The 66,609-nt window shown below is 36.6% G+C and overlaps 2 protein-coding genes across 4 annotated transcripts; both read right to left on the minus strand.

The window, feature by feature from the left end:
- Window positions 1-11,135: 11,135 nt before the first annotated feature.
- LOC150106020 (TNF receptor-associated factor 1-like) lies at window positions 11,136-22,388 on the minus strand. The gene is made up of 3 exons (XM_090393747.1): window positions 21,821-22,388; window positions 21,157-21,417; window positions 11,136-11,382 (listed from the first exon to the last, which is right to left on the minus strand). Exons 2-3 carry the CDS (start codon window positions 21,193-21,195, stop codon window positions 11,158-11,160), a joined length of 264 nt encoding a protein of 87 aa, XP_090249873.1. The 5' UTR covers window positions 21,196-21,417; window positions 21,821-22,388; the 3' UTR covers window positions 11,136-11,157.
- Window positions 22,389-25,647: 3,259 nt separating this feature from the next.
- LOC150106021 (TNF receptor-associated factor 1-like) lies at window positions 25,648-60,592 on the minus strand. Of its 3 annotated transcripts, XM_090393750.1 has the most exons (10): window positions 60,511-60,575; window positions 58,891-59,132; window positions 54,815-54,957; window positions 51,984-52,040; window positions 51,293-51,388; window positions 47,556-47,600; window positions 47,268-47,318; window positions 36,369-36,431; window positions 35,706-35,966; window positions 25,648-25,894 (listed from the first exon to the last, which is right to left on the minus strand). In XM_090393750.1, exons 3-10 carry the CDS (start codon window positions 54,917-54,919, stop codon window positions 25,670-25,672), a joined length of 903 nt encoding a protein of 300 aa, XP_090249876.1. In that variant the 5' UTR covers window positions 54,920-54,957; window positions 58,891-59,132; window positions 60,511-60,575; the 3' UTR covers window positions 25,648-25,669. The 3 variants fall into 3 exon arrangements, with proteins under 3 accessions (XP_090249876.1, XP_090249875.1, XP_090249874.1); XM_090393749.1 differs by lacking the exon at window positions 58,891-59,132 and having other exon boundaries at window positions 60,511-60,592; XM_090393748.1 differs by lacking the exons at window positions 58,891-59,132; window positions 60,511-60,575 and adding an exon at window positions 57,963-58,104.
- Window positions 60,593-66,609: the final 6,017 nt, after the last annotated feature.

The raw sequence follows: 66,609 nt of genomic DNA on the forward strand, positions 1-66,609 counted from the left end.
CAATTCCAGCCTATTCAAACCATTCTGCAAAGACTGCATATCAGCAGCATTCCTGATTACCCTATCTATCTTTGCATCATCAGCAAACAACTGGATGTCGCTTGTCAAATCCTTCCCAATATCATTAATATACACATTGAATAACAGTGGACCAAGCACTGATCCTTGTGGTACACCACTTGTTACCATAAACCTTGCAGACTCAGATCCCCTGTATACAACTTTTTGATATCTGTCAAAATCTGGTATGCTGTATTCTCTCAAAAGCCTTAACAAAATCCAAAAGTATCATGGTGTATCCATTCCCCCTTGTCTAGTTCAATGGTAACATTGTTACAGAATGTGAGCAAGTTTCTAAAACATGACCTTCCCTTAGTAAATCCATTTTGTTCATTGCAAAGTAGAGATTCACTGTCAACCCATTTCTGCATGTGGGTCGTAACCAATTTTTCCAAAATCTTCACCACCACTTATGAGATACTAATTAGTCGATAGTTGGATACATCTGTCTTTGCACCACTCTTATGCAATGGAATTACCATACATTCCTTCCATTCCTGCGGAATCTTCCATGATCTGAGACTCATAATAAACATTCTGGTCAAAGGAATGGCCAGTTCAGCTGAATATTCTTTTAGCACACGTGCTGATATTCCATCAGTCCCTATTGCTGAATTCTTATTCAGTTTGTACAACAGCTCTAATACCTCGGCCTCACACACCTGCGTTTCTTCATCTAGTGAAGCGGTAACAGTGAGCATATTTAGATATATAATTTAATTTTGGGTCAACAGCAATTATTTCTTCTTATACTAGAGAGGACATGACAAATGAAAACAGAACAATCCTGTATGGACTGTATTAGAGAAAACGGACTTTTATCTCCAACTAATAACCCCAAACTAGTAGACCACTACTTTACATCGTTTCACATTCCTGTTCTGGATAAACAAATTCCAACTCTTTACTGAGATCAAAGCACGTTAAAAAAGTTATAGATGATAGTATTGTCGATGAATAATTTAGGACAACCCCATGGCGACCTGTAATGCAATCCAGAAGAATTATCTCTTTCTTCAATTCGATGCGTCTTATATACAACAACTATTTAGATGTATAATTTAATTTTGGATGCTTAAGGGTGAAAGCTGTATAAGAGAGAGGGGAGATCTTCACATAGCCTTTAAAGGAATGGAGAGAACTGACCAGGGCTTCTGGCCTAATGTCCAATCCTCACCTTCTCGTGATGCACCCTGTTAGGTATCTACCTGGATACTGAACAAATGAGGATGGGCTGGCAATTTGGGATTTAGCCGACCAAATTGTATTCTTATTAGCTTAAACCAAAAACCAAACTACAAAATGATGGTACAACATGACAGAATTTCATGCAGGTTGGAGCGTCGCCCAGTTAAACAAGGCCTCCTTTGTTTTCGCCAAGGAACCAGGGAAAACAGCGAAGAGTCGGCTACTGGTACGAATCCTAAAACACACTCCAACTCAACATCACCAGATTTAAAGATCGGTACTATCAACATAATAAGCCTGAATGGCAAAGAAATGGAGCTAGCTGAGGAATTAAATAATTACCAGCTCGACATAATAGGAGTGGCTGAAACAAAAAAGACAAAAACTGGTGAAATCTTTCTGAGCAATAAATACAAAATGTTATATTCAGGTAATGACAATCAAGGAAAAGAAGGGGCAGCCCATAGTGTTCAACACTAAATACGAGGCTAATCTTTTTGAATGGCAGGCAGTCTCAAGTAGAGTGATGTGGGCAAACATGAGAATGGGGAACTGGACAATGAGACTCATTTGTGCCTATGGTCCCACAGAAGATTCTACTAAGGTAGAAGTGGAGGAATTTTTTGAGGCTTTAGAAAAAGCAGCTGACACAATGAAAAAGGAAAAGTTGGTCCTTCTTGGGGATCTAAATAGCAGAGTAGGAAATGAGAGTCAAACAACAAAAATATTTTGGGAAAATTTGGAGAAAAGAGCAAAGCTAATAATAATGGCAAATATTTGTTGGATTTTTTCTCAGGACATGGACTGTTATTACTAACACTATGTTCCAACATAAATATGTGCACAAATTCCGATGAAGAGAAGAAGCAAGGAAGGAGAAATGTCTCATTGACTGTGTTATTGTTGATAGTGATGTTTCCTCCCTGGTGCAGGACACCAGAGTGTACAGAGGATTTGAAATTGGAAGTGGTCACTATTTAGTCTTGAGCAGGATAAAATTGAATTTCATATTGAAAAGAGTAACATGTATGAAAGTTTTAAAGCGAATAAAAGTTGAGCAGCTCTCAGATGTGAACTGTAGACTGAAATACACAAACATTATTGAGGAAAAAAATGAAAGAGTTTGAGAACAGGAACCAAACCTTGGAGATTCAGTGGCAAGCCTTGAAGAAAACCCTGATTGATTCAGCCAGAGATGCATGTGGTGAGTTGTCTGCAAGGATAGAAAAATCAGAACTCCATGGTGGAATAGGAAGTTAAAGAGGCAGTGAAGGAAAAGAATAAAGCATATCAAAAGTTCCTGGCAAATAAGTCAGCTTGTGCTCCTAGAGAAAATAGAGACAAATGTTGTCTAATAGTTGAGTTGAGTTGAGCAGCTCTCAGATGTGAACTGTAGACTGAAATACACAAAAATTATTGAGGAAAAAAATGAAAGAGTTTGAGAACAGGAACCAAACCTTGGAGATTCAGTGGCAAGCCTTGAAGAAAACCCTGATTGATTCAGCCAGAGATGCATGTGGTGAGTTGTCTGCAAGGATAGAAAAATCAGAACTCCATGGTGGAATAGGAAGTTAAAGAGGCAGTGAAGGAAAAGAATAAAGCATATCAAAAGTTCCTGGCAAATAAGTCAGCTTGTGCTCCTAGAGAAAATAGAGACAAATGTAACATAGCTAAGCACTGCGTAAAACTAGCTAAACAAAAGTCATGGAAAGATTTTGGTAAGAACATAGAAAATAAATATCAAGAAGGTGGCAAGATATTCTGGAGGTTGTTGAAGAAGCTCAGAAATGGAGGAAAGAATGTTGTAAAAGGAATTAGTGATGATAAAGGTGATATAAAAACAAGATAAAAAGATATCCTTGAAGTATGAGTAATTACTTTAAAAAACTGCTAAATGAAACAAGCAGGGATGACAGCACAGTGGTTAAAAAGATTGTCCAGGCATGCAGTCAGTAACACATATCCATACTTGAAGTAGAAAGAGACATCGAAGGCTTGAAATGTGGAAGGACAGCAGGAGTAGATGATATTTGATCAGAAATGCTGAAGTCTGGAGGTATAAAAGTCCTACAGTGGCTGCACTGCATAGTTCAGAAGGCATGGACAGAGGAACGAATTTGAGATGATTGGAGTAGAGCTCTCATTGTACCCATATATAAAAAGGGAAATAAAACTGAATGTGAGAATTACAGAGGTATTTTCTAACTGAGTATTCATGGTAAGATTTATGGAAATATACCTGAGAAACGGCTGAGAAGAATTGTGGAAGAAAAGCTTGGTGAAGAACCAGCTGGATTCATGCCAAATAGATGCTGTCAGGATCAAATCTTCACTTTACGACAAATAGTTGAGAAATCATGGGAATATAACAAAGATCTGTATTTAAGTTTTGTCGATCTGGAAAAGGCATATGACAAGGTGCCAAGAGAGAAGCCATTCAATACAATATATCAAGTTAGTTATTATAGTTAGTCTTTATGTGAATTGTAAGTCAGCAGTTAGAATTGAAGGAAGTACAGGAAGATGTTTAATGTTAAATCTGATGTCAGACAAGGATGTACATTATCCCCAGTGCCGTAGCTAGGGGGGGGGGGATACGGAGGGGGATGTCCGCCCCTGGGGGCACTTTGAACCTTTTTTGAACTTTTGCAGTTAATTCTAAAATACCATCTCGAGAACTCAGTTCCAAATACTGTATTGTAATACTACTGCGAATTTTCCTTACAATTGCTGTAAGCGTTGCTAGTTATGATAGGAGTTTTTCTAAATAAAATCGATTAAGAATTACCTACATTACTATGAAACAGACTTCGCCAATGACATCGACGATTTTGCTAACAGAAAAGCAAGAAAAATAATATTTTAGAATGTTGAAATTAAAGTTTTAGTTCAAAAATAAACATGCTGTTTTAATTTATCTCCGTATACGTCGTTTTGACTTTTTGTGGTATTTTGGATATGTATTGAGAGGGGCGACAAAATCAGTAACCACCCCTGGCGGTTTCTGATTTTCCGCCCCTCTATATATATATAATAAAGTCATTGTTATAATTACAGCTATTATAGCCTGTTTTTGTTTAGGAGTGTCCCTTATTTTAAATACATTGGCTATAATTACTCAAAAAAAGGCTATATATATTTTAGGGCATTATGGGTTAGTATTGAAAGCAATTATAGCAGAATAAAAGAGGAGGAAAAATTTTGTACCTAACTTGTTTTGATGCTAGGATGTCTTCCAATTCTATGATCCTGCTGAAGGTTGGTTATAACGAGGGTGGGGGAAAAGAAGGGAGCGTGGGGGTATTTTCGATGCGGGAAAAATAAATTTGGAAACCCGGGTTTTGTATTAATAATAATAATAATAATATATATATATATATATATATATATATATATATATATTGTGTTTAAGGGCGCTTTTTTTGGGGGGGGGAGAGAAGGGGAGGGCTTTACTTAGGGAGAAACTTGGGCAGGGGAGAGCGTTAACGGGGTGCTGACCGTTTCGGTCGACTGACCATCATCGGAACATTTTCGGAATGAGTCTACACTCATTCCGGCTATGTCATGACTGCAAGTTGAATCTGCCAAATAAGGGCATTTGTTGTCGCTAAATGGCCGGAAACATGGCTTAATTTGTAGGATCTGGATCGTCCAACATTCGGAAATTAGGTAGGGGCGGTGGACGTTGATTGAATTTTCATCGCATTTTATGGCAATAGTTTATTGCCATAAAATACACCGCGCAAAAAAATAAACATAACATTCCTCAAGAATTGCCTACATCACAACGTCACGCCAAACTTTGCTACAGTACGCGGTAACCGCTCCATTCCCGGGAATAAAAAAGTTTGCTACCGGGCTTCACGCGTACTCATAAAACAAGTCATACATGACAGATTCAGAAAGAAAAATCAAGCTTCTTCATACATCCACAATACAAAACGTAGGTTGAAAACCTTAATGAACCCAGAAGAATGGGCAGTTTTCTCTGAAAGTACTCAAACACACATCAACGACTACGCGCTGTTAATTGAACTCGACACGCAAAAAAACGGTATGCCTTAACAGGCACCAAATACATAATACATAGTGTTCCCTTTAAGAAAGAACCGATATCATGATCGCAAAAGCTGACAAAGGAGATACTGTAGTCATCATCAACAAAATCGACTCCCATAACAAAATAACGGCCGTCTTAAACAACCAACACACCTACCAAAAAATCCACAATGATCCTACCCCCGACCTCATAAAACAAATAAACAACACCCTACACACCTTAAAAAGTCAAAACAAAATAGATAAAATCACAATGAGACACACAATCCCCCCCCCCGCACTACATGCACCCCCTATATGTTCGGGAACATCAAAATCCACAAAGACGGTTATCGGATACGACCCATAGTCTCCTAGAAGAACACCACCACCACAGCTCCTTTATCAAAATTTGTTGCCAAACTCACCAAACCACTAGTTACAATGTCTATCTGTATGATCAAAAATACGGACGACCTATTCCTGAAAATAAATAACATTACTTCATCCCGAGATGACATACTCACCTTACTGGATGCAACTTCATCATACACCAACGTGGATGTCCCCAGAACATTAGACAACGTACACACACACTACTCACAGAGGACCACACTCTACACACACATGCACAAAATTAACACCAAACGACATCATTAACTTGATCAAACTCACAATATCCGCCAACTTCTTTAAGTTCAACAACTCCTTATATATTCAAATTTTCGGTCTTCCAATGGGCCAAAACATCAGTAAACAATTAGCAGAATTATTCCTGTCACACTTAGAATCACTTCTACTTTACCCCCCCCCCCCCCGGCATCACCTTTTATGGCAGATACGTAGACGATTACTATGCATTCGTAAACCCTCACACATCACCGCCTTACAAACATCCCTCAACGATTATAGCAACAGACTACAATTCACCATGGAAACAGAACAAATTCATCCATTTCTTAAACCTGACATTAATGAGAACCAACAACAAAATAGTCACGAAGATATTCCACAAACCCACACATATCGGAAACTACCTCCATTTCATTTCATACCACCCATATTCCGTTAAAAAATCAGTCATCCTATCACAATTTATCAATGCTTACAAATTCTCAACCAACAGTAATTATTTTAACACGGAATTAACGTATTTAACACAGGTTTTCAAAAATCGCAACTATCCCACACATCAAATGAGTTACGCGAAGAGTACGGCAAAACCCCGTCATAACAACAATAACCAAAACTGACTTCCCTACACGTATGGTCATCAAATTGCCATACATCCAAAACACATACAAAGCCTAGAAATACATTTTCAAACACACGGACTACAAGCTAGTATTCACCACGAACCAAAAATTAGCAACTTTCCTAAAACCCACTAAATCTCTCACACACAAAGAAATATTCGAACACCACAACGTAGTCTACAAATTTCCTTGTCAAAATGACTGTGACATCACCTACACTGGCTCTACAATTAGGTCTTTATGGACTAGACTACAAGAGCACTTCCGAGTTTGCAATATTCCCATTCCGGATTATCTGAACACAAAAAAACATCGCAACATCAAAAAGAAAAATAAAACACAGAGTACAGGGAAGACAGAAATTGCAGCTCATGCCCTTGAACTGAAACATATCCCCCCCCCCCCCCCCAAATCGACAAGGCCATAATCATAGACAAACACGACAACGAACAATGCTTAGAATATCCAAAACTATTGCCATAAAATGCGATGAAAATTCAATCAACGTCGACCGCCCCTACCTATTTTCCGAATGTTGGACGAGCCAGAGCCTAAAATTAAGCCATACCTCCGGCCATTTAGTGACAACAAATGCCCTTAATTGGTAGATTCAACTTGCAGTCATGACATAGCCCTACACTCATTCCGAAAATGTTCCGATGATGGTGAGTCGACCGAAACGGTCCGCATCCCATTAACGCTCTCCCTGCCCCAGTTTCCCCATAAGTAAACCCTTCTCCTTCTCTCCCCTCCCCAAAAAAGGGCCCTTAAACACAATAATATATATATATATATTATAATACAAAACCCGGGTTTCCAAATTTATTTTTCCCGCGTCAAACCCCCCCCTCCCTTCTTTCCCCCCTCGTTATAAACAACCTTCAGCAGGATCGTAGAATTGATCCTAGCATCAAAACAAGGTACGTACAAAATTTTTCCACCTCTTTTATTCTGCTATAATTGCCTTCTATACTCACCCATAATGCCCTAAATATATATATATATATCCTTTTTTTGAGTAATTATAGGCAATGTATTTAAAATAAGGGACACTCCTAAACAAAAACAGGCATAATAGTGTTTATGAGGAGTAGCATGGGAATTTTCCCAGAAACTATACCTAATTTATAATAAAGTCATTTAAAATAAAGAAAATTAATCCGATGAAGCGACAAAATTGTCTTTGTAAGTTGTAAATTAACGGACGATTTTGTAATAAAGTGAGATAATTAAATGAAATAAATGAAAACTAAATGAAATATCTACCATAACAATATATACGGAATTAATAAGCAAGAAAACCAAGGTGGTATTGGTATATAATATATAACATAATACACTATTACAGTGGCGGCTCGTGACTTGAAATAGTGTGGATGGCAACTTTCGAAATATTCATACACACTGTAAGTACAGTGTATACGTGTTTGGATAAAATATCAAAATTTTGCTAAAAATTAAAAAAAAAAATAAACATGAAACAATATTGTTTATTATAGTTAAAATTATAGTTTGGTATAATTCAAAATTACTTAAAAATAAAATATATTCTTCTTGTTTTGTTTCATGAAGAAATATTGTTTACTATCGATAAAATTATACAGTTTGGTATGATTCAAAATTACTTAAAAATAAAATTCATTATCATAACACCAATAATGTTCTAAAATAAAAACCATAGCAAATGTTATGTCTTTAATTGTAATGTCCAAATATTTAAAGAGACGGAGTAAACACGATAAACAGTACGAACACTCTACTACTGGCGCAAACTGCATATAAACGACAGTGGAACTGCACGACGGACAGTGCCGCATTACGCTAATAGCTCGCATTTAACTGTGACGTGCATATGCTTGCGCGTATAGCAATATGACACTGTGGTAAACACAGTGCTGCTAGCGTCCTTCGCCCTCCTAAGTGCTACAAGATGGATTTTTATTATTTGTTATACAAAATAAGAGAATTTTATAGGATTGATGATGATAAAATTAAATATTAAAATCAAATATAAATAAATTAATAAATATATTTATATATCGTAAAATATTTGGGGTGCTGCAGTTCCTCAGTGCCTATGCACGAACCGCCCCTGCACTACTACCTACAGAGTTCGTACTTGATTACAATTACTGTTAAAGGTATCTCATCATTTGTATTTATAGTATTTTTGTTCATGTGAGTTCATGGATTCTAGGCTTACAGCCCTTTTTAAGTAATAATTCCGGAAATATTTTAGAAAGCTCAAATGTTCTGTTTTAAGAAAAAAGTAAAAGTGAAGTTTGATGTTAAGCCAGGATGCAAAACACGTTTTTGAAATTTGACTGTAATAATTACTTACTTTATCGAAAAAAATAAATGATTATTGAATATACTCATATCTTTAATTAAATAATTCCTTTTTTTCATATAATAATCACACTAATTTATCCGAAAATTATAAAAAAACAACAACTAATAACTGATTAAAAAAAAAGCTCTTAAGCGAATCTGTTGAGCAGTGATATAACAACAGGATAATGCGGTCTTAAATTGGAAAAGACCTGGATTCGATTCTTGTTATGAAAAGGTAATCTTTATGCGAACTTTTCCAATTCAAGGTGAGTTAGATAACCTTATACGTAGGTATCAGGATTTTTCTTTCAGAAACCAGGCTCTTTCCACAGGCAAATCAGCCAAAGAAAACACTCGATTAACAGAAAAAATAAATAAAATATTAATTTTTAATCCCCTGAATTCTCTGCGCATGCATAGTTCGGTGAGATGTGGGTCGGAAACAGCCTTCATTAAAGGCTTCGGTCAATTGCTGCACACGAGAAGTTCTATTTGTCAGTACAAGTCTTCTCAGACGGTCTCGATCTCGTTCCTGACAGACTGTTTTGGGACCACAGTTATGCCTCTTAGACGAGTATGAGGGTTATTTTTCCACTGAATAAACAGTCTAGATATCTCCTTTTTAGAAACCAATCAGCTCTGATGTTTTCAAAATTGTAGCTCTAGCCAGACGGGTAACCACCGAAACCTTCTATCGAACTCTTAAAGATCCTTTGTTTTTCTTATTGTGATCAACATTATTAACAACGTTGTATCAACAGGTTTTTTAAGACGGGAGGTGAATTTCATTGGACGATTTAAAAACCACCTAACTGCTTATTGCAGGCCAGAAATGGTTTGTAAATGTTCCATATTTGGTCTCTAGAGAAAGGTACTGGATTCTATAAACATTAATGAAAAAAAAGAAAAATAATTGCAAAAATTGATAAAAATGAGAAAAAAATCTTTGCCCACCTACGGTACAAATGTACTATAGGTTTGCTAATACTCTTTCGTGGGTGGGAACCATAGAGGAAAAGTAACAAAAGATGAACGCGTGATTACGCATGTGGTCAGGCAGGACCGGCGAATAGTATTTTTCTTGTATGTGCGATTAATGTTCGGCGCCTTTTCAAAAACGTACTTTTTGAAATAAAGTGTCAATAAAACGAACAGGAAACGAAAACCGCTTTACAGTATAATGTTACCTACGGATTAGTCCTGTTATACAAATGTTTTCAGGTTATAGACATTTTCAAAATAATATAAAACAGTAATATAAAGTTAAGAGATTTATTCAAATATTCTTTACATTAATTTTGCATTAATAAATAAATTAATTTTGAAGATTCAACGAAAATAGATAAGAGAATTTTACAAGAATGTTTTGCATTGGACTCGGGAGTTCGCCGATTATTTTGTGTCGTTGACGCCTCCCTAACAGCTTCTAATATAACAGGCTCGAATGTCGAGAAGAATGAATTATCAGTAGTAAGTCGACTTTTAGGGCCGGACCACATGCATCCTTTCCGATTAAAATTAGGATAAGGCCCTTATACGGTCCTTGATTTATGATACATCAAAAAATAAAGAACTATTTTAGGTATATTTTCGTAAATTTTAATAAAAAATTACAGTGATATAAGCGGGTGCAGGATACAATTTCAGAATTTATTTGTTCGTTTCCGGGAAGATCTGAAGGGGCCCGAACAGAAGACAACGTACATTCATAATTACATCGTTCGTTGTTCGTTAAACTCTTATCTCATATTTTTTGACATCTTTTAGGCGCCTTTTCTTCTGCGGCTCCTGTGTATATTGCACACGCCACCAGACGGGCCTGTGATCAGGAATTCAAATATTGAATTCCTGGTCACACGGTGCCCTCCACAATGAACCCTTGGACTTCATGGAGTCCGAGGATTCATTGTGTGATGATGATGATGATAAAGAAACATAAATGAAAGTAAACGTTTTAAGTGATGTTGACATTGTCACCTTAGAGAACTATCAAAGGTTTGCCAAATGATGACAAATCCATCTCGAGCTTGACAGCAGACATCTTCCGTATACAGATCGAAATCTCAATAGAGTAGTCTCTAAACTCTGTTTGTGTGACCATTTTCCTTTGTAATTTATCTGACTATCCCACCTTTTGTGATTAGTTCAATGTTCTAAAAATGTATTCTCTTGAAACTACTGTAAGACATCTTTAATTTCCATTTAATAAGCTTGAGTAATAAGGTGTCAGTATTTAATTTTTTAAACAGTAGCACTAAATAACAATAGGTGTGTTACTTTATTAATTACGTACAATTGCTTTGATATAAATAGTATTGTTGATCAGATATCGGCTTCGTGGACTCTCAAGTTCAGCAAAAGAAATTAATTGACGAAATCCCCATCCTCTGGAGTTGTCCTCTTCGGGTTTCTTAAACTCTGGCGTGTCCAATCCAATTCGAACAGGATTAAGTGACATTTTTATATGATCCGTCCCACTTTTCTGATCGAGTAACAGCACTTTTACCTGTGATATATATGATAATTTGGGTGTTAGAAAGGCAGAAGCACTTGACGAATGATACAATTCTGTAAAATAATTGAATTTCTTATTCTAAATGAAAGTGTGGAGAATAAAAACAGTGTTTAATGTTCGAGATAAAATCACTTTTAACTTATTTTACTATTTCTTGTTATTATAAACAAACTCATTTAAATCTTCTTGGATTCTACACTTACGGAATCCCATATTATTCTTTTTCTCTCCATATCATCATTCGAATCAGTATGGCTCAAGGAGTACTTTCAAGATGTCAGTTAATTGCTAAAATTATTTCTATGATTTTTTCCATCCATATACAGGCAAATCGGCCTTCAGAACACTTCAGTTTACAGAGAAAAAATACTGTTGGCAGTGATGGACGATAGATGGTAATTGTATATAGTAGGAGAAATGGTTAGTTCTGTGTTGGAGTGGAGTAGAGTACCCTCCCGCGATGAGTCCAGGAACACCTTGGAGCTAATTGGTATTCGGAACACATGGTTCACTTTCTTCGTTATGAAGCTCTGTATGAAAAAGTAACGTCAACCCCTACCTTTCCCTCATTTTTATTTTTATATTGGTAAAATAAGTATATTTTACATACTATGGTGTTGCTTTTTAATGTCTTTTAAAATTCAAAAGTATTCCGAATTCATTCGCTTTCTTATCCCATTTTTTTTTTAAATTTAAATTAGGATGTCTAGAAAAATGATTTTCTTAAGGGATAAGAATTCAATCTAATGTGAAAAACTTAAGAAAACTTGGATTTTTCACATTAGATTGAATATAACATACCGTCATATTGTTTAAAATGTTAAAATTTGCTGAATGCAAAGTAGAAGTACACGTTGAATTAAGGTAACAACGAGTACTTAATGACTGAAAAGCTAATAAATAAATATAAATATAAATAACCTCATCTATCATTGCAAAAATGGCCATCTGACTCAGATCTTCAACCTCATCTTTCATTCCAAAAATGGCCTCAGATCTTCAAAATATTGACCATTGCGTGTTCGAGTGGGATGTACTAGACAAAATCCTGAGGTCAATTATGACCCTACCAAATGACAATGTGAATTCTCGTCCCAAATGTACTAGACAAATAATAATTTGTGAGTTCAACAAATCTTCATCATCATCGGCCTGTAGAGTAAGATAGGCTGAGAGCCAGCAGATAGTAGGAGAGGAAATAAAGATAGAGTGCATAGTAGTAAAAAAAAAAAAAAAAAAAAAAAAAAAAAATCAGCTAACGCCTTTTTATTCCCGTATACGGGAGTAGGCGAGGCCATTTAGCCCTATCTAACTTTTGGAGACTGAGTGGGCAGTTCAATCTCCACTGGTACCCAATCAGAGACAGATGGCCCGAGGCTATCACTAATTAAGCGGTACGCAGTGATGAGAGACGGCTCAAATGTGCCGCCATCTCGTGGTCCCTAATCCTACCACAATATATTTAATGTCTGAAATAATGTGGGTTCTACGGTCGATTTTCTTGAGTTTACAGGACGAAAAACCCGAGTTTCCGGGAGGAAAAACCTGCTTGCCCGTGCCAGAGATCGACTAACTCGGGAACCGGTCGAAAAAAGGCTTAGAAAATTTTCCTCTAGTCGCCGACTAGACTCGAAACCAAGCCTTCTTTCGTGCGGCCAAGCGCGGTGGTGTGCAAACGCCACATCCACTGAGCTACACAGACTATGTGCATATATATCTTTATATATATCTTTATATATCTTTATATATATATATATATATATATATTGTGAATTCAACAAACTTCATCATTGGCCTGTAGAGTAAGATAGGCTGAGAGTCAGCATATAGTAGGTGAGGAAATAAAGATAGAGTGCATAGTAGTAGAGTAGATAAAAGAGGCCTCAGCTGACCTGTTTTAGCTGTTTGCCCCCCAGGGGCGATTCTAAAACGGTCGTTGATTTTTCACTTTAGAAGAAAAAGGAAACATGGAAACAAAAACATGAAGTACAGAGAAAATAAAACTGTAGAAAGAACTGGAAACCAAAAAAAAAAAGAAAGGTGGGGGGGAAAGGGTCTGGCCTAAGTGATGCAGTTCTCAAAAAGCTGCACCGCCTCGCTGTAGGCCTTCGCCGCTCAGGTTCTCAGGCCCTCCCCCACCTGTTGGAACTAGAGAACTATTGCTGTGGACGGGAAACCATGGGATGGTTATTGTGACTGTCGCTTTTTGTGGGCAGTCATTATTCTTTTAGCCACTTCACTTACAAAATCCTGAGGTCAATTATGACCCTACCAAATGACAATGTGAATTGACAATTGACATTTATGTCTTTAAGGGTGAAGCAAGATGCTTTTCATATTCCCCGCTATCTGTCGTGGTTACAGTGAGGGTAAAATTTACGAGCAGTTTGCTCGCCCTGAATGGGCATGGAGATTATGCATCGTTATAGGAGGCTAATATAGTTTTTGGTCTTCTATATTTGAATATGTCCGTTGGCTCATATGCTGCAGCTTGTTGAATCAAATCATTGGGGTGTGTGGACGTCTTTAGAAAAAACTTGGAAGCTAAGGATTGTAGATAAGAGAGAATATATGGAATATTTGTGTCTCTATGGAGCTGGCTGTTTCTAACATACCACGGGGCGTTCAGAATCGTTCTCAAGCACTTGTTCTGCACACGCTGAATCTTGATAATGTTAGCGTTAGAGGTGTGGCTCCAGGCTGGAGAGGCATAGGTGATTATGGGACGAATCGTCATCTGGTAAAGTTGCAATTTGATTCTGTTGCTGAGCTTGCTATTTCTATTAATTAGCGGGTAAATCTGAGCTATGGCTTTAGATGCTTTTGCACATGCAGACTTGATATGTTGGTTGAAAGATAGCTTTTTGTCGAGAATTACACCCAGGTAATTTGTTTCTGTCTGCCAGGGAATTTTAGTATTGAATAGTAACACATCTCCTGCAGGAGACATTGGCCTTTTTGAGAAAAGAACCGCTGAGCTTTTCAGGGGGTTGACTTCCAATCTCCACCTAGAGAACCAACCCTCCAGCTTTAGAATGTTTTCTTGAAGCTTTCTAGTAACGAAGTGGGGTCTGAGGGATCTGGTTAGTATTGCCGTATCGTCCGCATACAGCGCTAAAATGGAAGTCATCGGATTGTGAGGGATGTCTGACATGTATACAGAAAACAGCAATGGAGCCAGTAGAGATCCCTGTGGCACTCCAGCAAAGATATGGCGCTGGGACGATATAGAACCGTTAATTTTAACTTGCATTGTTCTATTCTGAAGATATGAACGGATTAGATGAACCATTTTTAGTGAGATGCCGGCTGAGATAAGTTTGTGCAGGAGTCCAAAATGCCAGATTTTATCAAATGCTTTAGATAGGTCTAGGAAAACAGCTCCTGTGTACTGGCGCCAGTTGTAGCTGGTGATGATATATTCCACAATTCTATGGATTTGCTGGGTAGTACTATGGTGTTGCCGAAAACCAAACTGTTCTTTAGGGAGGATGTTTAGGTCATTTATTGAGGTTTGGAGTCGTGAGAGGATGACCTTCTCTGCAATCTTACCCAGGTTGGAGATGAGACTGATTGGACGATAATTCTGCGGTAAGTGTGGGTCTTTGCCTGGCTTATGTATAGGAATCACATCAGCCAGTTTCCAGGTGGAAGGAAAATAGTGAAGTCTTAAGATTGCATTTATTATACTGGTCAGATGCACTATAGCTTTTCGAGGCAGCAGCTTGATCACCCTGTTTGAGATGCTGTCTGGTCCAGGAGCTTTATTGTTCTTAAGTTTTTTAATAATATCATATAATTCAACAGGTGATGCGGGTGCAATATGATCGGCACTGGTATCCGGGAGGTTTAGTGCATGTCTAACCTGTCTGTGGATTTTATACAGATGATTGAAATCAATGTTGTTATAAGATGGTTTGCACTGATCCTCAAGATTTTTAAGTATGGCTTCTGCCTTATCTGCATCTGTGTGGATTAGGCCCTGGTTTGAGATTATAGGGGGGAGGGATCTGTTTTTGTTTTTGATGTTTCTCAGTAGGCCCCAGATAGAGTGATCAATAGGTGAGATAGAGGCTAACTTTTTATCCCAAACTTCGTTTCTATGCGTTTTAAGTGCATCTCTTACTGCTCCATTCAATCTATTAAGCACTGTCTTATCCTGAGGAGCGCGAGTGTTACGAAATCTCTTCCTAGCTCTGTTCTTCTCTCTGATCAGGTCCATAATGTCCTCAGGCAAACGATCAGGCTTGGGAACAGGTTTCTGGAAGGTTGCAACCATTATAGCGGACTTAATCTGTTGGGTGAGGCTAGTCACTGCAGAATCCACATCTTCTGGTGTGCATATGTGTGGGACGGGTCCTATTTGATCCCGAAGTGCTTTAGACAATCTCTCCCACGATATGCCTGAATGAGGAGGAGACAGGCATTCTTGTTCTCCCAATTGCAGTAGAATTGGGTTGTGATCCGACGACAGCTCGTTTAGTGATGTAAGGCTGTACTGTAGTTTAATGTCTTGCAGGATGGCTATATCCAAGATGTCAGCAGTGCCAGATGTACTGAGATGAGTTGGTTCGGTAGGTCCAGCCACAACAGCATGGTTTAATCCTGTGTAGCTAGAAAGGATACGACCATTTTTGTTAGTGGATTTACTGTTCCAAGCAGGATGCTTTGCATTGAGGTCTCCAGCGATGATGATCGGTCCTTTTACTCCAAGGATGGCATCCAGATCTGAGGTCAATAATGTCTTTAATGGAGGGTTGTAAGCAGAAAAAATTTTGAGGTTCCCAATTGAGTTTGTGAGAACATTGATTCCTGTGATTTCGAGGTTGGTGGTAGTAGGGTTGGTTATTGAGTGATGATTGATATAGCTTTTGATAAGAGTGGCTGTACCTCCACCTCTATACCCAAGCCTGTCGTTTCTGTAAATCTGATACCCTCTGATTTTCAGGGTGTCAGCAGGCCTCAGGTGAGTTTCATTAATTAGCAGTATATCTGGGTTGTATCTATTATTAAATTCCTGGATTTCTAATAGTTTGTTTTTTATACCGTTGGCATTCCAACCGATAATCCTAAGAGAGTTTGGGACGATTTTTTTCCTATGCATCAGAGAGTGCAGATAATATGGATTGGGTTTGCTGTAGGAATCTTTTTGTGACACTTAAGGATGGATTTGAGTTGCTGAAATCCTGGAGCATGTTTGCAAGAGAAGAGGTGATAACAGCTGATAGATTTGAGTGTGGAGTATTCCGGTTCTGGGTTTGTACTATCTGTTTGGAGCGGGCCACATCAGCATATGTTCTTACTTGATGTTGAAGATTCGTTTTCTTAAGGGGCTCAGTTAATGATGGGCGAGCACCAGTTGTCATGTTCTCACTCTTGGAGAACTGAGTAGCCTGAGCTTCAGGAACTCTCGCATTAGATGACGAGGTAGATTGATGACTGGGATCATTCCATCTGTTTTTGGGATGATGCATACACCCTCTATAATTAGCAGGGTGGGGACCCCCACAATTAGCGCACTTAGCCGGGGTGGTTTTTGGCTTGGCGCAGGTGTTTGTGGGGTGATTCTCGCCACATTTTACGCATCTGAACTGAGCTTTGCATAGCTTCTGGGCATGGCCAAATTTTTGGCACCGGTGGCACTGCCCAGAAGATGATTTCTTTCTCAATGGTTCTGTGGTGATTTTGAGTCCACAGATTGATTTTAAATTATAAATGTCTTTGTAGATGTTATGAATTTCTACTAAGACTAAAGGCATAGGTGTCTTATTTGATCTAAACATTCTAGTGACCTTTATGGGGGGTAGTTCCTGTAGGTTAAGGTCAGTAACTATTTCATCTGTGTCAATATCCTCAGAGACTCCTCGTAAGACTACTTTCAGATTTTTTTCAGAGGCAAGTGAAAATGTGTGATATTGGGTTCCTCTAGTATCCAGTTCCTTTGTAAGGTTTCTATAGTCAGCCACCGTGGTGGGCTGAATTCGTATTCCCTCGTCTGCATTTTTAGCAGACGTGTAATGAATTTGTGAATTTGCCATGATGGTTCTGAGTGTTGTCCATCTCTGCTTTTCCCTTAGGATAATCGGTGGCACCTTTTCATTGTGGGAAACAGAGGGATCTGAAATGGGAACATCCTCTTCCATACCAACAACATTTGTTGATTCAGCAGCAAGAATTTTTCTCTTCTTACGTGCGTGAGTTTCTTCTTGATCAGAAGGATTAGAGGTAGAGACAACTAGATTGAGTTTTTCCTCCACTTGTGGGGAGTCTTCATTTTCCTCAACTTCAACTTCAGGTGAGGAATACAAATTTAAGTAGCCGGGCCAATCCCGTTCAAACTTTTTGAGGAGCTTTTTAATAAAACTGAGTGCTAGCTTTTTATCGAGTGACTCAATAATAGTGTCGGGGTCAATCATGCTAGTAGGCCATGTCAACTTGAACTTCTTTTGTAGTTTATCAATGAGTTCAAGAGCTGGCTCTCTTTCGAGCAGATCAGCAAATACGTCCAGGTCAGGCACGCTCATATCGATTTAGTTGCGTATGTGCGTTAATAAAATATCCCGCAGGTCTAAAGACCTGCCAGCAGAAGTTTTTGTAAAATATCCCGCAGCCGCAAAGGACTACCAGCAATATCAAGCATAGGCGCGTCAACTAGCAACAAGATGTTAAAATACAACAACGACACTAATGGCAGTAGGCCTAGCGTATCGCCTTTGCGAAGTCAGTTGACTTACCTTGTATGGGAAATAAAATGTAAAATGCCTGTTTATTGCGGCAAGCAAATAACTGATATTACTAATGAATATAAGCATAAATCTCTGAAAACTTATCAGTCAAATACACAATTCACCATCAATAACACACGACACAAAACACTAACACGCGAGCCGCCATTTTTCCACTCAGTCTCATCATCCGACAATGTGAATTCTCGTCCCAAATGCTTATATATGGCATTTATATAAATAAATAAATGGTGCTAGAAAATTATTTTCATTAGTTTTCTTATTTTATTGAATAAATGCAAATTATTGAGTAATTCTAATTAAATATAATATATAACAAAATATTATTTATATAATATTAAGATTTGTAATGAAATAACTATTATACAAGAATTGAAAATTTTATTGTGGATGAACCACAATAAAAGTTTAATTTCTTATCAAACAATATTTTAATTTTTTATAGTCTTATATTAAAAAATTATTGAATATATATGTGGATATTTTATTTTTGAATGCTGCTTTTTCTCTTTCTTTCACCTGTCAAAAAATCATCATCATCAAGGATCTCAGGGGGAGGGATCAACAATCACCCCTTTCATCAAAAAGTCAGAATAGAATTATATAATATAATTAAATTTCTGTTAAATAATTAAAACTCGATGGTTTTCATCACTCATGATATTTTATTCTTTAATAGCAAACAACCGTTTTTTTTTTCTCCATAACGAAGAAATCTAAGGGTTTTTTTTTGTATGAATTCCGAAGATATTTTAAAAAGTTTAATTGTTGCTTCTAAACCACAGTTTTCCTAGGGAAGTCATCAAACGTTCGACATCTCTCTCAAGAGTTGCCTCGAAAATGCTATTCGACTACATGACAAGCAACTCGTGGTAAAGGTGGGTTAAGCTCATACAATAACTGCATATATCTTGATACTGTATGCAAAAACGAAAATGCGTGCATCAACTTTTTGCATATCTTGATTTAAAAGAAAAAAATATGGCGAACAGCTTTCTTCAGTGCACTGCTGCGTGATGCGAAAGCGATATCTTACAGGAAAAAAAAAAAAAAGAAAAAAGTAGTTCCAAAATTCACTACTCGGAGCGCTGTACGATGTACCGAATATAGAATATAATACTTTTTTCTGTGTAAGAAGGACAAAAGCGACACGAGCATAAATAAATAACACATTTTTATTCACTTCCATTATGTATTCACGGGCTCTATTGTCCAATGTACTGATCTTCCCAGTATGCTACAAACGGTGTCATTTGTATGATCACGATAAATCCCATCTTTGCGAAATGCCCAGAGCCGAAAGACAGTGGGTCAGATCAGGTGAACGAGGCAGCCATGCAGTGACTTCCGGCTCTGGGCATTTCTCAAAGATGGAATTTATCGTGATCATACAAAAGGATGCACTTTGAGGCCTGGTTGATTCTCTGGTTTCATGAAATGTTCTCGAAGAACCTCGTGTACGGATTGACGATATTTGGAGGGGGGGGGGGCTTATCCTATGAAAATGACAATCCATGCAGAGGCGTTGCTGTAGTGCAACAAAATTGTTTATCATATCGCGATACCTCTCGGCAGTAACTGAGCAGGTTACCGATCCCCGACTGGCGAATGACCTCAAAGAAGAATAGTCCAATGATAAACGAAGCTGTAAAAGTTACCGCAAAGATATAATTTTGGGGAAACGTGATGTTGGGTTGCATATGAGTTTTGAGTAGCACATACCAGATTACCATACCTGAGCTCTGTTCAAGTGAAAGTGAGCCTCATCTCCTCACACGATCATCCACGGCCACACAGCGTCCAACTGTACTCGAGCAAGGAATGTTAAAGCGAATGTCGCTCGACTTTCATAGTCCTGCAAGAGCAACTTCTCTGTTAGGATTATCTTGAATGGGTAGAAACAGTACAGTAACGAGGATATGAAGCGCCTGTGGCAAGTATCTAACTTTGAAAAATTTAAATGTAACATGTTAAATTTTACTAAATGCAATATGTTAAATACTTAGTATTAACTCCATCAAGATGAGTTGCAGTGTGTTGTAGAATTTGTGTGTCTAAAGCGGCATATTGCCGAAATTTAAAAATACAATATAAAATAGTGGACTTTGATATCTATTTATTTATTTTTATTTTTTACGTTTTGCGCTCCAAAGCTAGTTGCGCTCGTGGCGGGCGCTTCACGAGGCACTGGGTAGAAATGCTGAATCTCCCGCAGAATTATCAGGACACTTGTGTAAGACATTAGCTTCACGAGCAAAATCAAAGCATGTTGGTGCCATCACTGTGGATGGTATTAACAACTAGAATGAAGGAAAAATCCTGTGTCCATCTCTTTTTTTAAACCCGCTTGCCGGGTCGTGTGATATATATATATGCAAATTCCATGCATTTGCTGTTTACAACGCCCCTGGTGGTCAATTTTGGAACTAGTATTTTTTTTCCCTCTGAGATATTGCTTTTTCTTGACACACAACGTATTCCTGCAAAGTTTTCTCAATCACTCTACCCACTGACTGACTGAGTCCCCTATTTAAGAGGTTTCCGGCAATTCAATACAACCAACTTGCCATTTCTCTGCTGCACCCCCCCCCCCCCATGAATAAGAAGACTTTTTCTTGGGAGTCGGAGAAGATAACTCTACCTTCCTTCGTATGAGACGGATAAGCTACTGTGAGTTGAAAATAAGGTTCTTCGCGTCCTAGATGAGATTTGAACCCAGGTCTTCCCAATCGAAGGGGATCGTCAAAACCAAATAAGCTACAGAGGCTCAATATGGATATATCCTCTCCTTAATTAATATATGTACTTCATGATTAAACGCAACAAATGGTGATATAAATCTTAACATCTGCAAAAACACTAACTGAAATTAATTTCAGTCCCTGCTTGTATGAAATGTAACATGTAATTTTTATTTTTTAATATTTTTGATTTTTCAATAGAATGGTGTCGTTTTATAAAGTTTTTTTAATATTTCAAGATAAACAAAAAAAAAAAAAAAATTAGGATAATATCTTACCCTATGTTTGAAAGGCCATGGGAGAATGTCATCATACATTCCTTTAGTGACACAAACAAACAGCGACAGATGTGTACCTCTCGCCTCATTAAACCCATTGAGACACGCTTGGAGTTTCAGATTGTAGCCATACGGACTGCTGTAGAAATTTGGAGATGCTCTGCAGAAGGATGTTTGTAGGGCATCTTCTGCTTTCTTTTGGTAATAATTGGTGATGCGCCACACATATTCTCCATTGGAGGATGCTCTACGCACATCTTCCTGAAATGAACAGTGAATAAACGGAAAAAAAAAAAATCTGTATTAAGATTTTTTTTTAAAAAAAATCTTCCTTTAAAATCTTCGTATGAAGATTTTTAAAAATCTTCATGCAAATCACATATGAAAAATTTCAAAATTAATTTCCCAATTTTGAAATTTTTTGGGGTGGGGAGGACTGGGGGAAAGGAATTGGAGACACCATACGGTTAAGGCTGGCTCTGGTTATCAACTTCTTTTGATCATTTTAACTCAACAGTGAAGGTGATCAAAAGATACGATGCCAATAAACATAGCAAAATAATATTATTTACAGTGCTACTTGTATCTATGATATTTTGATGTCTAAAACTAAACTGGGAAAGTTTAGAAATTACTGTCTCAATTATTGGTTATTTTCACTCACTTGAGCCTTTTCAATCGCTTCCTTGTATTCCTTTTTCAGAAACAAATGCTGTGCTTTTAGATTCTGGAAGAAAATTTAGAATAAATCATAATATTCAACCATACATTCTTTATAATATGATTTTATATTTGTTTCCAAACTATTACCTAAGGAACGTATCCCTTAGTGCATAATTTCACTGTACTATTGATGCAGATTTCAAAAATGTTTTGTAGATGGCTAATTATAATAATTAAGTAATATTACTGCAGGAATTATTTTTGGGAAAATTCCCATGTTACTCCTCTAAAACAAATTAGCATTTTAATGGCTAATATAGCCTGCTTTCGTTTAGGAGTGCCTCCCCTTTTTCTTTAACTAGAAAAAAAAGGGGCACTCCTAAACGAAAGCAGGCTATATTAGCCATTAAAATAATAATATTACTGCTGCTGATACTACTACTACTACTACTACTACTAATAATAATAATAATAAATTTTAACAGTTTGTTACCTATCTAATAAATTACATAACATATTCTGTAAATTCTAGGCAACACTATAATAATAATAATAATAATAATAATAATAATAATAATAATAATAATAATAATAATAATTTTTTTTTTTTTTTTGTGCAAATAGGGTCGGATTTAGACATGGTGTGTTTGTTTCTTTGTGTTCTTGTAGTGGTAGTTTTTTGAGAGGGGGGGTTGTCGTAGGTTTGTGTGTGTGTGTGTATGTGTGGTGGTGGGGAGAGAAACAGGAATTGCTCTAATTTTCATTCTCGCTATAATATTTATATAGTGTCTGTTTCAGCTCTCTGTATGTTCCTAGGTTTCTGTTGTCGAACGGCAGTTTGTTTATCATGTCAGGTACATAGAAGTTTCGGGTGGCTTTGCCGTAGTGATTGTTGTACTTATATGTTATGTAGTTTGTTGACTGTGGTCTTGTTATTTGATATGTTGTTCTGGTTACTCTATATGTGGGGCTGTAGTAGTGTTTTAACATGACTGTGTAGTGGCGTAAGTGTTTCACCTTAAATATTTTGTGTTTTGTCCATGCTTCCTGCATAAGAGTGGGTTGTTCCCAGAATATCAGTTTTATCATTTTATCTTGCAACCATTGTAGCCTGTTAAGTCTGTAGTCTGCGCAGAATGCGTATGATGTGATTGCATATCTTAAAATGTTTTCACATAATGCTTTATAGATTAGTATTTTTATGTGGGTTGGGGCAATGTCTTTTAATCTGTATAGTTTGCTTGCTATTATCCTAAGCTTGGTATGTAGGTAGTTTGTATGGCTATTCCAACTTTGATCTGCATCGAAGTGAAGTCCAAGGTAGCGTGTTGTTTTCACCTGTGTGATGGTTGTGATTTTAGGTTCTGCACTTTGTGTATAGGAGGATGAATGTTTGATAGTGAGATATTTAGTTTCTATGGACAGGGTTTGGGGATTTTTGAATATCATTAGCTTTGTTTTTCCAGGGTTTATATATATGCCGTTTTCGGTTAACCAGTTAGTGATTTGATTGATGTCGTGTTGCATATTTTTGTGAGCGATTTTTGCAGTGTTGTGAATGGATACTATGGCAGTGTCATCTGCATACTGGAAGATTTTACTTTTTAGGGGGAGTTGGCTTATGTCGTGTGTGTATATGTTAAATAGAATGGGAGATAGGACAGCTCCTTGCGGTACTCCACAGGTTACATGTACCTCTTTGCTGTGTGCTGATCCTATACGTGTGATGTGCTTTCTGTTTTTCGTGTATGCTTTAAACCACTGGAGTAGACGACTTCCAATTCCAATATGGGTAAGTTTCGTTAACAAGGTTTTATGTGTTAGTGTGTCAAATGCCCCCCCCCCCCACCCCCCCCCCCCCCCACCCCCCCCCCCCCCCACCCCCCCCCCCCCCCACCCCCCCCCCCCCCCACCCCCCCCCCCCCCCACCCCCCCCCCCCCCCACCCCCCCCCCCCCCCACCCCCCCCCCCCCCCACCCCCCCCCCCCCCCACCCCCCCCCCCCCCCACCCCCCCCCCCCCCCACCCCCCCCCCCCCCCACCCCCCCCCCCCCCCACCCCCCCCCCCCCCCACCCCCCCCCCCCCCCACCCCCCCCCCCCCCCACCCCCCCCCCCCCCCACCCCCCCCCCCCCCCACCCCCCCCCCCCCCCACCCCCCCCCCCCCCCACCCCCCCCCCCCCCCACCCCCCCCCCCCCCCACCCCCCCCCCCCCCCACCCCCCCCCCCCCCCACCCCCCCCCCCCCCCACCCCCCCCCCCCCCCACCCCCCCCCCCCCCCACCCCCCCCCCCCCCCACCCCCCCCCCCCCCCACCCCCCCCCCCCCCCACCCCCCCAAAGACGGGAGGTGAATTTCATTGGACGATTTAAAAACCACCTAACTGCTTATTGCAGGCCAGAAATGGTTTGTAAATGTTCCATATTTGGTCTCTAGAGAAAGGTACTGGATTCTATAAACATTAATGAAAAAAAAGAAAAATAATTGCAAAAATTGATAAAAATGAGAAAAAAATCTTTGCCCACCTACGGTACAAATGTACTATAGGTTTGCTAATACTCTTTCGTGGGTGGGAACCATAGAGGAAAAGTAACAAAAGATGAACGCGTGATTACGCATGTGGTCAGGCAGGACCGGCGAATAGTATTTTTCTTGTATGTGCGATTAATGTTCGGCGCCTTTTCAAAAACGTACTTTTTGAAATAAAGTGTCAATAAAACGAACAGGAAACGAAAACCGCTTTACAGTATAATGTTACCTACGGATTAGTCCTGTTATACAAATGTTTTCAGGTTATAGACATTTTCAAAATAATATAAAACAGTAATATAAAGTTAAGAGATTTATTCAAATATTCTTTACATTAATTTTGCATTAATAAATAAATTAATTTTGAAGATTCAACGAAAATAGATAAGAGAATTTTACAAGAATGTTTTGCATTGGACTCGGGAGTTCGCCGATTATTTTGTGTCGTTGACGCCTCCCTAACAGCTTCTAATATAACAGGCTCGAATGTCGAGAAGAATGAATTATCAGTAGTAAGTCGACTTTTAGGGCCGGACCACATGCACCCTTTTCCGATTAAAATTAGGATAAGGCCCTTATACGGTCCTTGATTTATGATACATCAAAAAATAAAGAACTATTTTAGGTATATTTTCGTAAATTTTAATAAAAAATTACAGTGATATAAGCGGGTGCAGGATACAATTTCAGAATTTATTTGTTCGTTTCCGGGAAGATCTGAAGGGGCCCGAACAGAAGACAACGTACATTCATAATTACATCGTTCGTTGTTCGTTAAACTCTTATCTCATATTTTTTGACATCTTTTAGGCGCCTTTTCTTCTGCGGCTCCTGTGTATATTGCACACGCCACCAGACGGGCCTGTGATCAGGAATTCAAATATTGAATTCCTGGTCACACGGTGCCCTCCACAATGAACCCTTGGACTTCATGGAGTCCGAGGATTCATTGTGTGATGATGATGATGATAAAGAAACATAAATGAAAGTAAACGTTTTAAGTGATGTTGACATTGTCACCTTAGAGAACTATCAAAGGTTTGCCAAATGATGACAAATCCATCTCGAGCTTGACAGCAGACATCTTCCGTATACAGATCGAAATCTCAATAGAGTAGTCTCTAAACTCTGTTTGTGTGACCATTTTCCTTTGTAATTTATCTGACTATCCCACCTTTTGTGATTAGTTCAATGTTCTAAAAATGTATTCTCTTGAAACTACTGTAAGACATCTTTAATTTCCATTTAATAAGCTTGAGTAATAAGGTGTCAGTATTTAATTTTTTAAACAGTAGCACTAAATAACAATAGGTGTGTTACTTTATTAATTACGTACAATTGCTTTGATATAAATAGTATTGTTGATCAGATATCGGCTTCGTGGACTCTCAAGTTCAGCAAAAGAAATTAATTGACGAAATCCCCATCCTCTGGAGTTGTCCTCTTCGGGTTTCTTAAACTCTGGCGTGTCCAATCCAATTCGAACAGGATTAAGTGACATTTTTATATGATCCGTCCCACTTTTCTGATCGAGTAACAGCACTTTTACCTGTGATATATATGATAATTTGGGTGTTAGAAAGGCAGAAGCACTTGACGAATGATACAATTCTGTAAAATAATTGAATTTCTTATTCTAAATGAAAGTGTGGAGAATAAAAACAGTGTTTAATGTTCGAGATAAAATCACTTTTAACTTATTTTACTATTTCTTGTTATTATAAACAAACTCATTTAAATCTTCTTGGATTCTACACTTACGGAATCCCATATTATTCTTTTTCTCTCCATATCATCATTCGAATCAGTATGGCTCAAGGAGTACTTTCAAGATGTCAGTTAATTGCTAAAATTATTTCTATGATTTTTTCCATCCATATACAGGCAAATCGGCCTTCAGAACACTTCAGTTTACAGAGAAAAAATACTGTTGGCAGTGATGGACGATAGATGGTAATTGTATATAGTAGGAGAAATGGTTAGTTCTGTGTTGGAGTGGAGTAGAGTACCCTCCCGCGATGAGTCCAGGAACACCTTGGAGCTAATTGGTATTCGGAACACATGGTTCACTTTCTTCGTTATGAAGCTCTGTATGAAAAAGTAACGTCAACCCCTACCTTTCCCCCATTTTTATTTTTATATTGGTAAAATAAGTATATTTTACATACTATGGTGTTGCTTTTTAATGTCTTTTAAAATTCAAAAGTATTCCGAATTCATTCGCTTTCTTATCCCATTTTTTTTTTTTTAAAATTTTAAAATTTGGATGTCTAGAAAAATGATTTTCTTAAGGGATAAGAATTCAATCTAATGTGAAAAACTTAAGAAAACTTGGATTTTTCACATTAGATTGAATATAACATACCGTCATATTGTTTAAAATGTTAAAATTTGCTGAATGCAAAGTAGAAGTACACGTTGAATTAAGGTAACAACGAGTACTTAATGACTGAAAAGCTAATAAATAAATATAAATATAAATAACCTCATCTATCATTGCAAAAATGGCCATCTGACTCAGATCTTCAACCTCATCTTTCATTCCAAAAATGGCCTCAGATCTTCAAAATATTGACCATTGCGTGTTCGAGTGGGATGTACTAGACAAAATCCTGAGGTCAATTATGACCCTACCAAATGACAATGTGAATTCTCGTCCCAAATGTACTAGAAAAATAATAATTTGTGAGTTCAACAAATCTTCATCATCATCGGCCTGTAGAGTAAGATAGGCTGAGAGCCAGCAGATAGTAGGAGAGGAAATAAAGATAGAGTGCATAGTAGTAAAAAAAAAAAAAAAAAAAAAAAAAAAAAATCAGCTAACGCCTTTTTATTCCCGTATACGGGAGTAGGCGAGGCCATTTAGCCCTATCTAACTTTTGGAGACTGAGTGGGCAGTTCAATCTCCACTGGTACCCAATCAGAGACAGATGGCCCGAGGCTATCACTAATTAAGCGGTACGCAGTGATGAGAGACGGCTCAAATGTGCCGCCATCTCGTGGTCCCTAATCCTACCACAATATATTTAATGTCTGAAATAATGTGGGTTCTACGGTCGATTTTCTTGAGTTTACAGGACGAAAAACCCGAGTTTCCGGGAGGAAAAACCTGCTTGCCCGTGCCAGAGATCGACTAACTCGGGGAAACCCGGGCGAAAAAAGGCTTAGAAAATTTTCCTCTAGTCGCCGACTAGACTCGAAACCAAGCCTTCTTTCGTGCGGCCAAGCGCGGTGGTGTGCAAACGCCACATCCACTGAGCTACACAGACTATGTGCATATATATCTTTATATATATCTTTATATATCTTTATATATATATATATATATATATATTGTGAATTCAACAAACTTCATCATTGGCCTGTAGAGTAAGATAGGCTGAGAGTCAGCATATAGTAGGTGAGGAAATAAAGATAGAGTGCATAGTAGTAGAGTAGATAAAAGAGGCCTCAGCTGACCTGTTTTAGCTGTTTGCCCCCCAGGGGCGATTCTAAAACGGTCGTTGATTTTTCACTTTAGAAGAAAAAGGAAACATGGAAACAAAAACATGAAGTACAGAGAAAATAAAACTGTAGAAAGAACTGGAAACCAAAAAAAAAAAGAAAGGGGGGGGGGGAAAGGGTCTGGCCTAAGTGATGCAGTTCTCAAAAAGCTGCACCGCCTCGCTGTAGGCCTTCGCCGCTCAGGTTCTCAGGCCCTCCCCCACCTGTTGGAACTAGAGAACTATTGCTGTGGACGGGAAACCATGGGATGGTTATTGTGACTGTCGCTTTTTGTGGGCAGTCATTATTCTTTTAGCCACTTCACTTACAAAATCCTGAGGTCAATTATGACCCTACCAAATGACAATGTGAATTGACAATTGACATTTATGTCTTTAAGGGTGAAGCAAGATGCTTTTCATTTTCCCCCGCTATCTGTCGTGGTTACAGTGAGGGTAAAATTTACGAGCAGGTTTGCTCGCCCTGAATGGGCATGGAGATTATGCATCGTTATAGGAGGCTAATATAGTTTTTGGTCTTCTATATTTGAATATGTCCGTTGGCTCATATGCTGCAGCTTGTTGAATCAAATCATTGGGGTGTGTGGACGTCCTTTAGAAAAAACTTGGAAGCTAAGGATTGTAGATAAGAGAGAATTTATGGAATATTTGTGTCTCTATGGAGCTGGCTGTTTCTAAACATACCCACGGGGCGTTCAGAATCGTTCTCAAGCACCTTGTTCTGCAACACGCTGAATCTTGATAATGTTAGCGTTAGAGGTGTGGCTCCAGGCTGGAGAGGCATAGGTGATTATGGGACGAATCGTCATCTGGTAAAGTTGCAATTTGATTCATGTTGCTGAGCTTGCTATTTCTATTAATTAGCGGGGTAAATCTGAGCTATGGCTTTAGATGCTTTTGCACATGCAGACTTGATATGTTGGTTTGAAAGATAGCTTTTTGTCGAGAATTACACCCAGGTAATTTGTTTCTGTCTGCCAGGGAATTTTAGTAGTGAATAGGTAACACATCTCCTGCAGGAGACATTGGCCTTTTTGAGAAAAGAACCGCTGAGCTTTTCAGGGGGTTGACTTCCAATCTCCACCTAGAGAACCAACCCCTCCAGCTTTAGAATGTTTTTCTTGAAGCTTTCTAGTAACGAAGTGGGGTCTAGAGGGATCTGGTTAGTATTGCCGTATCGTCCGCATACAGCGCTAAAATGGAAGTCATCGGATTGTGAGGGATGTCTGACATGTATACAGAAAACAGCAATGGAGCCAGTAGAGATCCCTGTGGCACTCCAGCAAAGATATGGGCGCTGGGACGATATAGAACCGTTAATTTTAACTTGCATTGTTCTAGTTCTGAAGATATGAACGGATTAGATGAACCATTTTTAGTGAGATGCCGGCTGAGATAAGTTTGTGCAGGAGTCCAAAATGCCAGATTTTATCAAATGCTTTAGATAGGTCTAGGAAAACAGCTCCTGTGTACTGGCGCCAGTTGTAGCTGGTGATGATATATTCCACAATTCTATGGATTTGCTGGGTAGTACTATGGTGTTGCCGAAAACCAAACTGTTCTTTAGGGAGGATGTTTAAGGTCATTTATATGAGGTTTGGAGTCGTGAGAGGATGACCTTCTCTGCAATCTTACCCAGGTTGGAGATGAGACTGATGGGACGATAATTCTGCGGTAAGTGTGGGTCTTTGCCTGGCTTATGTATAGGAATCACATCAGCCAGTTTCCAGGTGGAAGGAAAATAGTGAAGTCTTAAGATTGCATTTATTATACTGGTCAGATGCACTATAGCTTTTCGAGGCAGCAGCTTGATCACCCTGTTTGAGATGCTGTCTGGTCCAGGAGCTTTATTGTTCTTAAGTTTTTTAATAATATCATATAATTCAACAGGTGATGCGGGTGCAATATGATCGGCACTGGTATCCGGGAGGTTTAGTGCATGTCCTAACCTGTCTGTGGATTTTATACAGATGATTGAAATCAATGTTGTTATAAGATGGTTTGCACTTGATCCTCAAGATTTTTAAGTATGGCTTCTGCCTTATCTGCATCTGTGTGGATTAGGCCCTGGTTTGAGATTATAGGGGGGAGGGATCTGTTTTTGTTTTTGATGTTTCTCAGTAGGCCCCAGATGAGAGTGATCAATAGGTGAGATAGAGGCTAACTTTTTATCCCAAACTTCGTTTCTATGCGTTTTTAAGTGCATCTCTTACTGCTCCATTCAATTCTATTAAGCACTGTCTTATCCTGAGGAGCGCGAGTGTTACGAAATCTCTTCCTAGCTCTGTTCTTCTCTCTGATCAGGTCCATAATGTCCTCAGGCAAACGATCAGGCTTGGGAAACAGGTTTCTGGAAGGTTGCAACCATTATAGCGGACTTAATCTGTTGGTGAGGCTAGTCACTGCAGAATCCACATCTTCTGGTGTGCAATTGTGTGGGACGGGTCCTATTTGATCCCGAAGTGCTTTAGACAATCTCTCCCACGATATGCCTGAATGAGGAGGAGACAGGCATTCTTGTTCTCCTCCCAATTGCAGTAGAATTGGGTTGTGATCCGACGACAGCTCGTTTAGTGATGTAAGGCTGTACTGTAGTTTAATGTCTTGCAGGATGGCTATATCCAAGATGTCAGCAGTGCCAGATGTACTGAGATGAGTTGGTTCGGTAGGTCCAGCCACAACAGCATGGGTTTAATCCTGTGTAGCTAGAAAGGATACGACCATTTTTTGTTAGTGGATTTACTGTTCCAAGCAGGATGCTTTTGCATTGAGGTCTCCAGCGATGATGATCGGTCCTTTTACTCCAAGGATGGCATCCAGATCTGAGGTCAATAATGTCTTTAATGGAGGGTTGTAAGCAGAAAAAATTTTGAGGTTCCCAATTGAGTTTGTGAGAACATTGATTCCTGTGATTTCGAGGTTGGTGGTAGTAGGGTTGGTTATTGAGTGATGATTGATATAGCTTTTGATAAGAGTGGCTGTACCTCCACCTCTATACCCAAGCCTGTCGTTTCTGTAAATCTGATACCCTCTGATTTTCAGGGTGTCAGCAGGCCTCAGGTGAGTTTCATTAATTAGCAGTATATCTGGGTTGTATCTATTATTAAATTCCTGGATTTCTAATAGTTTGTTTTTTATACCGTTGGCATTCCAACCGATAATCCTAAGAGAGTTTGGGACGATTTTTTTTCCTATGCATCAGAGAGTGCAGATAATATGGATTGGGTTTGCTGTAGGAATCTTTTTGTGACACTTAAGGATGGATTTGAGTTGCTGAAATCCTGGAGCATGTTTGCAAGAGAAGAGGTGATAACAGCTGATAGATTTGAGTGTGGAGTATTCCGGTTCTGGGTTTGTACTATCTGTTTGGAGCGGGCCACATCAGCATATGTTCTTACTTGATGTTGAAGATTCGTTTTCTTAAGGGGCTCAGTTAATGATGGGCGAGCACCAGTTGTCATGTTCTCACTCTTGGAGAACTGAGTAGCCTGAGCTTCAGGAACTCTCGCATTAGATGACGAGGTAGATTGATGACTGGGATCATTCCATCTGTTTTTGGGATGATGCATACACCCTCTATAATTAGCAGGGTGGGGACCCCCACAATTAGCGCACTTAGCCGGGGTGGTTTTTGGCTTGGCGCAGGTGTTTGTGGGGTGATTCTCGCCACATTTTACGCATCTGAACTGAGCTTTGCATAGCTTCTGGGCATGGCCAAATTTTTGGCACCGGTGGCACTGCCCAGAAGATGATTTCTTTCTCAATGGTTCTGTGGTGATTTTGAGTCCACAGATTGATTTTAAATTATAAATGTCTTTGTAGATGTTATGAATTTCTACTAAGACTAAAGGCATAGGTGTCTTATTTGATCTAAACATTCTAGTGACCTTTATGGGGGGTAGTTCCTGTAGGTTAAGGTCAGTAACTATTTCATCTGTGTCAATATCCTCAGAGACTCCTCGTAAGACTACTTTCAGATTTTTTTCAGAGGCAAGTGAAAATGTGTGATATTGGGTTCCTCTAGTATCCAGTTCCTTTGTAAGGTTTCTATAGTCAGCCACCGTGGTGGGCTGAATTCGTATTCCCTCGTCTGCATTTTTAGCAGACGTGTAATGAATTTGTGAATTTGCCATGATGGTTCTGAGTGTTGTCCATCTCTGCTTTTCCCTTAGGATAATCGGTGGCACCTTTTCATTGTGGGAAACAGAGGGATCTGAAATGGGAACATCCTCTTCCATACCAACAACATTTGTTGATTCAGCAGCAAGAATTTTTCTCTTCTTACGTGCGTGAGTTTCTTCTTGATCAGAAGGATTAGAGGTAGAGACAACTAGATTGAGTTTTTCCTCCACTTGTGGGGAGTCTTCATTTTCCTCAACTTCAACTTCAGGTGAGGAATACAAATTTAAGTAGCCGGGCCAATCCCGTTCAAACTTTTTGAGGAGCTTTTTAATAAAACTGAGTGCTAGCTTTTTATCGAGTGACTCAATAATAGTGTCGGGGTCAATCATGCTAGTAGGCCATGTCAACTTGAACTTCTTTTGTAGTTTATCAATGAGTTCAAGAGCTGGCTCTCTTTCGAGCAGATCAGCAAATACGTCCAGGTCAGGCACGCTCATATCGATTTAGTTGCGTATGTGCGTTAATAAAATATCCCGCAGGTCTAAAGACCTGCCAGCAGAAGTTTTTGTAAAATATCCCGCAGCCGCAAAGGACTACCAGCAATATCAAGCATAGGCGCGTCAACTAGCAACAAGATGTTAAAATACAACAACGACACTAATGGCAGTAGGCCTAGCGTATCGCCTTTGCGAAGTCAGTTGACTTACCTTGTATGGGAAATAAAATGTAAAATGCCTGTTTATTGCGGCAAGCAAATAACTGATATTACTAATGAATATAAGCATAAATCTCTGAAAACTTATCAGTCAAATACACAATTCACCATCAATAACACACGACACAAAACACTAACACGCGAGCCGCCATTTTTCCACTCAGTCTCATCATCCGACAATGTGAATTCTCGTCCCAAATGCTTATATATGGCATTTATATAAATAAATAAATGGTGCTAGAAAATTATTTTCATTAGTTTTCTTATTTTATTGAATAAATGCAAATTATTGAGTAATTCTAATTAAATATAATATATAACAAAATATTATTTATATAATATTAAGATTTGTAATGAAATAACTATTATACAAGAATTGAAAATTTTATTGTGGATGAACCACAATAAAAGTTTAATTTCTTATCAAACAATATTTTAATTTTTTATAGTCTTATATTAAAAAATTATTGAATATATATGTGGATATTTTATTTTTGAATGCTGCTTTTTCTCTTTCTTTCACCTGTCAAAAAATCATCATCATCAAGGATCTCAGGGGGAGGGATCAACAATCACCCCTTTCATCAAAAAGTCAGAATAGAATTATATAATATAATTAAATTTCTGTTAAATAATTAAAACTCGATGGTTTTCATCACTCATGATATTTTATTCTTTAATAGCAAACAACCGTTTTTTTTTTCTCCATAACGAAGAAATCTAAGGGTTTTTTTTTGTATGAATTCCGAAGATATTTTAAAAAGTTTAATTGTTGCTTCTAAACCACAGTTTTCCTAGGGAAGTCATCAAACGTTCGACATCTCTCTCAAGAGTTGCCTCGAAAATGCTATTCGACTACATGACAAGCAACTCGTGGTAAAGGTGGGTTAAGCTCATACAATAACTGCATATATCTTGATACTGTATGCAAAAACGAAAATGCGTGCATCAACTTTTTGCATATCTTGATTTAAAAGAAAAAAATATGGCGAACAGCTTTCTTCAGTGCACTGCTGCGTGATGCGAAAGCGATATCTTACAGGAAAAAAAAAAAAAAGAAAAAAGTAGTTCCAAAATTCACTACTCGGAGCGCTGTACGATGTACCGAATATAGAATATAATACTTTTTTCTGTGTAAGAAGGACAAAAGCGACACGAGCATAAATAAATAACACATTTTTATTCACTTCCATTATGTATTCACGGGCTCTATTGTCCAATGTACTGATCTTCCCAGTATGCTACAAACGGTGTCATTTGTATGATCACGATAAATCCCATCTTTGCGAAATGCCCAGAGCCGAAAGACAGTGGGTCAGATCAGGTGAACGAGGCAGCCATGCAGTGACTTCCGGCTCTGGGCATTTCTCAAAGATGGAATTTATCGTGATCATACAAAAGGATGCACTTTGAGGCCTGGTTGATTCTCTGGTTTCATGAAATGTTCTCGAAGAACCTCGTGTACGGATTGACGATATTTGGAGGGGGGGGGCTTATCCTATGAAAATGACAATCCATGCAGAGGCGTTGCTGTAGTGCAACAAAATTGTTTATCATATCGCGATACCTCTCGGCAGTAACTGAGCAGGTTACCGATCCCCGACTGGCGAATGACCTCAAAGAAGAATAGTCCAATGATAAACGAAGCTGTAAAAGTTACCGCAAAGATATAATTTTGGGGAAACGTGATGTTGGGTTGCATATGAGTTTTGAGTAGCACATACCAGATTACCATACCTGAGCTCTGTTCAAGTGAAAGTGAGCCTCATCTCCTCACACGATCATCCACGGCCACACAGCGTCCAACTGTACTCGAGCAAGGAATGTTAAAGCGAATGTCGCTCGACTTTCATAGTCCTGCAAGAGCAACTTCTCTGTTAGGATTATCTTGAATGGGTAGAAACAGTACAGTAACGAGGATATGAAGCGCCTGTGGCAAGTATCTAACTTTGAAAAATTTAAATGTAACATGTTAAATTTTACTAAATGCAATATGTTAAATACTTAGTATTAACTCCATCAAGATGAGTTGCAGTGTGTTGTAGAATTTGTGTGTCTAAAGCGGCATATTGCCGAAATTTAAAAATACAATATAAAATAGTGGACTTTGATATCTATTTATTTATTTTTATTTTTTACGTTTTGCGCTCCAAAGCTAGTTGCGCTCGTGGCGGGCGCTTCACGAGGCACTGGGTAGAAATGCTGAATCTCCCGCAGAATTATCAGGACACTTGTGTAAGACATTAGCTTCACGAGCAAAATCAAAGCATGTTGGTGCCATCACTGTGGATGGTATTAACAACTAGAATGAAGGAAAAATCCTGTGTCCATCTCTTTTTTTAAACCCGCTTGCCGGGTCGTGTGATATATATATATGCAAATTCCATGCATTTGCTGTTTACAACGCCCCTGGTGGTCAATTTTGGAACTAGTATTTTTTTTCCCTCTGAGATATTGCTTTTTCTTGACACACAACGTATTCCTGCAAAGTTTTCTCAATCACTCTACCCACTGACTGACTGAGTCCCCTATTTAAGAGGTTTCCGGCAATTCAATACAACCAACTTGCCATTTCTCTGCTGCACCCCCCCCCCCCCATGAATAAGAAGACTTTTTCTTGGGAGTCGGAGAAGATAACTCTACCTTCCTTCGTATGAGACGGATAAGCTACTGTGAGTTGAAAATAAGGTTCTTCGCGTCCTAGATGAGATTTGAACCCAGGTCTTCCCAATCGAAGGGGATCGTCAAAACCAAATAAGCTACAGAGGCTCAATATGGATATATCCTCTCCTTAATTAATATATGTACTTCATGATTAAACGCAACAAATGGTGATATAAATCTTAACATCTGCAAAAACACTAACTGAAATTAATTTCAGTCCCTGCTTGTATGAAATGTAACATGTAATTTTTATTTTTTAATATTTTTGATTTTTCAATAGAATGGTGTCGTTTTATAAAGTTTTTTTAATATTTCAAGATAAACAAAAAAAAAAAAAAATTAGGATAATATCTTACCCTATGTTTGAAAGGCCATGGGAGAATGTCATCATACATTCCTTTAGTGACACAAACAAACAGCGACAGATGTGTACCTCTCGCCTCATTAAACCCATTGAGACACGCTTGGAGTTTCAGATTGTAGCCATACGGACTGCTGTAGAAATTTGGAGATGCTCTGCAGAAGGATGTTTGTAGGGCATCTTCTGCTTTCTTTTGGTAATAATTGGTGATGCGCCACACATATTCTCCATTGGAGGATGCTCTACGCACATCTTCCTGAAATGAACAGTGAATAAACGGAAAAAAAAAAATCTGTATTAAGATTTTTTTTTAAAAAAAATCTTCCTTTAAAATCTTCGTATGAAGATTTTTAAAAATCTTCATGCAAATCACATATGAAAAATTTCAAAATTAATTTCCCAATTTTGAAATTTTTTGGGGTGGGGAGGACTGGGGGAAAGGAATTGGAGACACCATACGGTTAAGGCTGGCTCTGGTTATCAACTTCTTTTGATCATTTTAACTCAACAGTGAAGGTGATCAAAAGATACGATGCCAATAAACATAGCAAAATAATATTATTTACAGTGCTACTTGTATCTATGATATTTTGATGTCTAAAACTAAACTGGGAAAGTTTAGAAATTACTGTCTCAATTATTGGTTATTTTCACTCACTTGAGCCTTTTCAATCGCTTCCTTGTATTCCTTTTTCAGAAACAAATGCTGTGCTTTTAGATTCTGGAAGAAAATTTAGAATAAATCATAATATTCAACCATACATTCTTTATAATATGATTTTATATTTGTTTCCAAACTATTACCTAAGGAACGTATCCCTTAGTGCATAATTTCACTGTACTATTGATGCAGATTTCAAAAATGTTTTGTAGATGGCTAATTATAATAATTAAGTAATATTACTGCAGGAATTATTTTTGGGAAAATTCCCATGTTACTCCTCTAAAACAAATTAGCATTTTAATGGCTAATATAGCCTGCTTTCGTTTAGGAGTGCCTCCCCTTTTTCTTTAACTAGAAAAAAAAGGGGCACTCCTAAACGAAAGCAGGCTATATTAGCCATTAAAATAATAATATTACTGCTGCTGATACTACTACTACTACTACTACTACTAATAATAATAATAATAAATTTTAACAGTTTGTTACCTATCTAATAAATTACATAACATATTCTGTAAATTCTAGGCAACACTATAATAATAATAATAATAATAATAATAATAATAATAATAATAATAATAATAATAATAATAATTTTTTTTTTTTTTTTGTGCAAATAGGGTCGGATTTAGACATGGTGTGTTTGTTTCTTTGTGTTCTTGTAGTGGTAGTTTTTTGAGAGGGGGGGTTGTCGTAGGTTTGTGTGTGTGTGTGTATGTGTGGTGGTGGGGAGAGAAACAGGAATTGCTCTAATTTTCATTCTCGCTATAATATTTATATAGTGTCTGTTTCAGCTCTCTGTATGTTCCTAGGTTTCTGTTGTCGAACGGCAGTTTGTTTATCATGTCAGGTACATAGAAGTTTCGGGTGGCTTTGCCGTAGTGATTGTTGTACTTATATGTTATGTAGTTTGTTGACTGTGGTCTTGTTATTTGATATGTTGTTCTGGTTACTCTATATGTGGGGCTGTAGTAGTGTTTTAACATGACTGTGTAGTGGCGTAAGTGTTTCACCTTAAATATTTTGTGTTTTGTCCATGCTTCCTGCATAAGAGTGGGTTGTTCCCAGAATATCAGTTTTATCATTTTATCTTGCAACCATTGTAGCCTGTTAAGTCTGTAGTCTGCGCAGAATGCGTATGATGTGATTGCATATCTTAAAATGTTTTCACATAATGCTTTATAGATTAGTATTTTTATGTGGGTTGGGGCAATGTCTTTTAATCTGTATAGTTTGCTTGCTATTATCCTAAGCTTGGTATGTAGGTAGTTTGTATGGCTATTCCAACTTTGATCTGCATCGAAGTGAAGTCCAAGGTAGCGTGTTGTTTTCACCTGTGTGATGGTTGTGATTTTAGGTTCTGCACTTTGTGTATAGGAGGATGAATGTTTGATAGTGAGATATTTAGTTTCTATGGACAGGGTTTGGGGATTTTTGAATATCATTAGCTTTGTTTTTCCAGGGTTTATATATATGCCGTTTTCGGTTAACCAGTTAGTGATTTGATTGATGTCGTGTTGCATATTTTTGTGAGCGATTTTTGCAGTGTTGTGAATGGATACTATGGCAGTGTCATCTGCATACTGGAAGATTTTACTTTTTAGGGGGAGTTGGCTTATGTCGTGTGTGTATATGTTAAATAGAATGGGAGATAGGACAGCTCCTTGCGGTACTCCACAGGTTACATGTACCTCTTTGCTGTGTGCTGATCCTATACGTGTGATGTGCTTTCTGTTTTTCGTGTATGCTTTAAACCACTGGAGTAGACGACTTCCAATTCCAATATGGGTAAGTTTCGTTAACAAGGTTTTATGTGTTAGTGTGTCAAATGCTTTTGTTAGGTCAATGAATACCACTAATGTTATTCTGTTTTTATCCAATGCAGCGTTTATTAGATCTGTGAAATCTTCCAGGAGTGTTGCTGTTCCTTTATTTTTTTGAAAGCCATATTGTGTTTTGGGTATGATTTGAAATTTTTCAACGTATGTGGAGAGTTTCTGATGTACAATGCGCTCCATGATTTGGTTGATTACAGGCAGCGTGGCGATAGGTCTGTAATTACTTATTATGTTTCTTTTTCCCTGTTTGTGTATGGGTGTGATTAATGCAGTCTTCAGTGTTTCAGGTATGTGTCCCGTTTCGAAGATTTTATTTAACAGTTTTTGTATAACTGGAAGTAGGTCGGTTGAGTGTTTCTTGATGTCTTTTGATCTGATTCCGTCTATCCCCGGTCCTTTGTCAGGATTAATTTGTTGAATAGCCAGTGATAGTTCTTCTTTTGTTACTGTGGGGAACCACATCGACTGGGTTGCTCGTGGACCTAGTGGAGAATGTTCGTATGTGTGAGGAAAGGTTGTTTCTTGTAGCTTTTGGACAGAAGTTCACGAAGTGCTGATTAAAGTTGTTTGCCAACTGTTTGAGGGATTTGGGGTCGCAGGCAAAGCTGTGTTTTATTGTTTCTGTGGCAGTGGTTCGGTGTATATTGTCCAGCATTTCATTAATCAGGTGCCAGGTTTCCTTTATGTCATTCTGTGCTGTTGTTAATTTGTTGCTGTAATAGTTTCTTTTTGCCGTTCGAATCTGGGTTGTTAGGAGATTCCGTTTTCTTTTGTATTCAGCTTTTAAAGCGATATTGTTCGGTGACTTCTTAAGTTGTTTCCATAGGGCATCTTTTCTTTGTATGTCTGTTAGTATGTTGTCTGTTATCCATGGATTTTGTTTCGTTTGGGGACGTATTTTTATTTTTGTTAATGCGTTGTTGTATATTTTGTTAAATGCAAGTTTAAGATTATTATATACAGCTTCAGCAGAGTCTAAAGATGCTATCTGCATCCAGTCTGTTTTTCTGATTTCATCGTTCACTATTGCTTCGTTTACAATGCTATGATACTGTTTTGTAGTGTCAGTGATTTTTATGGGTTCTGGTTCAGTGTGTAACTGCAATGCTGTGAAATAATGGTCTGCTAGTTTGCGTGTTATGACGGCTGCTGTGTGGCTGTTTGGAGGGGCCCTTATATTTATATGATCAATGCAGGTTGAGGTTGTTGTGTTTCCGACTATCTCTTCTCGTGTATACGACTGTATGGATGGGGTTATGTTATATGCCGATAATAGGTCTAGGTATTGTTCTGTGTTGTTATTTATGTTCCTAATGTTTATATTAATGTCTCCTATTATTATCAAGTATTTTGAGGTGCCTACTTTCGTGGCTGAAAGCCATCTGTTTAGTTCTTCTAGGAATTTTGTGGTGCTTAAGTTGGGTGGTCTGTATATTGCGTTTAATATCAGGGAGTTTTCTTGTTTGATGTTTTTAATTTCGATGCATATGTTTTCTGCGTATTCTAATTAATAGTTTATTTCTGTTACTTCTAGTTTATGTTTGGTAAATATTATTATACCACCGCCTCGTTTTGTTTGTCTGCAGTGTTTGTGTTGTTGGAAGTGTGGCATTTGGTAGGAGGATGCCTCTTCGTTTGTCGTAGATACTTCAGTCAGTATTAAAATGTCTATTTCGTCTATATCTTCCTTCAGATAAGCTTGCAGGGTCAGCCAGTATTTTTGAATGCTTCTGGTGTTGATGTGGAGAATAGATAGTCCTTTTTTGGGGATTGTCAGTTGTTTCCATTCTGATATTGATTTCAGAATGTGGCAATTATCATGTTCCGGGGTGATTACGTCTGCTTGATGGTGTGCATTCATGTTGGTTGGGGTGCTGGTCCTTCTTTACGAGTTGTCAATATTCCTTTCAATGTGACAGCCTGTTGAGGTCATCTACGGATTTTATTTCGATTGGTTTTGAGTCTTGTGTCTTTCTAAGGAACATTTTGCTGTCTCTTATCCATATAAACTGGTAATTGTTTTCTGTTTTTACTTTCCTTGCTTGGTAGAATATATTCTGATAGTGTGGAGTAAGGTATTCAGACAAGTATATTGGGGTGTTGTCGTGGTCTCCTTTCAGATCCTTTACTACTGGATTTTTAATCCTGCTAGCTTTTATAAGTGTAGTTTTTGTTAGGCTGTTGGTGAGTCGCACTACAACGGGAGAAGGACGGGTATTATTTTCTCTTTTCCTTTTTTGTGGTAACCGATGCACTGACTGGATGTCTCTTTGTTCAATGGGGGAGCCGATTTTTTGGCTTAGTTGTATTACAGTGTCTCTTAGAGGTTCCGTAGCTATTTCTGGGAGACCATTTATGAGGAGGCCATTTTTGTGCTGCTGTTGGTTTGAGAGCTCGTACTGTTGCTTTAGAGAGTTTAGTTCTTGCCGTAGGTCCGTTGTCTCTTTAATTAAATTATGCTGTCTTTCAGTTAGCTCTTTGACGCAGTTTTTAATTTCTCTAACGGTCTGTAACATATCTTCTATCGAGTTATTATTAAATTTAATAAATGCCTCGTATTAGTTAAATTTTTCTGTAATTTGTGCGGTATGTTTTTTAAATAGTTCTCCAACATAATCGATTAAACAGTCTTTTAGGTTTTGTAATCTATTTTCAAGTAATGCATTTAAAGATGGCTCACCTGGGTTTCCGTTGTTGTTTTCTTTGTTTTTAATTCCCTCTGTTGTTGATAGCTGTTTACTGTCTGCGGTTGTTTTCTGCGTTGGCTGTTTTCCGCCTGCGGTCGAAGGCGACGTTCCTTTGTTATCTCTGCAATGGGGACACTTCCACTCGTCACGATTCTTGTTTGATTTTCGCTGCCAGGTAGTCTCGGACAATCCTGAACATAAAAAATGCATGTTTCTTTGGCAGTTCCTACATGTTACGTGGTTTTCTTCCCCCGTTAGGTCTTCTTGGCATTTGTAGCACTTCATATTTCTTGTTTGACGATCTTGCTGTATTTTCTAATATGGCGTCCTCCTTTGTTCTCTTCCCGCGTAGTTGACCAACGTATACTTCGAATTTTGAATACTTATATTTTACTTATTACTTAACAGATACTTACAGTTTTTATATCTATATGTTCGTCTTGAAGAACGGAGTTCACTGATGTACTTTAAATTTTAATTCACAAGAAAAGATCTACATTGCAACTTAAAATATGGGAGCATCGAAATAGCGTGCTTGCGACTGCTTGCTGCTAAAGTGCCCTCTACCATATTAATAATAATAATAATAATAATAATAATAATAATAATATAATAATTAATCTATTCTTCTCCGCCTATCAACCAACTTCTGTTAACCCACAAACTCTCAATTTACGAATGCAGGAGCATTCCTTACCCTACACCACTCACCAACTTTGTCACTCTCCTCTGAATCTTTTCTGCCACTTCCACGTCAACAAGGAATCCAGACGACCAGACCTGAGCACAGTAATCCAGATGCGGACTTATCAACGCCTTATAAAGAGGAATAATAACTTTTTTTATCTCTGCATGGTAGTATGTTCTTCAATAACTAAATAATCATATGAGCTATCTTGAACACCCTCTGAACTTCAACTCTCTATCCACTAACACCCCAAAGTACCTAGCCTCATCAATCTCTTGGAGCACAGTTCCATCAATGTAGTACACAGCTGGTAATCTTTTATTCCCAAAATGCATAACTTTGCACTTTTCCATGTTGAACTGACGTCCATTAAATTTTGCCCAATTTGGTAGCTAATTTAAATCAGTTGAGTAACTCAATAAATAATTATTGCGCTACCCAACTTTTCATCAGCAGCAAAAAACTGAATATCTCCCTTCAAGTCATTTCCAATATCATTTATGTACAAATTAAACGATAATGGTCCAAGCATAGAGCCTTGTGGAACACCACTGGCACCTGCTTCATCCTGGACTGTGCTCATCCATACGCTACGTTTTGGTATCTATCCATGACCCATTCTCTTATCCACATCACCAGTTTAATATCCATCCTCATTTGTTCTAATTTGTTAACATTATTCCATGGGCTATCCCATCAAATGCCTTAGCAAAATCCGGAAGTAGGACTGTGTATACATTCCCCTTGTTCAACTCAGCTGAAACTCTATTATAAAAAGTTAATAAATTACTAAGGCAAAACCGACCTAATTAATGCAATTAATATAAATATAATTGTTGCATTCTTGTTATTACCAAAATTGTAATATTAATTTACTGTTAATAAATAACTACGCATAGGTGTATAGTTATTTAATCAGCAGTAATTTACAGATATCACATGTTGAAGTTTAGACAATAAAAATATTTTTTTTTATGAATATACTTTTTTTCCCCATAAATAAAATTAGGACATTTTCAGTTTCTGTTCAGCAGTACGAATTGCTAAGTGGATTCATTATTTTGAAAAGTAATCCCAAGAATAATATTAATAACAAGAATAGAGTAATAATAAAATAAGTATAAGAGTATTAATAATAATAAAATCTTAATCCGTCCCTGGTACTAATGTTTTATGTTATATTATATTATATAAATACGAACAGTAGTTCGTAAGTGCGAGTCCGAAGTTGAGTAGCAAAGCAAGATTTTGATTTGTAACACAAATTATCACCAGAAATTCTATTACTAAGATGGATAAATAACTTTAATTAAAGATATATATTGTGTGAGTTCAAGTCTCTCATCATGAGCATAAAAATGACGCTGAAATTCACCAGAGAGAGAGAGAGAGTAAAATAGTGATAGATGAGAGAAATAGGTCTCTGTTGACCCAGCGGGTACACTGAAAACTAGCAAATTAAAAAAGAACAACATTAAAAATAATATAAAACCAGTAAAAAGCTGACAAACCTAATAATCTGACAAAATAATAAAAACAAGTAAACAACTAAGGGATCCTAAAAGGACTCAAAACCATGTTGAGTCCTTTATATATATATTATATATTATATATTATTATATATAATATAATATTATATAATATTATATAATATTATATATTATAATATATAATATTATAATAATTATAATAAAATATAATAATATTATAATATTAAAAAAAAAAAAATCAGCTAACGCCTTTTTATTCCCGTATATACGGGAGTAGGCGAGGCCATTTAGCCCTATCTAACTTTTGGAGACTGAGTGGGCAGTTCAATCTCCACTGGTACCCAATCAGAGACAGATGGCCCAAGGTTATCACTAATTAAGCGGTACGCAGTGAAGAGAGACGGCTCAAATGTGCCGCCATCTCGTGGTCTCTAACCCTAACACAATATATTTAATGTCTGAAATAATGTGGGTTCTACGGTCGATTTTCTTGAGTTTACAGGACGAAAAACCCGAGTTTCCGGGAGGAAAAACCTGCTAGCCCGTGCCAGAGATCGACTAACTCGGGAACCGGTCGAAAAAAGGCTTAGAAAAATTTCCTCTAGTCGCCAACTAGACTCGAAACCAAAACTTCCTTCGTGCGGCCTAGCGCGGTGGTGTGCAAACACCACATCCACTGAGCTACACAGGCTACACATTTTATAATATTATATAATATTATATATTATATATATATATATATATATATATATATATATATATATATATATATATATATATATATATATATATATATATATATAGTAGTTCGTAGGTGCGAGTCCGAAGTTGAGTAGCAAAGCAAGATTTTGATTTGTATCAAAATCTTGCTTTGCTATTCAACTATATATATATACAAATCAAAATTTGATTTGTATATGTAAAATATGTAATACAGGGTGTTCGGGATAAATTTGACAGTTTCGTAAGGAAAAAGAAAATCTTCTTTGTATCTATTAAATTTAATGAATTGACAAAAAAACATTACAGGCAGAGTTAATTACAATACTATCAACAAGATTTACTCAAAATAACCACCATTAGCATCGATCACAGCTTCAATTCTGCTTCGGAACCTCGAACAAGCTGATGCTACAGTCTCCCTGGGAAGGGCCGCAAAAACTGTTTTAATTTTATCCATTAACTGGGCTTTTGTATTACTGGAAGTGCGATTGGTGTCTTTTTCAACTGCGCCCCATACAAAATAATCCATGGGGTTAAGGTCTGGGGAGTTTGGAGGCCAAACATTTGGACTGGTGAAGTCGTAGAAATTTTCAGACAACCATTTTTGACTTTTCCCAGAGGTGTGGCAAGGGGCCGAATCCTGCTGCCATACATACGGCCTACCATTGGCTACCCTTGTTATCCAGGGCTTGACTACAGTTAGCAACTCCACGAACAAAGCCCGAATTCCAATGCCAGGGTTCTTCAACACCTGTTCCTGCAGATTTGCGAGGAATTCTGCTGTACGAACGCAACCAGATCGTCTGCTAGGGATCTTTCTTCTTGCTACATCCTCGTAGTCACCATTGCAAGTCTCTAGTTCATGCCTGATTGTTTTTACTGTATTCAGGGAGCATTGGGCAGCAGTCGTAATATCCTTATTTTGATGGCGGGCACGAATCATCATGATACAAGTTATTCTCTTCCATGATTCAGGTGGGTTCCAGCTTTCCATCCTTTCTGACATCTTGTATATGAATGAAGAAGGGTCCAAACTTTTAAATGAAGAGAAGTGTGTGTTAATACATGTAACTTACGGAAAAATATAATTAATTATAAATATGTCAAATTTATCCCGAACACCCTGTATATATATATATATATATATTATTATTTATTATTATTACATATTTTATATGTTATATATCATAATAAAATGAAATTAGACTTAAATGACATTAAAACATGAATTTAGAAGATCAACGTTGTCACAAACGAAAATAACGCTACATAACATTCCAATTAAAGGACTGATTCTTGTTACATTTCCTGTGTGAAGAAGTTAAATTAATACGAAGTAAACATTTGGTAAGTGTATAATTATATTCTGATGTCTAGAGGTAAAGTTTTATATTTTACATTATTAATTAAAAAATAATAGAGAATATTATAGATACATTCCTATTTTATAGCCAAATATTTTATATAATATGTCTGAAGTGGTTCAAACCAAGGCAAATCTATTGCCGCGGGTTATAATTGCATATACTCTCTACTAAATTTCAAAACTTTTTAAAGTTTCTTTTTATATTTCGTTATAAAATATGGATGTATCCATAATATCCTCCATTGCAGCACACTGCTTAAAAAGAAGTTAACACCCTCATGGGCAATGTGCATCGTGCCATGTAACCAGTCACATGTTTGTAGCCGGTAGAAATTGTAGGATATGATGCTTCAAAGTTAGTGCAACTGTATCTGTCTAACTCGTTGGTGTAGGGAACTAACGGAGTTTGAAAGAGGCTTTGTGATAGGACGCTACGTTGCGATTCTATCTGTTCGACAAACTGTTGACAAATTGGGCCATTCCAGGTCGATAATCAGTGACACCATATTGTGATGGAAGCGCAGGGAGTCAACTGCAAGTGATATCTGCAGTGGACGACGCACCACACTCACCGAACGTGACCATAGGGTACTACGAAGGATAATATGTAAAATCCGTTATTCTCTGCTGACACGATGAATGCGGAGTTCCAAGTGAAACACAAATCTACATAAAATTATTCAGAACCGAGGCTCACACCATGGATTTCCATGGTAGAGCCGCAATACTCAACCTCCACATCACCCGAGCCAACATGCAGCGTCGTCTTGAGTGGTGCAAGGAGCGTGTGCAGTGGGACGAGGAAGCTTAGAAACCTGTGTTATGGAGCGACAAATGACGCTACACTCTCCACCGAGAAGATGGAGGGATGTGGGTGTGGCAGATGTCCGGTGAACGCCCCTTAAGGTGAACGATATGGTCCTATGTTTCCTTGGTGCCACGAACATTGAATTCCAAGCGGCATCTGAATATTCTGGACAATGCAATGCTTCGTACTTTATGGCGTTTCTAGGTCTTTGGACATGAACGTCACCACACTTGACTGGCCTCCACTGAGCCCTGATCTCAATCCTATTGAACATCTACGGGATAAATTGGAACGTCGAGTGAAGTCAATGGACGTCGCAGGACAATAGTCCAAGACTTCATTGCATGTGTACAGGAGGAATGGTCCAAAAATCCCATTGATCGCTTTCGTAAGCTTGTGGAAGTATGTACCCCACAGGATTACAGCAGCCAATGCAGCGAAAAGAGGTTCTACATATTATTAAGGCACCATGGTTATTTTGACATCATTCGTTTGACATCATTCGCCATTTAAAATGACAATATTTTAAATGGCGTTATCCAAATACTTTTGTCCGAAGATATCACATTGTTTTAGACGTTTGATTCTGGTCAACTTGTTTTTACTACTGCAATTAACAGAAGTGATCGATGATTTAATATAGGTAGTATCCTTGCTTAGGATATTAGGTATATATATTTTATACACACCTAATTAGGTATGTATATTTTATGACTGTAAATCTGTGTGTATTCACGAGGCTTGTTTGTCTGTTCTGAGGGACGAAAAACCCGAGTTTTCTGGTGAACCCCCCCCCCCCGCCATCTATCCCATATGAGACTGACTAACTCACCTTTAGTCGAAAGGTACCAGATTCACGTCATGATAGAAATCGAACCCGGGTATTTCCGACCAAAAGGCTTAGTCTGTACCAACTGAGCTAACGGAATCTCGGAAGTCATAATAATAGAGAAAGATTGCACATTTTGCCTTTCTAGATTTAATGTGAGCTATCCTATTTTTATATTATCTTGTAGTTAAGGTCATATTTCTTGCAAAAATTAGAGATAAACTAAGCATGAATAAAAAAAAAAAAAAAAACGAAAAATTTGGCCTCCTCATAAATACTTGAACAGTGACCATTTAATTGAGAGAGAAAACAGATAATTTCAATTATCTGTTTTCTGTTCATGTATAATTTTCAAATTACACAAATTTATTATCAAAATAAATATAATTTATTTTGATAATAAATTATCAAAATAAATTATATTGATTTAAAAATTTTTTTGATTTAAAAATTTAATAACTTACTAAGTATTTTTCCTCCAAAAGAGCAACTCTTGTGTTCCCACTCTCAAAGAACTGAAAAAAAAAAAAAAAAAAAAAATTGAAACGCATTTAGTTGGGTTAAAAATACAATGGAATAAGAATGAGAATATAATCACGCAATCTCAGTTTATTTTTTTAATTGCCATCCTCAGTTGAGTCAAAACGTTAATACATGAATGTAGCTGGACACACACACACACACACACACACATAGATACGCCAATTATTCACATACATTTGCAAATGGTTAAAAAAAAGTGCATATCTTACCTCATTCAGTTTGTTTTTAAGAGATTCACATTCTGCGGTTACGATCTGCAAGATTAAGTTATATTCTAAAATCCTAATTATTGTTATAATATCATATTAGTTTTAACAATATATATGAATTTATAATTAGCAGAATAATGAGTTTACAATAATAATTTCTGGCATTTTTACATTTTTTGAGAATGCTGGGTGTGAATCAGAGAAACAGAAAATTACTAAAATTGTTTTTAGGACTAATAAAAGACCCAAAATAACAAAGCTGTTCCAGGTGCCTAAGTAATGTTTTCAGTATCTGACTGGCCATTGATCTTTAAAAAAAGTTAGGGCTAAACTTGGTAAACAAAAGCCGTAAAAGTTGGTGCTTTTATTTACCAGATTTGCTTGCTCGCTTGGTAAATAAAAGGCGTTTTTTATTTTATTTTATTTTTTTTTTATTTTGTGTAGGTTTTTCTGTTCTATTCTTCAGTCTGCCGTCTACTAACAGGATTTTCTTGCTTTCGTTGCTTTCATTCTAATTTTAAAATATTCATTTCTGTACGATACTTTCGCACTTTTTTTCTTTTTTACAATTTTGACTTGGGTAGTTAAATTATTACAATTACTCTTGATGTTCCCAACAATCTCAGTTAATTAACAAAAATTGAATAAATTATCATTAACTAATTAATAATTTTAAAGTAATAATGATAATAATTTCAAATCGTTTTGATAATAAAAACATAATTATAATGGGAAAAATTCTTTCATCAGCCAAACTTGAAGCTGAGAGTAAATCAAAAAAAGAAATGTACTGTGTTGTACAGTAATCACGTGATGCTTTCTTTCCCTGAAACTAAAATTTGACATGGGATCTACATCGTATCAATTTTTACTTAGTAGTTACTATGCTTTTCTGGGTCTAAAGCAAGAAAAGTGCTGCTGCGTGTTTTTGGAGTAAGTTAAATTCAAATTCAGAGCATTCGTTGAAGAACATTTAGAACATTCGATATCTTCTTTTCTGTGCAACAGCGCATACTCACTTATCCAGATAAAATATCATACTAGCAAACTCTTTAAAGTGTTTATAGAACAATATGATACTGTTCAAAACTGAATAATTTATTGTTAATATTTTAGTTGTTGAGGGCTTTAACGATGTGTGTGGATGTAACAAGAACTCAATTCACTTTATATGCTAAAAAGTGGCTTACTACTACAAATATTCGAAGCTAAAATCGAGACAATTAAATAAACTATAACAGAAATTCTATATCTATCCATTTCGAAAATTCTATTATCAGATTTCAACCCAATTAGGGTAATGATCCATGGAAAGTTGAAAAATGTTACCAAGAAAAATTTGGTGATGCAAATACAAAATTCAACTATGAATGCCTTCAAGGGTCTTTATAAATCACATTTTTATACTAAATCATATCCAACAAAAGGAGAGTTATTGTAATAATATATAATTTTGACAAGTTTTCCCTTTCTGCTATTGCAATGGTTTGATGGAAACAAAAATAGGAATTGCGATACAAATTATTTTACGAATTCCACTTCAGAATTTCAATAAAGTTTATCAGACCGAATTATGGTATAACCTGTTACCTATGTACTTATGCAAAGACACAGAAACAAACCAAACCAAATAACTGCTCATGTTGCAAAACACAATTAAAAAGAAGTATGTAGATCCTTGATTTACGATGGTTTGATGTTTGAATCACTAGTTTGGAAATTTTCTAATAATTTTCTTAGTTACCATAAAACTCTGGAAAATTCTATTTCGAGTTGCCATCACCAAAAAGTGTAATTAAATCCACTTCATTTGATATAAAGAACTTGCAAGATGTTTGACTCTCCAAACCTTTCTAAAATGATTAATGCTATTTTCGTTGTCTTCATTTTCCTCTTCCCCGAGTTCCTCCTGGATTTCGATTAAAGCATTTGCCAGCTCAGCTTTATTAGAATCAGTTAACTCTTCTACATTGAAGCATCGAATTCTAAGGCCTATCCAAATACCATTTTTACCACTTTGGGCGATTTTATCTTTATTTTCTTTAGAATATTTTGAATCAGACAAACTATGGGCAGTAGTTCACTGTTGTTGATTTTATTTATTTCGAGCTAGTGAATGTTTTTGACTGCTTCTAAAAAGACATGCTCTTTCCTAATTTTCAGAATGACAGTTTCATGTGCACTGGCATTTGTTAGAGCTTGGTTAATTATACAATATAAATAGGATCGCTTGAAGGGTGCAGTTATCGTTTAGCCCATACGCTGCAGTTAGTTAGCATATGATGAGAATGATACGTAGGCAGTGAAGCCACATGGAAAATACATCACCATCGGATGAAACAGTATGAGACAATTGGTTTTAATGTATTTTTTGTTTGTCAATGTGTGTTTTCGTGGTTCGTTTTGAGGAACGAACAACCCGAATTTCTGGAAGGAAATTCCTACCACTTCCATATGAGATTGTCTAACTCACCATCAACTTAAAAGCCTGATAAAGATCCTTAGCAAAAGTAGACTGAAGTCCAATCCAAGTCTTTCTAACCAAAGAGCTTTTACTCCTTAATGCCACCAGTAAGCTGGTATTAGGAGAAAAATATGCCACTTTTACATTTGGCTTTAAGTTGGTTAATGTTGAAGGATGATGTGGTGCATCGCCGAAGAACAATAAAACTTTAAATGCAGAATTATTCTTCCTAAAATATGTTTGCTGCCCTAAACAAAGTGATTTACAAACTATTCATGGAACAGTACAGATGATACCCATCAATTTTTATTAGAACTCCAAATAATCGACAATGTCGCCTGGTCAACAATCCTGAAGTCAGTTTTGAATAGTGATAAACTACAAAGCTTTAGTTTAGTCTCCTGAAGTATTCCCATCAAAAAGCAGGTAAGATGATCCTTTGAATCCAGACCTTTACTTTCCTGAGATGCAATAAAAGTCCGTGGTGACATCTTTTTTTTTTTTTTTCAGAAAAGACTAATCTCATCTAACAATTAACATTTGATTAAACACTGGCCTTACTCTTCAATAATTTTTGAGAATGTTTAAGGGGAACAAATTCCATGTTGCATGCATTCGAAGAATGAGAATCGCTATGCTTACACTTCTATTTTATTTCCCACCCCGTTAACTCCTGAATTATTTGAAGAATTTTCGGGCAAAGCTACAGGGAATCAAGAATATTTTCTTAAATAAAACATATTTTCTTTAATAACTGAACTTTTATAATCGTACATTTTTTGAAGCGTCCTGTATTTTATTTCTAATTCAATGTACAGTATATAAAGCAATTTCGCATTTGTCAAATGTTGCCATAGTGAGAGGGCGTTCGACTCTATGCAGCCTACTCTTCTTAGAACCACCATTTACAGAAGCACCATAATTCATGAATTACACGCAGCGCCATCTACCGCAACTCTTTAATAAATATTAAATTATATTATTCTAAATAAGTAAATTATCCCACTATTATTATTATTATTATTATTACGGACAACTCGAAGGACTTCTTAGACTCATCAAGGAAATTAAATATTTAAAATAATATTCAATTTATTAAATAGAGTTTAATGCACCTTGAAGTTTATTAATATTATTGCACTTGACGACGTACCATTCGCAGTTTTACTGTTTAATTCTTCACTTATATAGTAGTGAACAGAAGATGCGACTGGGATTTTCTTTAACTCCCCCACAAACATATATTTTTATATATTTATTCCTTAATCCTTACCTCCAGGGTCTGTTTCTGTTTTATTACATTTGATACAAAGATGTCTACATGATCCTCTATAGACAATTCGTGCCTTTGGACTTCATCCTGATTACCCTGTAGTCATTTAAAATAAAAAGATATCCAAAAATTATTTACTGCATTTTATGATGATTATTGAATTCATTTTCATTTATTATAAATCATATAATCAAAGTACGAGACAACTTATTGGTTCATGGATTCGAAATATTAACTATGGGTGCCTGTGCCAAAAGACGATCATAAAATTTACCGTATTCCACACATTACACATATTTGTTAGGATTTAAAGCCACAAGATGACAGCACTTTCTGCTCATTCTGGCTCTCTCCTTCCTGAAACCAGCTGACTGCGATATTGGAAAAAAAAAGTTCTTTAGGACTGAAGGACCTCCGCCTACTGTCTATGGGAATAAAAGGCGTTATAAAATTTATTTATTAGATAACTTGTTTTATTTTAAACTTCACCTAACAAAAGTTAGGAGAATGCCGATATTCTTCGCATCAAGATGTGGGGAATGGGGCTGTCTAAACGTACTGTTTGTGAAAGACGATATTTTTAGGAACGTCCGCATTATAAAATTTTATTTAAATAAATAGTAAGTTACTTTTTAATCATAATTCTCTCTATTTTGGTGCATAATGTTATTAATTATCATTTTATACTTACCTCAAATTCACAACCCAGCTCCTTAAATTTGCAAGCGTATATGTTATGGGTATCCATCTAGAAATATAGAGAAACAAGTTTAAACATAGGTTGTGACACACACACACACACACACACACACACACACACACACACACACACACACACACACACACACACACACACACACACACACACACACACACACACACACAGAGCGAGAGAGAGAAAGAGAGGAGTCTAGTAACCAAACACCTGTCTTTACGATGCTCCGTGGTAGATTGAGGAGGGCGACCTCTTAGCAAACGTCTGGAACACATAACACATTCCATTGGTTTGCAACGCATCCCAGAGTGGATACAACGCTATGTGAAATTACAAACTATAGCAAAATCAAGCCTTCTTCAAGATTTCCAATAATTCTTGCCGGCGTGAAATTATCTGGATGATATCTTTGAGACGTTACAAGACATCCAAGTTTGCAACTTTATTCCTTCACGAAAAGCTCTTCCTTCGAACACAATTTGCTTAGCGCAGCCTTTTGCCTTTTATCCTCTTGAGTGACCCCTTTTCGCGGTTCGGAAATTTCAATGTGTATCCGCTTTCTACTTGAAATCGTCACTTATACAAATTGCCAGCAGCGTATTCGTCTGAATTTGCGGTTGTAATCTTGAGAAATAGTGTTCGTCAGGTTTTGGACACCAGCAGTGCATGCGGAATTAGAAGGTAGATGATTATCACTGCCATGCATGTAAGAACTCGAATAGAAGTTATCGGAAATGCATGTTAAAAAGATATTTATACCTGCAGTGGCAAATTGAAAGCCTATTGTGAGGGATAAATGCATGTGGATGAATGAAGAAATGAAATTTTGGTTACAAAGGAAAAAAGAACAAAAAGTTATGGGAAAAGCTATGAAAGTATGATGGTTACATGAACGCTTAATCCTTGAAAGTGATCACTATAGTAAGGAAGAGTAATTTAGGAAAAGGTATTACGTTATGTGGCTAGTAGGAGAGAAATATTTGCTGAAGAATGCATTGTTGGATGGAGAACATGGTCAGTTGACTAAATGTATATGATATTAAGGAGGTGTTTAATGGTTATGTTATTATTATTACTATATATCGTTCTCTAGACACAAGTTTAATTCCTAGAGGAAGCCAATAATTTGACAAGTTGCGAAAGCACAATTTGTTATATAAGCTGCAACAAGTAGTGTAGATATGATTTAATTACAATTTGCCTTTAATGGCGCTATCAAATTGTTGTCTCATATCCCACTGACATTCTACTAGCTCAGTATTGGGACTACTACTATGCAGAGTCAAAAAGAAGTGATTGATTCCTTCTTTCTTTTCCCTTTTTATTCATACTCAAACATCCCCCATCCCATGAAGACACTAATTTTTATAGGTTCCGAAAAAACCCACCATTATGTTAATAGTATTACAAACGATTGCAGGTTGTTGTTTGATGACTGGAAGCTTTTCAGGGGAACTTTTTTCTGCTGGGAAAAAAAGGGCGAAGTAGATTTACGTTATCCTACACAACTAGTGTTATCTTGAATATCTGCAGTTGTGAGAACGACGTTGAGAAGTAAATAGGGATCTCTATGTGGTTTTACTATACAATGAGCTGATCTAGTTTGCAGAATCAGATAGTCTGTACTTAAATTGAATAAAGAGGCAGCTGTCAATGATGATATGACTGTGGATTGAAAGCGTGTATCATTTGGAGTTTGATTGATAAACGAAAGAGGGCGATATGATTGAAACATAAGCTGTTGAAAGGTAGCCTTCGAAAGAGACTGGTGAGATTTTTGAAAGGAGATGTAACAAAATTAAGAGCCCTTCATAGGAAAGTGCACATGAGCTTGGTGAGTAATGATTACTCAGTGAAAAGTAAGACATTGCATGGAGAGTGGTTGGTTTGGAAAGAAGCATCTAAGAAGGTAGCCAGAATGCAGCTATTGGATACGTTTCAGGAATTGATTGACTTTGTTCCGCCTGGTGATGACATCCCTCGATGAGTGTCTTAATGCCATAGAGGCTAATAAACAATAGTTTTGAATAATTTACCATACTGTTGTCAAGGTAGCAGTTAACAATGTCCATATAGAAGGGCCTATTTTAAAGAAATGTCAAAGTATACACATTTAAGAACTACATTTTTTTATTATTATTACGGGACTCCGTATAGTAGGACCGATCGTGGAGATGTCACGATCGGTGCTCATCGAGGGAAGGCTCATCTACAGATTTTACTATTTCTGAAGATTTAATGTATTTAACAAAATAAGATAGTAACATCGTAAAATGTCCTAAATAGAGTGAAACGAAAACAAATAAAAATTTCGTACTTTTTTTTTTTTTTCAGATTTAGTACCTTTATTCTGCATAAGTTAGTACTAAATATTTTTGCTGGGTGGTCACCCTGATTCTAAGTCATTGAACAGCGAATAGCATCAGTATAAGTGATAATTTATATCTTATCTTCTATGGAATGCAACACACATTAAAATAATAGAAAATTTCAAAGCATGGTAGAAACATCAAACTTGATATGAGGTCTAGGAAGTAAAGTAGTCACAAATTCTCGGTAAAAGATTGTATCATCAAGATTGTATCACTGTAGTTATAAACAAATGAATACAATAAATAAATCAACTCCTCCCTTTATTTTTCATCCTTAGTCCTAATTTTCTGGAAATCGGTTTAGTTTAAGGAAGTTCATATTTCTTCGTATTTCGCTGTATGCATCTATTCACTAAAACACAATGTCATCGTTTTAATTAATCTTAAATTTATTAAACACATAAAGTAATTTGAATATTATAGGGTTGCACTTACGATGTCCAACTGATTGCTAGACTCCGCCATCGAATTGGTTGGCTGATTGTTCGTTGATAGCTTGGTGTTTAGAAGCTCATCATTATATGTCATTGAATATGCCATGATAAAATACTGGAAAGCTTACAAATACTCGTGAAAATCTGGAAACAAAATATTTACATTCCAGCTTAGTTACACACATCGTCACCTTTCACAAAATAATAATAAAAATAATTATTAATAATAATAATAATAATAATAATAATAATAATAATAATAATAATAATAAATATAATGATATTAAGATTTGAAACAAATTCCTGTCTGTTGAAGAAATTAGACTATTGTATTTCGTTACGGACTCAACGAGAGTGAGTTCTGTGACACATGTCATACTACGACCACTTTTTATACTTGGGCGTTTTGAGTAATAAAATATATAAAGTAAAAAATCCTCTATTGCCATTTGGTTTCCTTTTCATTTCCATTATGAGTGAGAGTACGAAATACAACTCTTACCGTCTTTTGTTCCTAACTCTAAGTTGCATAATTATTGCCTTATATGGTATTATTTTTGTTGTTAGTTTTTATGAGCTGTGAAGTTAAAATCCTGAGTTTTTGGGTGTGAAAATATCATGTTCAGTTTCTTTTGTGAATTCATCGGGTGAAAACCAAAAATCTTGTTGGCAAAACTACATATTTACTGCTATCTTGACTTCTATCGTCTTACGCAAGCTCAGGTTCTTTAAGATGTTGATTTCGTTTTTTTTTTAATAAAGATATGATAATAATCCACATGCTGACAATTTAATAGAAAAAGAACACAGTACCCAAGAACGAAATTAAATGACGTTTTAATTAAAATGAGGTAGCTCAAGACAGGTGGCTAATCTTTGCAACCATTTCGCTCCTGCTTCATCAATGTGCTGGAAAAAGAATAATAAAGACTAACATTTTGTTCAAGCCGCTCCTTTTATTTGATTGTTTTAAAAAATAGTTTTATGCTTTCCATTATGTGTTGTGATTATCTTAGTATATAAAAACTATTGCACGACTACTGCGCAATACTTACAGAGATAATTTTCAAATAAATAATGTGTAACAACCACAATTCAGTTGATTTTGTTCATGGATTGTTGATGTTGTTAGATGTTTTAATCAACATCTAATCTATGGTGATTAAAAGAACATAGATTAGAGCAGAACACAGCCTTTGTTGGCTTGTCTCCAACACGTTGTCAAGGATTTATCTAGACTGGTTCACGAGCAAGGAAAGAAGTCGAGACCAAAGAAGACTAAAGAAAACTGCTCCATAAGCAAAATTTTAGATTCTCAAATTCACAGACGAAATTCACATTTCCTTTGAGCTATAACAACAGATGTTATAGCTCAAAGTTATTACACTTTTTTATAACTCACTAGTTATTACATTTCTCTCATTTGTACTAGAAGAGGGATACTAGTTAGCTCCGTAAAAGTGACCATTCATATATCTAGAAAGGCATAAGATAGAAACAAAATATCAGTGATTCAAACCTGGTCAGTGAATACAGCTTCCATTTGTAAAGTGCGAAGGACTAGGAGACACGAAGAAAGCAACAGTAGTGTCAGACCAATCGGATGTTGTGAGAGTAGTTTAGATTGGGGCAGTTAGTATATAGCACACACACACACACATGGTTTGTAATATCCGTTTGAATAGTATCATCATTTTGTTGAATCAGTTGCTGAACCCATCGACTTTGAGAGGCTGAAAGAAATTGCTGTGTGATAGTGACTAGATTTCTAATTATGTAGATACTGAGTTTATACACCATCGGTTCCCAACCGGTGGTTACGTGTGCCCCCCTCCCGGGAGTACGCGCTGGACCGTTCAGGAGTACACGAAAAATAAACAGTAATGGCGGAAAAAACAAGTCAAGTAAACAAAATGCAAAGTGTTAGTTATGGAACAATAAATGTCAGTATTTAAAAACGGCCATTTTAAAAACAAGGGATGCAATTTATAGAAATGGGTTTAAAAGGGGTACACAAGTGGGAAAAGATTGGAAACCACTATCGTACACAATAAAGTTCACCAACTTTCAAAGCTATAACTGAGGGATTGTAAATGTTATAGGGGTATTCTGAAACAGTTTTTTTATTTACTAAGAAACACTATCTGTTCTTTGAGAGAGCAAGAATGAAATATGAAGATACGAAGAAATATTTTTATCACATTTTTTATTTCTTTGATTCTTTAAGTTAACTCGCTGTTGTTTTTAACGATTTTATATTTTAATTTATTTATGATTTTACTGCAATAGTGCTAGACTGGAAAAAGTCTGAGTCTTTAATGGTTAGAAGAACTTATTCTATGCTTTACTTCGGTATGTTCTCCAGTCAGGAGCTCAATGGTGCAGTCAAGTAGGATTTTTTTTTTTTTTTTCCCCAAACTATGATTTTAGTCGCCCAAATCCTCAGAAAAATGGACATCAGAACTGAACTTTATTCAGAACAATAATACCATTTAGGGTTTAAGAACACGAAACAGTAATAGTTGTCTCCTATACCTTCATCGTGGAGGTTTCTAAATTGTCGGTAGCCGCGGATTCCACTAAAGGTAACGATTACAGGCGAAACTGGTTGGTTGTCAATTTCAAAATGTACGAGTAAAGAAATTCTCTCCACTCCCTTTGGTTAGCGATAGGGGTGTGTGTGTGTGTGTGTGTGTGTGTGTGTGTGTGTGTGTGTGTGTGTGTGTGTGTGTGTGTGTGTGTGTGTGTGTGTGTGTGTGTGTGTACTGATTTCCACTATTAACATGCAGTACTAGTTTTGTAATTAGAGGTTGAGAGTCGTTTGATTATGCGTCTATTCTATATTTTAAAAAGCAGAATGTTTTATATTCTAAAAAAAAGGGCAAAAAGAGTAGAAGATGGAAGATATTTTTGGGTTTCAGGTAGAAAACTTGTTCAAATATTTACAATTTTTTTCTCAGCGGAACTTGGATATCATATCATAATACAATACTTTTCTTTCAGAAGTACTCTTGCGGGATCATTTGATCTTCTTTCCTAGCTAAGCTGAGAAGCAATGGAATATTATAAAGCAAATAGGTTCAATAGAGGCTTGTCACATAAATAGTTGATTAGTTATTCCATTTAGAACTAATTAAAGTGATACTTACCATTCAGAAGTAATCCAAAGCAAAAATTCTAATAATTTACAAGGATATGAAGGGTATAAAATGAATAACTTTTGCTTTCCAAGCTCACATAAAAATAATGACAGGAATGACACAGAACTGAAAATGTTTTTACGTCTGTGTGATAATTTCTTATCAATCAGATATCGTTTCACCCTCGGACTGTGTACGGAGAATGATACAGCGAAAATGCTGCGATTTTTTCGACAGTGTTGTTTTTGTGTGTTTATTTCCTATTATTTTTTTAAACACACACACACACATAAAATTTAAACAGTCTCATACAGAGTCCTCAGATCTACAATACAGCTAAATAATTCTTCTGCAGGTGTGAATTAAAATCATGTTTTGACGTAGCATTCTTGATAAATTCTGTCCGGATTTAGTTATCTCTGTCCAGTTACTTAAGGTTTTCATATTTCATCATTAGATTCTCCGCCTGCTTGTTCAGGATCAGGAAACTGATTGCTGTCTTGCTCCAACTCTTGTAGCTGAGGAGAGGGACACTTGATTTAGAAACTCCTGCCATCTCATACTTTTTTGTGAATAGATATTCTATTTAATGCGATTATTATAACCTGACCATTTATGACAGTTGGGGTCACAGTGCTCCTGTCTGTTTTCTTTAGAGACATACCTTTAAGAAAATCAACAACCCATCGACTGAAATCAATACTATGAATTTTTGTCCCCTTATATCTTTCGTTTAGAACCCCCCCCAAAAAAGAAAACATTGGCAGCTGTTTGAGAGGTTTTCATGTACGTGAGGTGATTTTAATTTTTTTTTTTTTTTGGCAGAGTTTCTAACCCATAGTTCATCCACGTTTCTAGTTTATTACATGTTACGACCTTTGGCAAATGATATTCACATTCAAAAGTTATAAGAAGGCTGCTGGAAAGTTGTACTAACACTCAGAGATCACTAAACATTCATATGCTTCTTTTGTTGTTTTTCGAAATTCTGTAATATAATTCTTTCCTACATAGTGACTTAGAGCCTTATGTCTCGTCTCCCCCGCTGGGAATGATGACATCACTAGAGGAGAAGGCTTCGGTTTGGATCTACTCGAGGACATCAAGAACCATTATAAAAGCTTATCCGCTGAAAGCGAGTTATCCAGTCTAATACTCAAACGGAAGGCTTCCTTCTCCCTGAAAGGAGAGTTTTAATTTTATAAATTTTAAAAATTAAGATGCATCCTTAAATTTACAAAGATAGCAATTTTAGAAACTAAAATATTTGGATTTTTCGGTAATATAATGTCGTTTTGTAAATACACCATTTTCTGTAAAGAAAGTGAAGCACTAATTATAAACGATCGCTTACCGAAAATGATGGCGAAAAGAATCAATCGACCGTGAGATGCGGTGATTGATTCATTCAATCTAATATCCTTGGAGGGTAATGGATGACAATGCTGTAGCCAATGAAGTTCTAACTGAGGCTCGGCTATTGCTGTTACCCTCCTGCCATGATCAGAGCTTTAATTGCTCAATAACACCTTATTCCTACACTGTCCTCTACAGATAACGGGGAAGATGAAAAGCATTCTTGCTTCGCCCCTTTAAGCCAGTCCTTATAAGGATAAGGAAGAGCTGAATAATTAGAATTATTCAATATTCGATAAGTCGTATAAGTTTTTTCTTCCAATGTTAATAAATGCAATGAATCTTTCACTGCTAATAAATGCTAATTAGTAAGAAGCAATAAATATATAAATGTATTAACGACAGTTGCTAAAGAAATATAAAATTATTCAGTACAGTTGCTACACGAAAAATGAAAAATTCCTTGCACACAATACATCGACCGATAACGTTTATGTCGGGTAATTATTATATTATCGTGTTGTCCTTCGACTGTTATCAGCTTTGAGTAGTTGCTAGATCATCGCAAAATAAATACACAGAACAGTGACGTCATTTAAAAATGATTTGAAATGTATTGCAGAGTTTGCAGCATTTAATGTTTGAAGAGTTCAGTTCATGAAATAATTTTAGCCGGGTTTTGCAAGTAATGGATTAATTGATTTGTGAAATTTTAATACATTTGGTAAGCAAATATCTTTCTATTTATCTTATGAAATTATAGTCGATTTTGATTTTAGTACACAACGGGTATTTAGTACATAAATTGATATTTAATGCACAAAATTTACAAATGATTGACAAATTACTGATTTACAATTGAGAAATATGATTTAGCTTTTCTGTTACAATAAATTGACTGAAAATAAGCAAAATCATTTGAAGTCACCTAAAACTGAAGTAATAATTTTACTTTCTTTTTATCAAATGATATCAACAATTAATTACAGCGTTTTAATTTGGTATTAATCGCTAAACATTGTGAAGCTAGTATCGTGTGGAAATATGTATATTTTTTAAAATAAATATACAATTTATTACAATGTTTTTCGCATTAGCTGTTTGGTTTGTAAAAGGCGCATGGGACTGATAAAAGAACAGAATTTCAAACATAAATAACTTAACAATTCGATGCACCGTCAATAATAAAACTATTTCTTACCTCAATAGGCTAATAAATGACAACCATTTTATTCTGAAATAAAAAGCGCCATTCGTGTACTTCTGTATGCGCAGTCTTTGGCAGGGAGATAGCATTCAGCACTACAGATAAAAGTGAAGAGCGGTAAGTTTGTTGACGTGAACTTTATTCGGGAGCGGGTGCTTTTCAGCAAAATTACTTTATGAGTAGTATTTGAAACTACCGAGCGTTAGAATATAAATTAATATTCTAATTAAATGGAATTTCATGTGTTACAGGCTGTAATGATATTTAATGTCCCAAGTTGCTTGAAGTTTGAAAAATGTATATGAATACTTTGTAGAAAGATTAAATAAAAAATCTGCTTAGGAAATTATTATTTTTTGATTGTAAAAGGATTTTTCCTTCCGTTTTTTTTCTTCTTTTTCATCGGGCATGATATTCAATAGCCTTCTGCCTTGATTCCAAATAATAATAACAACAACCTATTGATTTTAAATGAAATAAATGTCAAACATAATAAGGATGAAAATAACTTTATGCTCCTAGAAAAGGAATATATTGTTGTTTTAATTATTTTATTTATTTATTTATTTTTCCAAATTAAAATTTCGAAAGATTTCTGTATTTGAATTGCTGATTTGAAAGATGCCAGTAAAATATGGTAGTTTATATTGGCGATAGCAGATGGCTTCAATTCTGGGACACAAGCGTTGAGGACATCTGGAAGATCACCATCTTGACTAGGAGCCTTATTAATATCAAGATTAATTAATGTTTCCTAATTCTCTTTTTTTGGCGAAAGTTCAGAGAAGGCGTGCAGTGGGCAGTATGGGAGGTGATTTGCTTTGGTCGTCCATGCAGGAGTTGGAACAACAACAACAACAAAAAAAAATGATGCCAAGAGGCCCGCCTTTTCCTTTGTGAGGGTACCATGTGGCATCAGGGTTCAAGAGAGGTGGCTACAGGGAAGGACAGAAATTAAGCCCAACAGCCTTAGCAAGGGAACAAAAGGCTTGATTGTCAATTGAACAGTAGGCACATTTATTGCATTTCATTTAAATGAAGTCTGCTTTAGAATCATTGATAAATATTTACACTTGTTTCGGCGCTTGTTGTGTAAGCTTGGATAAGGAATTGGAGTTTTTAATTTAAGCCATTGGACATAAGCTGCATCTTTGTCATGGAGTGCAGAGGCACATTGTTTTGAGAACCAGTGTTTGGAATACAGGTCAGATGTTTACAGTGGATTGGGGAATTGAGGCTCTCATTCCAGTGAGGATATTTTGGTTACTGATTCAGTACAGGTGTTTGGATCATGAGAGCGAAAGCAGCAATCTGATCACGGAAAAGTAGCATAAAAATTCCGCAGGTCATCCCAGTTGGCAGAATTATACTACCATAGGGTATGAAGTTGAGATTTGATGGGAGGAGGCTGAATTGTAGAGTAGGAGACTTGAATAGAGAAAATTGAAAGATAAGAATAGTCTTTCTACAAGGTAGAGCACTAATTTTGTACTAGTGACATATTTTAGTTAGCTCAATCGGTATTTACGAAACCCTTTGGTTGGAAAGACCTAGGTTCGAATCCTTACCTAGGTTCGAATCCTTACGTTTCTTACCCTCAACTAACGTTAGGTCAAGAAACTAACTGCACTTAATGTTCCAGTTCATTTCGCAAATGTTCAATAGCTTTGAGATCAGTGCTCTGTGGATACTGAGGAAAGTGTGGTGACGTACATGTCCCCAATCCATGCAGTTGCTACAGCAGTCTTATGACACGGTTCATTGTCTTGCTGAAAAAGATAATGAATGGTCAGTAAAAACGCCACAAAGTAGAAAGCACTGCATTGTCAAGCATGTTCAGATACCTCTTGAGTTCAATGTTTGTAGCACCACAAACAGAGATCCGAAGCCAAACTAGGAGATCACACCGCCACCTCCGAATTTCATAGTTGGGTTTGTCACTTGGTAAGAGACGTTCACTGGGCATCGGCCACATCCGCATCCGCTCGGTAGGGGATGTAGCGTGAATTGTCACTCTGTAACACAACTTTTGAAGATTCCACGTCCACATTGTATATGCTCTTTGCACCAAAGAAGAGGACTGCATGTTGTTTAGGGTAATGTGGGGCTTTCATATTGCTCTCCTACATGGAAACCCATGTTGTCATCCTTGTTCTAAATTTTTTTCTGCAGATTCGTGTTTCAGGCGATGCGCTGAACTCCGCAAATAGCGTGTCGGCCGACGAATGGCGGTTTTTATATATGATTCTTAGCAGTAAAGTACGGTTAAATTTCAGTGAGTGTGGTGGATCACCCACTGTGGATGGCACCTGCAGTTGAATCTGTGTGCTTCCATCTCAGTATGGTATCACTGAATGTTGTCCTGAGATGCCCTATTTTGTCAACAATTTGCGGAACAGAATGGTCTGCCTTCTATCACAACATCTCTTTCAAACTCTGCCAGTTCACTTTTAGCACCTGGATACGGTTGCATTGACTTGGGAGCATCATATCGTCCAATTTATATGGCTACAAAGAAGTGACTCGTTGAATGACAAGGTGCATCTTGCCGATGGAGTTAACCTTCTTTAGCTTCTTTCCAAGCAGTATATATGGACTAATTTTAAGTTATAGAAAAAATGGCAGTAAAGAGGCATAAGCATAGTAATTCAAGATATTAGGTTCAACATAAAGCTTTTAAATGGCAATTTTGATTTTCATTAAACTCAAAATGTTTTTTGTTGAGGATGCCATCTCAAATTTTTCTTACTCTCTGACTCCTTTTCTCTCTTTTCTTTCTCTGTCTATCTACAAAAGCCTTTAAATTGAAATTGAAACCATGATATCGTTTACAATGTATGAAAAAGAGAAATTTGCTTTGCAAAACATGAAGAGTATGCACAAAATTAATTGGAAGAGCCAGGGCGGGCGGAAGCGGGCATGCAGAGCATGCGGGCGCTGCTATGAAGGGGGCGCCTGCGCCGGGGCACGGTTAATAAGTTGAATTTTAGGAAACAAAATTTTTATCATAAAAACAAAAAATTCTTAGAATGATCAATATTAAAATAAATAAGACCGGATACACCGAATAAAAATTTAAAAAAATTGTATATTGTAGCCTCTTTGATCAGCCGGCTGTTTACAATTTTGCAGCGAGAACAGGCTAAACTTGCCTGCAGAATGTTGTGTCAACTGTAGTCTATCTAAAGTGAATCGGTGAACGGTTTTTATGCGAGGAAACGAATTTTCTTACCAAACATTTGTTGCTAGTTAACCAGTCATATGGTACGCATCTAAGTAGGCTACTGACAGTAGCGCAGTACGGACTATTATTTCTTCTGTGTGTCGTGTTGTGTAATAATTTTTTGTGGGTATAAAATAGAAATGGAATCAAAAATTAAAAAAAAAGTTATCCGGTGCACAAAATCGTAAGCGTCATGTAGCGAAAGAAGCAGTTATTAAGAAACAAACTGGGGCTCTTAATAAATTTGTTAAAATATTACAATATTCTGATGCAGATTGTAACCAACTCGATACATCAGAAATCGAAGTTGAAGAACCGTGCATATCATCCAGTTTGCATGAAAGTACTATTGCAACTATTGAACAAGATAACAAGACACATGATTTAAGTGAAAAACAGTTAGCAGATTTAGTTGTAGTTGACCACGAAATTAGCACATTGTTAGTCTTTAAATTTAGAAGATCCAGGTGAATGGGAAATATTGATGAAAAATTACGACTTGTTTTAATTGAAATGGGGCCTGTTCAAAAGAAAAATATAATATATCCCAGAGATACATATGGTCGTAAATTTAGCGACACATATTATAATAGAAAAATGGAAAACGGTGACCTCGTGCCAAGAACATGGCTCGTTTATTCCGAAACTTTAAATTCTGTTTTTTGCTTTTGTTGCAAACCTTTCGCACCTACCGAATCAAGTAGTCTTGTAGAAGGTTATAACGATTGGAGAAATGTAAGTGCAACTTTGCATAGATATGAGACTAGTTTAACTCACATGAAAAATTTCTTAAAATAGAAGAAACTTGATAAAAATTTAATAAATATTAAATTTTAATAAATAATAAATATTAAATATTTAATAAATTTAATAAAATTTAAAAATGCAAGACTCAAAGCATGTATGAAATGGAAAAGAAACATTGGACGAGTGTTTTAAAACGCTTGAGTGAAATGATAAAATTCCTTGGTAGCCAAACTTTAGCTTTTCGCGGATCATCAGATAATATATGAAAGGAATAATGGCAATTTTTTAAAATTAGTCGAACTGTTGGCGAAGTTTTATCCCGTTATGGAAAAATCATGTTGAAATGGCCCTACATCGAAACAATAGAGTACACTATTCGAGTAAAGAAAGACAAAATGAAATATTGGAAACTTTAAGTAATGCAATCAGAGATACAATTTTATTATCAATTCGAAAATCTAAATATTATTCCATAATTTTAGACTGCACACCTGATGCAAGTAAAACAGAACAAATGACCATTATTATTCGCTTTGTTTCCTGTGACAATGGAACTGTCAAGATCAGGGAAAAGTTTTTAGGTTTTCTAGATATATCAGATTCCACAGCACGTGGTTTATGTGCAACAATAATGGAACATCCCTATTGAAGACATGCGAGGTCTAGGGTATGACAATGCGGCAAATATGAAAGGGGAAAAAATATGGGCTCCAAAATTTCCTTTTGAGCAAAAATCCTCGAGCTTTTTACGTGCCATGTGCTGCTCATGCTCTAAATTTAATCATTAACGATGCAGCCAAAGTGAATGCAGATACAATTAGTTTCATTGCAATTATTCAAGAAATATACAATTCTTTTCATTCTCTTACAAACATTGGGTAATCCTTTTAAACTTCGTAAAAAATTTAACATTGAAAGCCATCAAAAACCAATGGGAAAGTAAAATTAATGCAATCCGCCCTCTACGATATCAGTTAGGAGAAATTTACGATGCACTTTTTGAAATTTTAAATAATGAAAATTTTAATAAAGAAACTCACCATGAAGCACAAACATCATGTGCTAAAATAAAAGACTACAAATTTATTTGCTCTCTTATAACTTGGCATGATTTACTTAACAGAATAAAGCCTGTGAGTAAAATGCTTCAAGACAAAAATATGAACATTACACTTGCTTTAGAATCTATCGAAAACTTAAAAATATTCTTACAAGAGTATCGATCAGATACAAATTTTAAAGAAATTCTAAAAACGGCAAAAGAACTGAGTGAAGAGGCGGATGGAGAACAAGAATTTAAAACTGGTACGGAAGTTCGACGACGAAAGAAGACACGACAATTTGACTACGAGCATCATGACGAAACACCACAATCGCCAGAAGATAAGTTTAGAGTGAATGTGTTTTATACACTTCTAGACGTTGCAATGTATTCATTAATAGAACGTTTTGAACAACTAAGAACATATTATGATAATTTAATTTCTTGTATAATTACTACAAATTAATAACGAAGATTTACGAAAAAATTGTGACGATTTAGAGATTCTCTTGAAGAACGGCGAAAATAAAGATGTAAATGCAATAGAACTATATGACGAGTTATGTGCATTCCGGGATATTTTTCGGAAGGATAATTTAAATATTCAAAACCCTTTCGACATTCTTAATTTTATTGTGTCCAATAATTTATCTTTCCCTAATTTTTCAATTGCTTTAAAAATACTATTAACCTTACCTGTTAGTGTAGCGAGCGGTGAACTTTCCTATTCCAAGTTGAAATTGATTAAAATCTAATTAAGAACAAGTATGTCACAAAAAAGGCTTGCTAATTTGGCGTTAATAGCTATTGAAAATGATATATGTACGGAATTACACGTTAACACCATTATTTCTAATTTTGTGAATATGAAATCAAAAACCTTGAAATTTTAATTAAAAAAAATTGAAGTATATTTATGTAATTTAATTTATTTTCTGTTATTCTGTAAATATGTTATTTTTTGAATACTTATATAAAAAAAAAAAAAATCAGCTAACGCCTTTTTTTTCCCGTATACGGGAGTAGGCGAGGCCATTTAGCCCTATCTAACTTTTGGAGACTGAGTGGGCAGTTCAATCTC

The sequence above is a fragment of the Typopeltis vanoorti genome, chromosome 6, assembly GCF_054136105.1.
Source record: "Typopeltis vanoorti isolate ZY-2024b chromosome 6, IOZ_Tvanoo_1.0, whole genome shotgun sequence".
Classification (NCBI taxonomy): domain Eukaryota; kingdom Metazoa; phylum Arthropoda; class Arachnida; order Uropygi; family Thelyphonidae; genus Typopeltis; species Typopeltis vanoorti.

Bases quoted from the DNA above. Each gene is read 5' to 3' on its own strand.
- LOC150106020 (XM_090393747.1), bottom strand. From the start codon at position 21,195: ATGTATGATGACATTCTCCCATGGCCTTTCAAACATAGG. The intron at 11,383-21,156 runs GTAAGATATTAT...TATATATCACAG, and splicing joins CATGGCCTTTCAAACATAGG to GTAAAAGTGCTGTTACTCGA.
- LOC150106021 (XM_090393749.1), bottom strand. From the start codon at position 54,919: ATGGCATATTCAATGACATATAATGATGAGCTTCTAAACACCAAGCTA. The intron at 52,041-54,814 runs GTAAGTGCAACC...CTATATTTCTAG, and splicing joins CTAGCAATCAGTTGGACATC to ATGGATACCCATAACATATA. The intron at 47,601-51,292 runs GTAAGGATTAAG...TTAATCTTGCAG, and splicing joins AACAGAAACAGACCCTGGAG to ATCGTAACCGCAGAATGTGA.